The sequence below is a fragment of the Nymphalis io genome, chromosome 5 (genome assembly GCF_905147045.1).
Source record: "Nymphalis io chromosome 5, ilAglIoxx1.1, whole genome shotgun sequence".
Lineage (NCBI taxonomy): Eukaryota > Metazoa > Arthropoda > Insecta > Lepidoptera > Nymphalidae > Nymphalis > Nymphalis io.
Genome location: NC_065892.1, coordinates 2,218,489 through 2,290,577, shown reverse-complemented (window position 1 = coordinate 2,290,577; position 72,089 = coordinate 2,218,489). Strand labels below are relative to the sequence as shown.

The following is a 72,089-nucleotide window of genomic DNA, read 5'->3' as shown; positions in this document are numbered from 1 at the left end:
AATAAACTTGTAATGTAAACATATAGTATACATATATCCATTCCAACTCTAAACTATAATAAAGTACAACTTCATATCAATCATCAATATTTATGCCATCCGTAATATCAAACAAAATTAAAATCTTTGTCATGTTACTATTGAATTTATACATATAAATTAGAATGTAATATTTATGACATATTACATGTCGAATGAATTTACTTTGATGTCGTCAAATAATTTTTTTTCTCAAGATAAAAGTGTAGAATTAATCGTTAGCGATTACACGTACGTAGTACTTGGTTGCAATAACGCGTCGTACGAAGAACTTCGAATGTTAAACCGACGACAGTGACCGCCAAACAACGTTTAAGTAAAGTAAGTAAAGTTATTTATAAGTAGCTAGGTATTACCTTTCTTTTGATCCTACCTACTATTTACGAATTACTTTGAAAATCCGAGAATAAATTATAAATACATTCAGTTTCTTTTGACCCAAATTTCGAAATAGATCCTTCTATAATAACTTTCATCAAGGCGGGATATAAACTCCTTAGAAGGAGATTTGACATCGAGCCTGTCTGTGTGACGCTGCGTAATTAATTAGGGTCCCGCAAAAGGTGTCGAGGTCCAGTAGCTGTGACGCAGGCTCCTGCGGCAAAGGCAGTATCCGCCCAACCTCCGAAGCGACTACCCGTTCCGTTACGTCGCGTTTCTGTCGCAAGTGGGCAGGCCGCGCTCGAAATTTAAATTTAGTATTTTGAGTGACTCACCAAAACATATATGACCTTTTTCGTTTTACGAGAAATATTCAAAAGAATTTGATTTATTCCACAGGATTAACAAAAATTGGTATGCGACTGTCAAAATACGATTAATTAAAAAAGTTGGAACAGCGTGAAATATCCGATAAGGGTTGAAAGATTTTAAGCTGTTATTCCGTATGCAATTAATTACTGTTCTGTGGTGCTTGTTTAATTATTTTGTTATATGTTTATTTTTAATTTAAAGGAACGACAATGAGGTAATATTTGAATAATTAAACATTGAAATAAAGCATTTCAAATCCGGTAAAGACATTTGAGTAGACAATTTTTTTTTGTTTATAAAGGTTTGACGATCTTATTTGATTTATAAATGATTTTAGGTACAAAATAGAATAAAAAGAAAAATAAAAATCATTTTTATTATTAAATATAATTAAAAACATAAAATAGTAGTTTTTTATCAAGTTAATAGACTCGCTAATTTCATAAATTAAAAGCCTTGTAACCCTATAAACTATTTTTTACGGACCCATTTAAGCTCGTGAAAACAAAAAACCTGCTTGCAAGTAATTTTCTATTTTGTTTCATTCTAGAATATCATGTGAACTTTTAGATAGTAAATATATTTATAAAAACCGCAAATGCTTAGTAGTTATCATACTTGATTCAATTATATTTGATGCACCAACTTAGGGGAACGAAAATGTATAAAAATTATATTTTTAAAATATATATTGTTTTTAAAAATAGAATACATGTAATCTATAAAGTTAAAACCGATATAATACATGATAATATTTGTTAAATCATTTCAAATTTAATCTGTATTTTATTTAAGTATTTTATATATTCATTTGGATAAAACATAACAATTTCATACATGATAAATAATATGGTCGCTTCGATATTTAAAAATTACAATAAATTTAATATAAAATTATTTATTATCTATTTCACACTAAATATTTTAACACAACTTGTATGCTCTTCATAAATTTATGACTAGTCTCAGTATATAGTATGGTGTATATTATTTTGTCTTAGTCTTAGTCTTATTAGTCTTAGCATAGTGATTATTATTGCTTACATTTATTACTAAAAGGATACTTTTAGAAATTGATTTAAGAAAGTATGTCTTTTCATGGATTAAAACTGATCTCCGTTTGAAATTTAACCATAATTGGTTGAAGCTTCATTTCGAGATACTATTCTAGAAAAATAGACTAAATATGAAATTTATAATATTAATAAAGATTATTTATCATTTATATTCATTATCCTAGATTACATCCATCACTTGCCTAATCCTATTTATCTGGGCCGGCGCATTGCGTTTTATAATACGGAAAAAGTAATAATTAGGCAGAACATTACGGCCGGTCGCCTGATCTTCCTTAGGAATTTTCTGGCACTATGTGCTTATGGTATTGGATGGTAAAAAAAAATCTCTTGTCTCGAACAACACAAACAGGGTCGTTTTATTCCATGTCGAGTCCCGATGTGGCTTGCGAAGAGAGTAGATATTAAGTCGTGTCATGCTTAGCCAACTGCTGTCGGAAACTGTATATGTGTAGCAAGTTATTACAAATATAGATTTTTGGTAGACTTATTAATTCAAGCTAAAAGAGATATAACATTTTAGGTAATTGGTGTAGCATTGTCGTTTGTGAGGATTGTTTTTTTTTATTTCTAACTAGGCGAGAGGGGTAAAAAAGTAGCTTATTTTTATCAAAATCGGTTTAGCCTTGATAAAGAAACAGACAGACAGAGTTAATTTCGGATTTATAATATTAGTATAGATAGTCTGTATTATTGAAAGTAACCACTTACCATAAGATGACTTTCGTGCAAGCGTGCCGGCAAAAAAAAAAAAAAATAGAATTCTACATTTAAATGTCGGTGTTCTCTTCACTTAACTCAATTAGTTTTTTACAAATGTATATAAAGAAGAAAGTAGACCAAGTCTTAATAGAAAATTGTATCTTTTGCTCATGAATAGAGTGTACAGCATTGTAGTGATTATTCGGTTGGATACCTTGCGAATGCGCTTCCAACCGTTAACCCTTAGTTGTCCTTTGTACCCGTAATTACACCAGCTCGCTCACCATTCACAACAGTTCTCAAGACTGACATAATTAAAATAATTGAATAATTAATGCGAACTGGCAATAATTAATATATATGGGAATTTATTTTATAAAAGAGTTCTTTTCGTTTTACCAATTATTAATTTTAAATCTTATGTAAAAAAACAATAATAGGTGATAAAAAAAGCATGGAGTTAGTATTCATTGATGTTCATGCAGGTTATATAATCATTTTTGACTACCAGATTATCAGATTAGACTCTGTATTTATGTAGAATTAGATTTGTCGTAGATAACTGAGGTCCTGGGTTCAAATCTCAGGTCGGCCAAAAAGTTGTTGTGTTTCTCTGTCGAAGGTTCCCAGTAGCTGTCCGGAGTATGGAAGTTGGAAGTGTTTACGTTCTTGCGCCTCGGAAAGCATGTAACGCTGTTGGCCCTGCGCCCGAACTCTTTTGGTCATCGGATTTTGGGAGTGAGGGAATAGAGAGTTCATCTGTGTTTTTACACATACATGTGCACTCTAATAAGTCCACCTCTTCTTTTAAGGAAACAATTTTGAATCCATCCATCCACCACCCTGCTTTGAAAGTTGGATATACCTATGTCCTATACCCATGGCAGTTTTTTATCAGATGCATGCAGATTTCCGCACGATATTTTCCGTCGAACAAGAAATGAATTACAAACGTGTAATATCCATTAAAAAAATGGTACCGCTTGAGCCCACGATCGTCGGTTACAATCCCACATGGACTTTACCCACAGGGTATCGTATACATATGTTATGTATACACTCTATATTCAAAATATATAATACTATATACTTGCTGTTAAAAATCTATATGTTATGAAAAAAAATTAAGCAAAATAAACCTAGCGAAATTATTTTTATCGTTTTATTATTATTGGCATTACTACTAAACTATCGGAGTATCATAATTCCTTGCTCGTAGTAAGGGTAATTACTTTGAGCCACAATATTAGTAGCTTAAAAATTATTTATCTATCGCTGAACTAATACCAAGCTAATGTAACATGTAGTATATATTTTTATTAATTTTATGTATACGTCAAAGCGGTAGAAACGCTTTTACAAATATAAATATGTATGTTTTGCTGTTAATGTATATCAAGAACATGAATTACATGCATGTCACGTCAATAGTCTAAATTTAAAGTGGGTGAAATTGCGAGGCGCAGCTACTGATATACTAACATTATATACTAAAACCTACTCCGAAACGCGCTACACCTTCTCGTATAAGTTCTATGTATATTAATTTAGTATTTTATTTAGTTAGCATTACAAAGAAAAACGTCTTCTCATTTCATAGTATAGTTAGGTTCAGTATAATTTTTCTAAGCGGTTTCGATTTAATATTTTAAAATGACGATTCAAAAGTGTTTTTAAGAGCCTACTTGAATGGATATTATTTACCTACCTAGTCTAGTACCTAGCTTATAACGCAGCAAATCATAGATCAAAAAAATATAGGGGTTTTTGTAGATAATGCTTAGGAAAAGGTCACCCTTTTGAAAGTTAGTTGTAGACTCCTGAGTTAGCACCTCTGTTTTTTATTTTTTTTATATATAGGCAAACTACCAAATAGATGACTTGATGACAAGTCACCCTTATACCATAAACTTATCCTTAAGTTGTAAATTAAAAACATAACCCTCTCAGTTTGATATTCTGTATATTAATATAATAGGCTTTATATAATTTAAGTAAGCACATAAGTATGACTATTATAATGGTCGACCAGTATGATAATTTTCAGATTAAACATTAATCTATATAGCTTTGTTGATAATTAAGTTATTAATCAAAATTTAAATCAAATCCGAATTTCAGCCGTGGTACTCGATCTCAATGACGATATTATACGGAGTTAAAATACAAGTTTACTCGCCATTCCATTACTCTCATCCTAGATGATAGCAATTCTTTTTGACTGGTGAGAAATCAAACAGTGAACGAACAGGTTTTACGGGATTCTGGATTCCATAGTTGGACTGGATGGCACTCGGTCACTTTTACCATAATCGGATTATCTCTATAATGTATTCAGTCAGTTTTAAATCGAATTATCGTCTTTTTTACGTTGTCATCCAGAATGACCTTCTAGCTGCCAGGAAGCTGGAAGTTAGGAATGTGTTTCATATGCCACGGAAAGCACGTAAAGCCGTTGGTCCTGCGCCTGAATTCTTATTGTTTGTGTCGAATTTGCTGTGCCCATTAGATAATGAGAGTGCATTTGTTTTTACGCACACACTTGTGCACTATAATAGGTACCTATGTTCTACGCAGTACGCCGTGACCGAAATTCGTTAGCAGGACTTATCTATACTAATAATGACGAGACGTTTTACCATTTCAGAAGATGCAGCTCGTTTCGAAGAAAGATTTAGTAACAGGCTATGAATATCCCACTGTTGGGCTTAAGCCTCCTCTCCCTTTTTTTGAGGAGAAGGTTTCGAGCTTATTCCACCACGCTGCATGAATTATAATCACAAATTAAGCACATGAAAATTCAGCGGTGCTTGCCCGGGTTTGAACCCATGATCATCGGTTAAGATTCACGTGTTCTTACCAATGGGGCATTTCGGCTTAAGATTTTAGTATATAATATTATTATAAGTAACTGCACTTCGCAGTTTCACTCGCTTTAAAAGACTATTGAAATAACATGCGTGAATTTCATATTCTTGTATTGTGTTAAGAATATTTGTTTAAATTTCGAACGGACACATAGTTTCGGCGTGAATGTGTTTAAAATAGAACATAGATGTAGTTCGATCAAGTAGCCTGTATTCTTGAGAGGAAACCTCGATATATCACCCTCTAAAGGGCAGATAACGTCGTAGATACAGCGTTGGATGTCTTCTGCTTGTGATAAATCTTAATGATATATTGCTACTGAGTTAACTAGTTAACTGCAGAGATGAGAAAATTTCAAACATAAATTAAATTATTAATAATTGCGCACTCTATATAAATTACTCTATTTCATTTTGAATATAACACATAACCTAATATAGATTTTTTTAATATTAATTATTTATACAAAGCTTATTATCATTTCTTTGGTTTTACAAATTAATTTATAATATAATATTTAGATAACTACAATTTTATAAGGAATAAAATTTATTTTGTGTTAGTATCAGTTATATGGTATAAATAAATAAATAAGAAAGAACTAGCTCCATTTTATCTTCTTTTGGTTTTCATTTATGAGATATTTTTGTGTACCAGTTATAACTGGTAAAAAATTCAAGTATGATGTAATAATTGTTTTATATCGAGGTAAATAAGGAATTTATATTTCGAATACCAATTAGTCTGGAACAGATTTGGTATCTGTCCATTTAATATATAATATAGGACACGTGACTCTATTCTCGTTGGGAACCTTTATTTGAGTAAATATATATATCAATCAACAGCCAATCGTTGTCCACTGCTGAACATAGGCCTCTCCCAAGGTGCGCCAAAGCTCCCTGTCCTCCGCCTTCCGCATCCAGTTGGTGCCCGCCACCTTCTTAAGGTCGTCGGTCCACCTGGCTGGAGGGCGCCCTACGCTGCGCTTGCCGATTCGCGGTCTCCACTCTAGGACTCGTCTGCTCCAACGGCCATCGGTCCTACGACATACGTGACCAGCCCACTGCCACTTCAGCCTGCTAATTTTGCAAGCTATGTCGGTGACTCCGGTTCTTTTCCGGATAATCTCATTTCTGATCTTATCCTTCAAAGATACTCCGAGCATAGCTCGCTCCATAGCACGCTGAGCGACTTTGAATTTGTGGACTAGTCCCGCAGTTAGTGTCCACGTTTCGGCACCGTATGTCATGGCAGGTAAGACGCATTGGTTGAAGACTTTCGTCTTCAAACATTGCGGTATAGACGACTTGAGGACTTGACGACGAATATATATATATATATATATATATATATATATATATATATATATATATATATATATATATATATATATATATATATATATATATACATATAACACATCACGCTGATCCAGAAAATTCTTAAAACCTGAAATAAACTATAATAATAATAATAAATCCTATTTTTTTATTTATTGTTTTATTTACATAAATAAGGCATAGTTTGAACAAACAACGTTACGTACCTGCTTAATTATTATTTATTAGTTTCCGCCTTCACCCACGTGTGAGGGAGGGAGAGAGGTGTTAGGTGTGTCCTTTTCTGTACCACTGACGACTTTTATAAAAAAATCGTGATGATCGGTTGGATAGTTAAGACATGAAAGCGGAAAATAAATTCACTTTCACGTTTATAATATTAGTAAGCATTATTAGTTCAATTAATAAACTATTCTTAGTAGTTTTCTCTTGATGTGTATAAAGGCAAATACGAAAATAACTCGCTATGATTAGCCTTCTTAAAAAAATGGTCAGAGGCTTATGCGGTCTGCCCTCACTATCAACTTTCCCTTTGACGTGCATAAAGGCATTGTTTTATAAAGCCTTTTGATTTTTTAAATTCTTTATAAAAGCGATTTCATTGAAGGGTTATATTCAAGTATTCATTTTGCAAATATGCATCGAATTAAAGTAGTTTGCTGTCAATATCTTATAACTAATACTTCGTGAGATATGCTACACGGATGTTGTTTTCTATCGGTATACACAAAAAGCCGAGATGGCCCAGTGGTTAGAACGCGTGAATTATTAACATTCATGTGCCTAATTTCACTGAAATTCTGCCACTTGTGTATTCCACCAACCCGCCTTGGAACAGCGTGGTGGAATAAGCTCCAACTTGTCCTAAAAAAGGAGAGAAAGCCTTAGCCCAGCAGTGGGACATGCACAGGCTGTGACAAAAAAAACTATTTACTAAAAACAGTTGTTTGAATCTAAAGATCTAAAAATATGATCGTTGGTTCCAATTTTAACCTCCAAAAATCAGCGCCATTATTATGTGACCTTAAAGTATTAAACAGATACAATTTACTATTTAATTTTATATATAGAGACGATCAAAGGACAGTATTGTAAGAAAAATCTTTTAACATCAAAGAAACGAACGTTTTGATAAGATCGCTTGTATTACGTCCGTGTGTATTTTTCACTGAAACATTTCCCATCCGGCTGCCGAACTAAAAAGTTTCTTTTGCAATCGGTTAAAACTTCCAGCAGGACAGTAACAATGAGAACTTTTATTTGGCCACAAAGCGTTGTTACGGTCTCGAAATGCGAGATTCTTGTGTTCATAGTAATTCGTACGAGGGCACTCAACGTTGAAAAGACATGACAATGTTATACATGCTTTAATGAACGATGTTTTAAACAAAAGAAATATACAGCGTAATATGATGCTTTTAGATGTTTATATTTAATCACCTTAGTAAATCTGATGACGGAACTTGATGGGTATACATATATGATGCGTGGGAGAAATACCGGAACGCTGTTTGTGTTCTGTGATTTATTTAAAGGATTTGATAACGTCGCGAAGGAAGAAAAATATTTTGGTTTAATTTCTTAGTATATCAGTCAAAGAGTCTAATATTTTTTTATTAATAAAATAGTCTTTTATATCAGTGTAAGGCAATGTAATATAAAATATATTACATGTCTACAAAGAGTTATCCACAAGATTTATTTTAGGTCCTTTTTTATTTATCAGATCCATATATCAATTACGTAAATATGTTAAAGGTATGTAATAAATTATAATGGTGAAAATAATTAATTATTATTACAGATACGAATTAGTTTTGCAGCAGTTTTGTGATTCCATATAATGTAGTGTTTTCCTTAGCGAATGTAAAACACACAAAACACTGAAATATATAGCATAATATTTTTAAAAAAATCACTGGATTCTAAACGAAGTTCCCATTTATCATCCTTTACTCGTACATGTAGAATCGGCTCCATAGCATACACGATTAGAGAAGTTAAACGACATAATACAGTTTCTTCATTGTAAATTGTAGATATTTTTATAGTATCATATCTTATAATCCGAGATAAATCAAAGAGGGAATACTTGCGTTTGTATTACAGTCTGATAACAATAGAATTGATATATAAATAATTTTATAAGAGAGAAATGAAAAATTGTTTTAAAAAATCATTTATTTTCATAAAATTCCACCGACTTTCACATTTGCTAATGAATAAATTTAATGTTGATGTTGAAAAATCTTAAATAGATGACGCATATAACTCCGCAAAATTATACACATGATGAAAAAATGTAGACTTAGTTTCAATTTCAATGCAGGCATATAGACAAAGTAATTAATTATAATTATTATATTAAAGGAACTTTTGTAGTTGTGTTAATAATAAGAGTAAGTGCTTAGTTTTTGCTGGTATTTCTTATAAGAGTAGTATCTTGCAATGATTTGATGATGATAGAGCTGTAAATGACAGCTTGTAACATGCTTAAAAATTGTGGTGGTGACGAAAAATCTTTTGATCTTATTGATTTATATTTGATATTATTGACGACCCGGTTGGCGTGGTTGGTGGATGCTTGCCTTTCACGCCGAAGGTTGTGGGATCGATTCTCACCTAGGACAGATATTTGTGTGCATGAGCATGTCTGTTTGTCCTGAGTCTGGGTGTAATTATCTATATAAGTATGTATTTACAAAAGATAAATAATATATGTAGTATATCAGTTGTCTGGTTTCCATAGTACAAGCTCTGTACAAGCTTAATTTGGGATCAGATGGCCGTGTATAAAAAATGTCCCAGGATATTATTATTATTATTATTTATATCTAAGTCTGTCAAGTGTATGTCAGTGTCATGTATATATTGTCTTGGACGTATCTAAAAATAGCAAACAGTAAATATCCCAATGCTGGTTAAAGACCGCGTTTAGCCTTGAGGAGAAGGTTTTGGAAAGTTCAATTTTACCAAATTGATCCTATGCGGGTTGCTTGTTGCGAATTTTCATCTGAAACCTGTTTAAGTATACAGGTTTCCTCGCGGTATTTTGCTTCACAGAGCATGACATGGATATTAAACACATTAATCAGCCGGAAGCTTATTGGTGCATGCCAGGTTTTGAACCCGCAATCTTCGGTTGAGTACTGCATCCACTGAACCAACTCGGCTCATAGGAGTTACTTGAATGTAGGATTTTTTATTACCTGTAGACGCCGAGACTCCGCTGCGTCTCGAAGTTTATTTTATTGACACAAACGAACGATAACGATATGTTAAGATATTAACAGCCTTCCTGCACATAAACACCACATTGAATTTCCCTTACCTCACCTTATAATCACCTCAAGTTTCTTGTAACGTTTTCGTATAATTCAAATGTTAGAAATATGATTAAAATTCCAATATAAGGTTTTACAGATTACAGTTGTACGCCCCTCTCTCCATCTATTTGTTCGGTCATTCTTAGGTTTGCTTAATATATTATTTATTCGATTCATTTATATACGTTCATTTGCTCTTTATATGGTCAGGATATAAATAATGTTTTCTTTTAATAACTGAAGCTTAAAAATATTTATTTAGTTTTATTTATTTTTAAATTATAAGTACCCCACCACGTTTGTCCGTCTGTTTGAAAACGATGAACTGAAAATCTACCAAAGTTTTCCTTTACACGACAATTACAATGATGATGTTAGTAAACGCAATACATTTATAACTTTTAATGATTATATTAAAGTTTATATTTACTTTATTTAAAATAAGCAGACTAGCAAATGGGCCACTTCATGGTAAGTGGTATTAACTAGCCCTTACCTCGCCGATGCGCCACCAACCTTGGGAACTAAGATAACCCTTTTGCCTGTAATTACACTGGGTTACTCGCCCTTCAAACCATAATATAGCTATACCCAGTATTGCTGTTCGGGAGTAGAATAACTTTGTCCATAGGCTTACTCTTATTATATTTCTTCATGCACTCTCCCAATTTTCAGCGTATCATCGTTTCAAATTCCATTCATCTTTTATAAATAACTATATCCATACTAAAATTTATCGCGACTAAACCAAAAACTTTAGAATTATCATGTATAGGTTGTTACTTAAGGTAAAAGTTTAGTAACAAGTTCGTATGTTACGTATACTACTCAACATTTTTAACGAGCTCATGAAACTTGCAGTCATGGTCGCTTTAGGAGGTTGAGCTTGTAAATGAGGGTCAATGAACGATCGTTACGTCATGAATATCTAATTTAATTAAATTGTTTTATGAAATTCATTCATGTCTACACAATTGTGAGAAGAAGCGACATGATATATTTACTCCAACAATTATTATTATTTAATGAAATACCGTATTACCGTGGATCGGTTTTGTCAATATTTTAGGATCGTGGCCATACTTGTTTACAGAATAGATAGAATAAATTGAAGTATTATATTAAATAACATTAAAACATAAAGCTTATTTACACAATATAATAACGTTTTAGTTTTTGAGTTTATCTCGTTCAAACAGAAAGATAGACGCGGCGGGGAACTTTGATTTGTAATATGTAGTGATTGCAATAAAATAATTGATGATGAAATGAACTTTATAAGTTTTTTTTACATGCATAACATACAAATATCGGACGAATATGTGCAAGCAATTAAGCAAACATATCTAGGTAAAAAATAACACAATAATATTTATTAAAACAATAGTAATAATAAAAAATGTAAAAAATGTTTGCTCAAAGAAGTATAAATAGTAAAAAATTTTTAGATGCAACAAAATTAGTCTCAAAGCGATGAATAAGTACAATAGTCTTCAAATGAAGTTCCATATGCATCCAGTTAGCACCCGAGGTCACTAGGCCATCGGGTTTACGTCAACGAAATTTAACTTTCAACCTATTTTAATTTCGCTAAAATTACCTAACCCTTGTTGCGAAGTTACGATCTCTTTAAATATTCACAATTTCAGTAAAATTCTGAAAAATAACCCGCAAAAGAGTAGGCTTAGTGGACAGCATACGTGGATAAATGTAGTTCATGGATTGAATCTACGCAGGCATTGAATTTTTGTATTAAAGTGTATAACGTGATCTTATTTAACTTTATATATTAAAATTATACTTGCTATGTGTGATGTTTATCTACCAATAAAGTGGAACAGTTTAGTTGAGTCACTTGGAAGGACTTTATAGAAAACAACATTATGAGTGGGTTGTAACCCACTCATTTTATGTGTTTGGTTTTAAAAGTTAGTGATCTAGTGTAATTATAGGTGCAATGGATATAACGTTGTAGTTCTCATTGTTGGTGACACGTTGACCTTGTAAGCCATGGTTAATATTTATAACAGTGTCATTGGTAGTTCTATGGGTATCAATGGATAGATAAGACCTAAATGCCCAATTACCTTACTATATTTTCAACAGGAAAAGAGAATTTTGATATCTAACAATAAGAAAAAGTAGCAATATTCCATATAGATATTTTATCTACGTAATGTTGTAATTGTAAATTATTTCTAATAAAGTAAATTTATTCATCTGGTTTACAAAAATTTTGCCAAAAGATAGCTTTTATAAGCTTCAAAAAAGTAAGCGTATATACATAGCTAGTAGATTTGGTAAATATATATTTCTCATTTTATTTGACTGGATTGAAATTGTATTCATTTCAAAATATAACGTGAAATATTGAATGATTGTTTTTGTAACTAGAGTATGAATTAATTTGTAGCAAATCAAGTTGTTCTGGAAAAATGGATATAGGCAGACGAAAATTAATATATATTCCAAAAAATGATGAATGAAACTCGTAGCTGTACGCTCACATTTACCAAAAAAGTATAGCGATTTGTTTGATAGGAATACTCGTCAGTGTACCGATAATACTTAAATTATAATACCTGTATATATGTATGTTATAACTGGTATGATATCCTTTATACACTTTTTTTAAAGTCTTATGATCATTATTTGGTACAAATATAATAAAAAAAATATACATTAAAAGGGAAAGTGATTCGATATCAGAATTGGCAAATTTATGGCAAATAAATTATTGGCATATCTTAGATTCAGTAGTTGGTGCATTAACGATGTTAGGAATGACTTGAGCTTTTTATAATTTATTTATAATCGGCCAATTTTCTCCATTGCCTTCTTTCCTAAAGAAAAAAAAACAGTTTCGATGTAATAGATAACAAGGATATATATCACATGTAACGTCGCATGCAATTAATTCTTGCGTTAATGAGATTCCTTTGCAACTAACGCAAGCCGCACACTTGCTTTGTTCCCGGCTTTCAGCGTGAGACTCCCTAATGTCATTTCAAAATTTGACACTTCCGCCTGTCTAATATTCGTGGCAGGAAAAATAATTTTAGGCAGAACAGTTTAAGCATAAAGCATTTTTTTAATAAAAAACTTGCTTCTTAGGTGTATGAGAATTATTACATTTGTCGAAATTATAAAAATAAATGATATTGAATGATGTTATTTGTTTAAACAATTATCACTTTTGTTTGGAACATATTTTGTTATTGATTAAACATTGTTAGTTTTAAAAGGAGTTTCATTTGAGTGAAATGATTATTTAGAGGTGAATGACCCCATAAGGCGCAGTCGATTGGAAACGGTGCCAGTAAACTTAGCAGATAAATGCGAAATGCGAATATAATTCTATAGATCTTTATACTTTAAAGGATAAGTTTAAATGTCATTGATAGTTGGGTTTTGTGCAAGCTCGTCTGGGTAGGTACCACCTATTCATCACATATTCTACTGCAAAGCAGCAGTACTTAGTATTGTATTCCGCTTTGAAGGGGAGTGAGCTGGTGTAACTTCAGATACGAGGGACACAACATATTAGTTCTTATGGTTGGTGGTGACTTGGTGATGTAGAGGATGGTTAATATTTCTTACAATTCCAATGTCTATGGGTGGTTGTGACCACATACCATAAGGTGCCCCATTTGCACATCCCACTTATTTTATTAAAAAATATTTAAACCATTAAAATTTCAATGACGATAATAATAAGCATGAAAAATGATAATTAAAAATATTTTTATATTTAGGGAGAATATTAATAATCATTGTTTTCCTACTGTTTGATTAAAGTATGTTTTTTTATGATTTTTCTTTTGTGATCGCCGGAACAGTCACTACAAAACAGGCACATACGTTTAGAAATTTTACACGCTCTTTGAATATCTAAGCATATTGTTTAAATATAATACTTAATAATTTACTATAAACGCCCAATGTAAGTTATAAGACTAAATGATTTGTTTGAAGAACAATTCCGTTTCATAAGGCAAGATAATAAAAGAGACATTGCACTACCTTAATATTAATTTTAATCCAATCCATTAGTTCCAAGTATCATTCTTTCTAACAAAATCAGAAAAAAAGGCTTAGGTACATCCGATTTTTAGATTTGAGAAACATAATTTTATATGAACAACGAATGCGACCTTTTATAACTGAACTGTAATATGCAATTAAATCTTATATATAATAAAAACCGAAATAGTGTGTTTCCCAAAAATAAATAATTACGTGTGGTACTTGAAACGCACACATCTGCTTCTATAACTTTTCTTTAGTTTATTAATTAAAAAAATAAATAAATTATGGTTTTAGTAATATCTGTGAATTAATTTATTCAATCAGTTTTAGTTATCAAACTAGTTTTAATACATATTCGTATATTGACAGCGGACAGCCTGCAACGCGTTATTAATGAGACCAGTTAACGAATGTCAATGTTCAAAGAGTTGGCGTCGTAACGTGTGACATTGAATGCCTATCAATTAACAAAACCATTGGTAATGAGACAATTTTTTATTATAAATTAAATCACGAATTATATTGTAAATAGCAAAATACTGAACTTAATAAAGATTTACAAGTCCCCTAAACAGCAATACTTTTTTTTTGTATAGTATCGGCAGGCGGACGAGCATACGGGCCACCTGATGGTAAATGGTCACCAACGCCCATAGAAATTGGCATTGTAAGAAATGTTAACCATCGCTTACATCGCCATTGCGCCACCAACCTTGGGAACTAAGATGTTATGAGCATGTTATGAGTAATTACATTGGCTCACTCACCCTTCAAACCGGAACATAACAATACCAAGTACTGCTGTTTTGCGGTAGAATATCCAATGAGTAGACCTACCCAGACGAACTTGCACAAAGCCCTACCACCAGTTATACCTAGCATATTGTTTCTGTTTGAACTCACTTGAGTGAGCTAGTGTGAATAAAGTCATATGGGACATAAAAGTTTCATTCCTAAGGTTGTTGGCATTAGCGATGTAAGGAACGATTAATATTTCTTACAGAACACAATGTCTATGGGTTGTAACTTACTTTAGATAGCCCATTTTTTTACGTTTCAGTAAACCTGATACACGCTGGCACACATATACCACGACCACATGAAATGTTTTGTAAAATATTTATGTAATTCATTCCACGGTGTTTTAATTTCATTTGCTCGTTGAAAAGTCGATTTAAAAATATTTGCTTTGTTGGATTTCGGAAGCGTGTCCGTAAACAGCGCATCTGTAATACCTGAACAAATATCAATCTATTGTGTGTACACTGTACCACAGAGTATATATACTTTAGTAAGGAATTAATACATAAATAAAACCTCTTTGTATGTTATCTTTTAAATAATAAATGCTTTACATTCTACGGTTATAGGATTATCTTTGTTCCACACATATGGTATGGAAGATGACACAGCGAATATGATCATTTACCATTACAGGATCATTTGCGCGACAAAGACTAAATATTACTTATTTAATGTAATAAAATGAATACAGTGATGCTTTACGTCAGGCAAGTCAATGGCCAAACGCTGGCCTATAGATTATTAAAAAAAAACAATATAAAGTATGTAGGTACGTAATCTGTATTGTCATCAGCATTTAAAAATTATGTGTAACAGACATAAAGTTAAATAAAACCTTAAATAAATGTTTTTCGATTATATTGAAACAGTATATTGACTATGTTTTCTTTGCTTAGTTCAACATCATACTAAAGTGGTATCAGACGACGTTCACTTAAAAATATTTGATTTGATAGCGGAAAACGAATTGCTTTGATACTTAATAATAAATTTTAATTACGTTCATGTATTGTTTTATTTTTCTTTATTTGAAAGGTCACAGAATGTGGGTGACATTATGTAATGCCGAATCGAAACTTACGCAACAATTGAAATGGCTTATAAATAAATTCACATTGTACTTTATTTATTTTTCTTATTTGTATTTGTAGTCAAAGTCATCGGAGTCTAATTTTAATGTTATATACTCTGTTTTAATACTAATATTATAAATGTGAATGCTTGTATTTGCTTCTTAGTTAATAACCGATACTTAAACTACGTGTTCTTTACCTCTTTTTTCTATCTACTCGCACCGTGTAAATAATCGTAGCTAATTATATATATTGTTTTCATGTAAGTGACAGTCTTAATGAGAAATAAAGTTCTTTATAATAATAATAATAATAAATAACTTTATTCACCAAAAAGAAACAAAGACAAAAAAATTAAGGTACAAAACCATAAAAAAAGAGTTAACAGTATGATATTGGATAATTTGGTGAAAAGGTCGTAGTCTCAGCTAGGCTGCTTTTCAGTCTACGCCTTGTACATATGTTGCCAACACAAACGCTACATTCAGTGCAGTAAAAGGTAAAAGAAGATAAAATTACTTAAATAATAAAAGTTAATACAATTTTATAACACGCAAGCATTACTTAAACAGTGAGGTTTTTTTTTGTTAAATTCTAGATAAAAGGAAAATATTTCATATTGAATAAAAAAAATGAAAATAAAATAATAATAATAATATTTAAAATGTTTAAGCAAATAGAGATATATGTTTTAATAAATTACAATCAAAATAACAATTAAGTATTGAAGTTTAGACACACATTTGTCCAGACACATTGCGCCTTTTGCATAGATAGAAGCCATTGCTTGCATTGTGCCTTAAACTTATTTTGAGATGTACTGTTCTTAATCGGAGGTGGGATATCGTTCCAACACTTAAAAGCAGCGAAACGAAAGCTACCTCTAAAGTCGCGGAACTCGGCTCAATCTACAATTGGATTCATTTGTTTCAGACCATTTAAGTTTATCCGCCAAATAATTGGGAATTTTACGATATTTTAAGGTGAAAGTGATATTATTTAATTTAAGTGTACGGTGATTTTTCATATTTAATATATTCTTGGAATTTAAATAAGGTGTAATATGCGAATATCGAGGTATATTGTAACAAAATCTTAAACAAGAATTTTGTATCCTCTGTATTTTCCTTTCAGTCTTTTTATAAAGGCAGGAGCCATAAAGGACATCACAGTAGCCCAACTGAGATAGAACCAATGATTCCACAAGTTTTGATCGCGCTGATTCACTCAAAAATGGTCTAAACTTATAAATCATTTTGAGTAAAGCGTAACACTTCGTAGTAACAGATGATATGTGTTCTTCAAAACGTAATGACCCATCCAACTTCACCCCAAGATTCTTCGCTAGCTTAGACTCAACTAAGGAATGACCATCTATAAAAATCTTATACATTTGACCAAGCGATACCATTTGTTGCCTAGTACCAAAAATTATGTAAGTACATTTTTGTGGATTTAATGATAGGTCATGATTCTTTGACCAACTAAAAATTTGAGAAAGATCATCATTAACATTTTTGATAGTTTTATCATTATTTATATATGGATTGATGTTCCATAATAACTGTGTATCATCTGCGTACATGTGAACTAAACTAGTTTTGACACATTCGTGAAGATCTGCCGTATAAATTAAGTACAAAATAGGCCCAAGTATAGAACCTTGGATAACACCTCTATTAACTTTTATAGCGCTAGACCTTGTAGGCCTTCCATTCATGAAAGAAACTTCTACTATTTGTAATCTATCTTTGAAGTAACTAGAAAACCACTTACATATGAGAAAAGAACAACCATAAAATTTGAATTTGGCAAGAAGTAAATCTATATTGAGACAGTCAAATTTAAGGATTCATCCGATTGTACTGTAGTCTAATAGTATCAAAATTGAAGTCATATTATTATTAGATGCAGAAAGAATTTCATCAACAATATGTAATAACGCTGTAGTGGAACTGTGTGACTTTCTAAAACCGAATTGACATTTCCGAATAATGCAATGTTTTTCAAAATAGGAAGCAATTTGTTGATTTACAGCCTTTTCCAAAACCTTTGATAAAACAGGCAATATTCCAATTGGTCGTAAATCTTTCACTGAGTCTACATTATTCTTTTTCGGAAAAGATTTAATAATAGTAGTTTTAATAATTTTTATATATATATATATATATATATATATATATATATATATATATATATATAGATTTATAATAGATGAAGCGAACTGGTATGTATCAAGATCAAAATTATTAAATGTTCTGTACTGAATAACTCTTGGAATTGGTTTATTTATTTCCAGAAGTATAATTGCCGCAATAAAAGCATGATCACTCAAATCATCGTTATATTGAACATTAATTTCACTTATATTTAAGAGAGCTAGATGTATTCGTGAATCGATTCGATTTGTTAACTATTTGATTCAATTTATATTCCGCTATTAACGTTAAAAAGTCATTTTGAGAAATACCATGCGAATTTAAATCAATGTTTATGTCACCAGTTACAAATACGTATTCATATTTTGGTGTTAAAAATGATAGATCTTTAAGCCGAATGTCAATCGCGCAAAAATGGCTGGACGGATTTGCATAAAATTTTGAATATAGACCAGCTCATACCTTAACATCTGCCTCCACGCGCGCAAAGCCGCCAGCGGTAACCAGTATGATTTATAAATTAAAAATCATTAAAAAAATAATTATATTGCGTATATTATAAAAATAGCTTTATAAAACGAACGTAATTTTTTTAATTATATTTTTAGAATTCAATTATTATTTATATTATTTTGCTAACGGTCAATTGTTAATATAATAAATATATCTCATAAATGATGTAACATGTATAACGATGACTTGATAATTTTACCTAATGTTTTATCTTTTTTGTGTTTATTAAAGCAAATAGAATTTCCATTCATTCGTTCTATAAAATAATAATGTACTTGACTTGTATTTTGTAATTAGTGACTGAAAAAAATAAGAAAGTGAAGTTATATAAATAGTTCATTACGTGTGATGTTAATGAAAAACAATGTGATTCGTGTTAAAATGCAATGGGCTGGCGGTGGGAAGAACTCGTTGATGATTAACTGCTTCCAGGAGATAATGAAATCGGTTACATGTCTCTAAAGGACGCGAGAGGCACGAAGATGTCGGCAGGTATGTGAATATAAAACTACTTTGTTATATTTATGTTATGATGATTTTTCTATAATTATCCCAAATCTATTTTTGTATATAGGAACATCTCGAAAATGGGCTACTTGATTAATGGTCACCACCATCTATATCAATTAAGATTGGTATTTCCACAAATTAGCGTGTTCAACCATTATTTCAAGCTTTATAATACAAACATACATTATTATCTGGTCCGCTAAGAAAAACAATGATTTATATAATTAAATATAAAGAAAAAAAAGTAAAAAGGGTCAGTATATGCCTATTTAATAAAAGAGAAGACTTGAAGATTTATCTACCGCGCTGCTACAATGCAGGCTGCAACGAAAGTTTTAGGATTATATCTAAAGAACAATCCTATATACCTATATATAGGGTTTTTATATATAACGAACATGAAACTTGACAAGTACGATTTGAAACGTAATGTAACTTGCTGCCTATTTACTTGTTGTATTATTTCTGTTATTTTCCTTATCATTTGCACAAAATAATTTTTTATTCATAGCAGAGAATAAAATCAATCAATTTCATTATTTGCTCACAAATCTAAATATGTATAAGCCGTAGGCTTTTCTTATAATAGAATTTTATTTATTTTTATCAGATACAACATTTTTTTATGGTGAGAAGATTGAAAGCCCGATCAGTTGGGTACTACCCACCCATCAATAACTTATACAGTAATCAATACTTTTTATTGCAGTTTCAGGTATAAGAATTAATTAAAATGTGTTAAAATGGTGACGAATATCTATCTTATGTCTTAAGTTTATGGGTGAAAGAATACAGATTATATTTCTTATTGTAAATGTCTTTTGACTGTGGTCACGTGATCCAATTCAATCACGTATACATCTTGCTACAAATAATTAGTCATTGCTTATCTGGATAGTAAATTACGACTGTTACTTTCTTCTCTTAGATTTCTTCTCCAAATGAAAATTGGAACCTCTGTCATACACACACACACACACACACACACACACACACACGGATTGAAGACAATAATTATTGAAACTTTCAATACATTACAAAAATTTGCAAAAGTTGCAAAAATAGGAAAAGTTGCAAAATAAAATGAAAAAATTTTAATGGAAACATTGATTCAACAAACAATATTTCAGAACCGGTAACATACTATAAATAATCTTAGTTCAATTTAAGAAGAAGTTCTTTCACCTTTAAAAATATGATCTTAATATCCATCGGAAAATACTACTTAAATTTTCTCCAAGACACGAGCGGAGCGCTTATTAATGCTTTGATACCGCTGCGATGATATTGCCGTCTAATTACACTGAAACTTAAGTTCACTAATTGATTTAAGGGCTCGTTAGGGAAATGTTTTCCATTACTTCGAATTACTTGTTGGAATTACATGTTACTTTTAATTTTAGAATCAATTTTACTACAATATACGGTATGTTAATACATAGTTTAATTGTAGTTTTATCTGTAAATTAGCTAAAGACGATAGTATCAATTACTGTCTAATTGCTATAACAAACGATACGTAATATTGCATGTTGGTGTTTTCATACCCACATTATTATAAGTGAAAAGTTTAATTTGTTATTTTTTATTTTTGTGTACCGCCCGTGTGTTATATATATATATATATAAAATTTAAGTATGTTAATCTCGTTCTCTCAAATATTTAAAGTGAATTATATTATTTTTTTGAGAAATAAATTTTTAAACCGTGAACCGTAGTTGTTGTTATGAGGGCGATCCGAGTTCATTATGAATCAAAATTATGCATTAATATTTATCAAACGTTTGATTTAGATGTTTTTTTTACAGCGGGGTCAGCGGTTGCCATGATCGGCGCAAATTTGCGCTTCGGTTCAGCTGGCGCTACAAATTCTTCGATCGTGAACAACACCAGGCACTGCCCGCCAGGTGGGGCCGCGAGTGCAGCTGCTCTGCTAGCGTTGTCCGGACTTGGCATTTTAGCGAATATAGCGCTCATGACCGTTATACTCAGCAAAAAGCAATTGCGAAGGTAAATAAAGAATGCTACCGCTTTTATAGAAATGTTTTTACTGGCTACAGTTTCTGTAATCAAAGCACTGGATCGGTGTAAACATATCCATAAATTGTTGTTGTATCATCGTAATGTTAATACGCTTTATGTTGAATAAAGACAAAATGTTTTTCTTAGAGAATACTCTATACATTTTATCAGTAAATGTATTAACAAAGTAGATTTATTTTGTTATTTGTTCTTGTCGTGTTTCTACAGCTCTTTCTCTGAATCACTTTGTATTTCAAAACAATTTAAAGTCATTTAAATCTACTAGTGGCTTTTGTAGTAATTTGTTTTGTTGATACATTATACTAGCCAGTTTTTTTTAAAGAATAGGAAGGCGGACGATGGGCCGACGACATAGGGGCCACCTGATGGTAAGTGGTCACCAACGCAACCAACCTTGGGAACAAAGATGTTATGTCCCTTATGCCTGTAAATGCACTGGCTCACTCGCCCTTCAAACCGGAACGCAACCAAGTACTGCTGTTTTGCGGTATAATATCTGATGAGTGGGTGGTACCTACTCAGACGAGCTTGCACAAAGCTTTAACTCCAGTATTAGCCGTTTTAGTTTTGTAAAAAATGAGATTCTACTCTATGATATTTGTTTAAATTATGAGTTTTAATAAAGAGTAATAACATGTATTAAGAACCAAGCGATCTTTCCGTCTGTATGTACCTACTGTGTGTGTGTATATAATTATTATTATTATTATTTTACAAACTTCGTATAATATATTTGAAAGTGATGGTCCAAATTGTATTTAATTTACAATAGACGAATAAAATTAATATTTATTAATTTGATAACAATAATGTTTGACATAAGATCAGTTTAAGCTCGTTTATTTTGTAATTTTTTTTATACAGCAATTTAAGCATAGGAATATCTGTACTGTTATAAAAAAAACTCTTTATATTGAATATAGCATAGTATTAGCACCGTGCAAATTTGAGAGCACTCATTTAGATTAATAAAGGTAAAAAAAAATTGAACCATACATACAAGCATTTCATAATATGTGGTAAAAATATTTTTAAATCTGCAAAATCGTCATTTACATGGAGCGTCTACGAATTTTTTGGGCAAAAGTTAGCTGCAGTTTCGACGTATTGCTATTATTTCTGGTATTCGGTTATTTTCAACTCTCAGGAATTTTACATCAAGAAAATTCTTTAAAAGTTCGTTGGAATTTTATGTGCAATTTTATTTTATCACTTTGCTTTGCATTTATCGCAACGTTTTGAAATCTAAAGAAATATAATATTGCGTGTCATGAGTGACTTTCATGTTGGGTAGTTTAGTTATTTTAACACAAATAACTCATCATCATCAATATAGGAACTATCTATCTAACTATAATACGTCTGTGGTAAACCATTAAGAAAATATATATAAATGTAGATTTTGACTGCTAAATTAGGCTGTAACTTTTATCATAGGAGACTGTAGAGCTGTTTTGTAAGAAAAAACTGGAAACTCACCGCAAATATCGATCGTGAAATGTCAGAAAGTGATCATAATAATTTTAACAATTTAAGAACACAAACAACATAGTATAAACGCACAAAATAGTATATCACCATAAGTCGGTTGCAACATTTCACGGATGAGTAATGATGATGAGTTCTTACAGAATAAAATGTTGCTTCTTTTTGAAACTGTTTTTATTCTTGAGCCTTTTTACAAAACAAACTTTTTTTAGACCTGATTATTTTATTGATATATAGTTACTAGTTCAGAATAGTTAAAACTTTTAGAGTATGTGACGGAGCATATGTATCGCATTCTAACGAACGTGAAAACGCTTTGTTCTCCACACGCTGCAACGAACCAAGATTATCTGATAATCCTATCAGAACTCAATCGGATCAAAGAATATACGAAACTAGCTCCATTGGTCCGAATATTTTTGATTTCCCCGATTAATTTTATTTATAGTAAAAAAACTGTAAGTGTTCGTGTGGTGTTTAAGTTAATGTAATAATAAGTAATAAAAAATATTCGAACTTATCACCATAAATAATTTGATTTTGTTAAACATTTTAATGGATTAGAGTTCCAACATTCGTTGTACCAAGTGTTGTGGTAACACGACACCAAATAATAGTTAGGAATAGCAGACAATGTCTGTTGAAGTACTCTTTGTAAATAAATAAAAAAAAGTAAATTACTTTTATAAGAAAACGCCCCAATAAAAGTTCACAGCATACATTGGAAAAACTTCAAGAGACTCGAGGCTCATCTATCGTATTTCCAAGAGCTTGATCCACCAGAATTTTACTTTCACGATTAATTGTTCTTTTTGCGAGCTCAATGAACGTATTTACAATTAATCAATGTTCTTGCAGGAGATTGTACAGGATATCGAGAAACAGTTTAATTATGTTTTGCCAAAATTAATTATATATCCATCTATGCTTCTATCGTACTTCCCAGAAGGTGTAATGGAATTTTATTTTTCCGATTTAATTTTGCTAGGTTATAAATTCAATGAACACATTTGTAGTTCATCGATGTTAGTGCAAATGATTTGAGAGACATCGCGAAATAATTAATAAACCGCCTTTGCATATTGCTTAACGTCTGCTTAGTTAAACGCAAATTTTTCATTTCGTCTCATAATTGATTTGATATTAGAGGTACGGTCATACTTATAAACAAGGTTTATAATAAAGCCGTAAATGTTTTGACAAATTTCGCCGTATATATTGATACATAATAAATATATTTTCAATAAATTATTGAATGAAACTGTTCGAAACATTCCAAGTCAAACTTTCACGAGAATTTCAAATTACTTTAGATAGAACATCGAGTAATTATATCTGCTTAATCAAAGTCAGTCTTAAATTGTGATCCATTATAATGATGCCAAAATGAAAATGAACAGGAAAATATTTTATTTTTACTTTAACTTTTTATAAACAATTAATTGTTGTCATTTCATTATGTGCTTTATACTTTGTCACTTTATAAGTCTTCAAGGTGTCCATATTTTATTTTTATTCTTTTTATCAATATTCAATATCAAATACCAAAAAACTTGTTTATTTTTTACTGACTATCATTTTAATATTTTTTAATTAATTTAGCCTCTTCTTTTTCTTCCACGATAGTTGATTTTTATGTTGGAATTTGTCTGGCTATTTAAACATGATCGATTATCAGCTTTTCATTCATTTAAGTATCTAATTATTTGCATCTTTTATAATATCACAAAAGCAGTATATAACAAGAATATGAAATTTACGCATGTTGCATCAATAGTCTAAATTAAAAGGAAATGAAACTGCAAAGCGCAGCTACGTGTATTTACATTTTAAAATCTTCTCCGAAACGCATTGCATCTAATTGTAAAACTTATATATTATAGGGTACAGTTTAGTAGGTTTTTCGGTTAGACATTACTAACATCTCATTCGTTCGTATCGATATATATTATACTCGTAATATAACATTGAAAGTACTCTAGTATATGTTTTTATTCATTATAACTACAATTGGAATAAAAACTACGTCGGAAAACGGGAAAATTTTATTATTCGTAATTTTCATAACAATTTTATTCATATTATTCATCATTACGGTCCGTTTCTTCTCAAATTGATAGCAATTTCTGTGTATACATACAAATATTTGCAATTCTTTACAAAGCAATTACTCAATATTGTTAAGCTTTTTATTGTTAAAGTAAATCAAATTAATTTATTATGTGATTTGATTTATTTGTTTTTTAAATTAATACTCACGTCAAACAATTGAGTTCCCATTTGTACGGTACAAGTAGCTTGTATCGTTATACTTCAGACGAAATCCTCATTATGTTAACGATTGTTTTTTCAAAGGGTCTTCCTTTATCTACTGAATAATTTCAAAAAAATAGTCAAAACATAAATAATTAATTCGATACAAAGTAGCTATAATCAAGTATGTGCATACAAAGCAACATAATACATGACAAAACATTTTGTTTAACAACTAAAAAGTTAGAAAAAGAAAAGACACTCAACTATTTCCGGCAAGTTGTGTTTGCTTTTAAATGATTTTTCATTAGTCTGTAAATGTTTTAATTTTATATTATATGTTTTTTTAGTAATTACTTAAGTAAAGTCGCCAGCAAACTAAAATAAAAAAAGTTAATTTCCTCGTGTAAGATGCGGCTTATTTATTATGTTATAACAATATCGAATTTAAAAGCTAAACTATTTAATAATCATTAATTTAATATTAAATAATATGACATTCCTTATTAACCTTAATACTTCTCATACCCAACGCTTATTAAGGTTGGTATCACAGAAGATAAAGACCAGACCTAAAAGCGGATTGGTGTACATCTTACATCTTGGTATTATAATGAAAAAGTGTGTCAGGGTTTCTTGCTTATTTTTGTTAATGTGTGCTGAAGATACATACACACATATGTACATACTAGAACAGAGATACTGAGCATATAAACGTTCAAAATTATTCAATTGTAAGCTTAAAAAAAGTCTTTAATGAACGTTTTGTGTGTTAAAGGATGGTACAAAGCTAATTACTTCTTAGAATTCGAACAACAGAGAATTAAACAGCCAATAAGTAAATGTAATATTTATATATTGAATAAACATTTTTCACTTTCATATTTTACTATAGTACTTACTTAGATAAATCTTTCAAGCAATTAGATCAGTTAAGCAATCAATCAAGAAGAAAATAATGGTATTTGAAATTTTTCATTGGAAAAATTAGTCTTAATATGATTGAACTTTCTATTATAACATTGTTGTAATTATTCAAAAGATATGGTCTTGAAGAAAGTAACTTTTTTTAAGCCGAAACGACTCAATTATATAAAAAAGGTCACGTGTTCAAAATTTTTTTCATATTTTTACGATATTACTTTTGTAAATAGCTAAATAATAAAAACCATCCCCGCCTTAATAATAGTTATCGTGCAGGATAAATATTTCACAGTACAGTTCCGTATAGTTTGTCTGCTAACATATTATTTACAAAAACAAATAGCGAGGGCGTCAAATGTTGAAATTAATTAAACATGACCGCCCATATACATTGGCGCTGTAAGAAATAGTAACCTTATTTCGCCAATGTTTGGGAACTAAGCAGTTGATATATAAAAACAATTGTGTTTTCCTTCGTCATCCAATACCTTAACCAACACATACAAAAATCACACTCTCGGCTTATGTGTCTTATTACATGCCAAGCGTTTTATTGTCTCTATATATTTTTAACCTCTAAATTTTCTTTACTAACGCTTGTATTTATTTTGTTATTAAAGTTTTATTCGAAAACAAACATATGTAATGACATACTATTAAACAGTTTAATATATACTATTTAAAGTGTTGGAAAAAGCTTCTTCTGAGTTTCTTGCCGGTTCTTCTCTGTAGAATCTACATTCCGAACCAAATGCTACCAGCATTACTTGCAAAATTACAATTCGAGAGTACTAGTTATATACTATTATTTTATTTGATATACTCGTATGAAAACCATGTTATATGAGGCATTTGTTTTATATAACCCGTGTGAATCAAATAATATTTTGGGCTCTCCTTTATGTGCATATATTTTGGGTCCGCAATAATTCAATATTGCTTACGTGAGGTCTTAGCTTAAACAGATGTCCTTGAACAAAAGGGGTTTCACGCTGAGTTGGTAACTTGGAATATGTTATGATGATTACTATAAAATAGTATACCAGTGTAATAGTCATTGTACTTACGTCTCATATTGTATTCTTTTTACAAATTATGCTTTTATTGTAATTGATAATAATTAACATTTTATATTATCTTTATTTTTGAATTACAGGATAGATGTTTTTTAGATTTTTACAGATAAAAAATACTTCAGGTGATGTAGTTATTATTTAAAAAATGTCTGATTTATCCTTTCGATTTTTTAACTGTATATAACTACACCCACGAGCCTTTAGACTTACTTAAAGTTTTCCTGCAAATTGTAAAATCAAAACTACGAAACTTTAATTATGCGATTATTGTCTTTTCAATTAATCAATCAAGATGCGCCAAAGCTCCCGGTCCTTGTTATTGTCTTTGTTATTGTCTTTTACTAAAGAATTATTAACATTAAAGCATTTAATTTACATACTATGTATATTCATATTATTATTATTATCGTATGTAACTTATCCGATTATTTGCCGAATATTAAAACAAGCTCTAATTATAATATACAAGAATCAAAAGTCAACCATGTTTCAATTAAATTATAGGGTTGGTCGCCAGAATCATATTAAATTTCGCTGTTTTTTGCGTGACATTTGATGTTTCTGAGAGAGATTTTCAAATATTTTACTCTTGAAATTGTTTTTGTTCTCTGACATATGACATTGCCAAGCCTCTAGACAAGCAAAATTATATCTTGACAATACAAGTTTAGTTTTTGATACTGATATCAAACGAATAAAAATTTAGAATATAATTGTATAGATGTATGACAGGCTGATTAATAAATATAACATGATTAATGAGAAGGGGGTAACTTAATAATAAACTTGGTTCGAAATATAGCTCAGTATGTCAGCCTAGACAGAGTGTTGTCGGCTTGGATATTTTTCAAACGAAAGCCACCATAATCGTAACAATAACGTTCAACGTAAATTTGTAGAACTCCAAAATGTTCACAGAAGAGCCAGGGAGAGCATACGAACTACTGCAATTTATATTGCGAACCTGAAGCTCTACGTTTCTTCTTGAAAAATAATACTTTTGAATCAGTGATTGCTTTGAATAAAGTGTGTTTTGGTTTTGATGTTACACGTGTAAAAAGGGGTTCGACGTCAGAGCACTCAACTTCTTTTCGTATGGTAAACTTAAAATGACGTAAATATCAAGATTGCAAAACTCCGGGCTGACGAGATAAGACGAAGATTACTTGTGAACGACCTCGCATAACCAGAAAGCGTGAATATTTTATATTTCTATGTGGAATGAATATGATTTACAATCTTAGAGGGAAATCGTTTTGTGCTGATGCGGCTTTATACTTTCATATGCTGTAATGTTATACTTGTATTATAATATTATAAAGTAAAGAGTCTATCACAATAGCAATTATATAAGACAAACTTTATTATTTTTTAACCGATTTAAGCTAGGAAAAGGTATTTCATTTGAATATAAATGTACACTCCTTTCAGTGTCGTCCTTCTCCTCAAGAGAGGATGTCACTTCGCAGACATTAAAGGCTTTATCTTGACTTTTATTATACTTTAAGTCTCGGCTATTTTTTTAAACAACAATCACCATTATTCAGATTTCATGTTAAGCTAGTTAATTACTGTGCTTGTGCTCTGTGTATGTTTTTTTATCTACCGCAGACCTAGTGTCCGTGCATCTGGTCTATCTTATCTTTATTTTATAGAATCGGTGGTAGATTTATGACAATCAATAAGTAAGTGTAACGCTTCTATATTTAATAAAAATTGTTGAATCTGACTGACAGTAAACAGGCCAATAAAAATGATAGTCTTAATTAAGAGAGAGATGGAAAACAAAACGTAAGGATATTATATTATTTATTAGATAAATGTGGCTCACTGATTAAAACTTCTATACTTTTGAAAATATATGCCTTTTTCTGATTACAAATAATACGTAGCGTGCGTAAGCTTGTGGTACCTTAAATTATTAGTTTAAATGTATACATATATTGTTATTAAATATATGAATACGACGAGATTTTTCTGAATCATATTAAAAAAATGATATATGCCTCGTCATATTCAAATGCCTCTTGAAACGTGACGGTCCAATTGTGACACTCATATAAGGGGCCAGAACCTTTCGAGAGTGGCCGCGTGTTAACACGATAGCCCCATCCAATATGCCAATATCCATACGAATAATAATATAATCATTGACGAGGGTCAGAGACGTTCTCCTTACGCTCGTAATTTTAAATTGGTTTGACCCCTGATTTTACAAGTTCGTACCAAACAGATATTTCTTGATAACTTTACATATAAATAACAAACTTCGTAACCAAATATCGAGAAGTCAAATCAATTGGACAAACACCACTAATCGTATAATATGTAAAATGGAAATAAAAAATACATTTTTACTGTCGGGCTTTGTAAGTCTGTGTGGTTAGATATCCAGTAATCACATATTCTACCGCTAAACAGCAATACTTTGTATTCTTATGTTCCGGTTTGATGAGTGAGCCAGTGTAACTACAAGCACAAGAGACAATATCTTAGTTCTCAAGGTTTGAGGCGCGTTGACTAAAATATGGATGATTAATATTTGTTACAGTGCCAATGTCAATGGGCAGTGGTGATCACTTAACATTGGTGGTCGAATTGCTTATCTACTTACCTATTTTAAAAATATATATATTACCAGGCAAATCGAATCTCAGGAAATCTCTCTAGTATATCAAAATATACATTATGTTTATTTCAATAATATATTTATATATTACGCAGGTGGTCACACGGTCTCCTTTTTCATCAAGCGATCGTAGACTGCGCACGCGCAGCTATACTCCTGCCCCTCGGTATCGCCGTGTTTCGCTGCCAGCCAGTCTACAAGTGCTCATTAGTGGAGACTGCATTTCTGTTGCTAGTGAGTAAATTGTGTCTTCCTTTCTTTGCACCAAAGATTAACACATACACATTTTTTGCTTAGTAATAATATAATTTGTTCATTATCCTTAATGTTGACAGTTTCCGCAACTTTATAACCTCGTTAATTGTAATGCTTATCGAGATTTAATGATATCAATATGTTTTTTAAAAATACACAAAGTCTGTATAGAGTACTATTTAAAAAATGCTTTTATTTAATGACTAAATATTTTCACTACGTATGAAAATATTGTAAGAAAATGTTTTATGTTTATGAAGTATTCTTGATGCGTTAAAAAATACATTTAACTTGGGCCAGTGCACATTCGTCGAAGCGGGTAACATCATTGCGAAGATTTTAACATTTTGCTCGAGACCGCGCGCGAATATACGAGAAAGTCTGCGATAGCGCGGAAACGTGCAATGTTTGATAATTGTGTGTGCATTCTTTCTATAGTGTGTATAACACAATAAAAATAATGCACACACAATTTTATAATAGCAATTACGCTCGCGTAGATTCGTTCTTCATTTATTAATTTTAGATTTAATTTTAATGTATACAGAGTTCTTACTTGATTTACCAGTGAAAATTACTTTACACTGCACTTCGCCAAATGTATAGGCAAAAAATACCTTTTCTTGTAAATCGCACTAAAATTTTGTTTCTTGTTAGTCTAAAGTACTTCGTAAGCAGAGTAATATTCTTGCAAAATTACCTCGCGGAAAATTATAGCCCATGAAAATTTTCTATATTTTGCACATATGCAAATATCCAATTATTTTTCTGGATCACAGCCAACCACAACACCATATACCACACGAAAAATCTTACAACTAGAAATGCTTACCAATCTGTGTAAATGTAAACTAAGTTATATTATTCTTGCCAAAAATCTGAGTCAGTTTTATCGTTCAATGAACTTTTGACGTTATTTCATAGAAGATATGAACGCTTTGAAACTGAAAGTTAAAATTTTTCGTGAGTTAAATTATTTATTTCTTATGTAACTAATAATCTCGTAATATATTACTTACAATATATTTATACAATATATATATATATATATCTAGTGAAAGTTTGCTAAATGTGTATCCGATCCGCGCGAGATGAGCGTGTTGGAATAAGCCCCACAAACTTATTGACAAAGAAGGAGGACTTTGTCCAGCAAATGGACATTATCGCCTACAACTATACAATATCATGCTGAATTAAATAAATATCAATAAAAGAGTGTAAATACTATTCATAGCTTTTGTTATTATAAAACATACAAAAAATATATCCGTTATTTATGGCATTGTTCTGTTCACAATAGATTCATTAAAACACCGCGTATGATACAAACTAGATAATTACGTAAACCGCGTGTTTGGTAGAAGATTTAATAACATCGATGAATTTGAAACTTAATCATATTGGACGCGAACAATTTCACTAATTGAATGGTATCCAAATTCAAAGCATTGGAATGTACAAAGATATCGTACATCGGAATTCGCATCAACAACGCGTACTAACGTCAACGAAATATAAGTCTGCAGTCCGCACTGCGAAACAGGGGGCTAATTCTACTAACGATACGTTCCCGATTCAATTCCAATCCAAATTTGTTTATTATATATTTTTTCGGATTGGAATCGAACCGATATGTTGTTAACGTATACTGTTGAGTCAAAACCAAACTTAATAGTTAACTTTTATGCCAATGGTATATAATATCCTATAAGCCGAATTCTGTATCAAAAATAGTTCCTGATATAATATTCTTTATGACATTTAACGTTTTTTATTAATATTATAAGTATTATTGATTAAGTGTTATCAATATTTCTTACTTAATATAATATAATTATACCGTTTGTTGAGAAAAAATAATAAATATTTTTTATATAAATTATATCAAACTGCTAAGTAGTTATTTATTTATTTATTAAGGATACTTACGAGTACATAACATCGAGGAATAATATTTTAAATTATATGTGCTCCTTCAATTAAAGGAGACCACAGCAAGCATATAAATAATGACTAAACAGAAATAAAAAAACATATATAAAACGAAATGTTACATTGTGGTACTCAATAAAACATACGAACTAAAAAAGGTAAACAGTGGTTAAACTAAGACTAAATTGTGCAAATGTGAGTTAAGAAATATATAAAAATAGCTACAAAATTAAAATTAAAATAACGAGTAATAATAAAACTTAAAAATAAAACCTTTAAACAAAAAAACAAAACATTATGTATTAAGAAACAATTTTTTAAGATATTTTTTCAACTTAGTTAATTTTGGGGTATATATATCCAAGTCAGTGTGCTGTTTAGAAAGCGTATTATATAGCCTGCATATCCTTGGCAAAGCAGGATAGTGTGCGAGATTTGAATTGGATGTAGAAATATAAAAGTGATTGTAAGCGTTTCAAAGAGGTAAACGAGAAGGTACATTAAGATTAATTTGTTGAAGCAAGTTGCTACGTCTTGCGCAAAAAGATTCCGCGTGCTTAAATGTATACAAAATGCCAGTGTGAACGCTTGAACGACGCATAACATCATCTAGCGAATAATAACAACATACATAATATAAAAACTTTTTCCATTAAAAAATACATACGTGAGCCAACCTTTATGGTGATCGCTCAAATGCTGTCGAAGTCTATTAATCTCGAACAGATATACCTACATTCATATTTATAGACAAGATAAAAACTATAATGTTATAAAATATAAAACAAATATGGTGACCAAGACCGGAGGTCCTGGGTTTAAATCCCATCGGGCCAATAAAAAGCTATTGAGTTTTTCTGTCGAAAATTCTCAGTAGCAGCCCGGAAGTTAGAAGTGTGTACACTCCTGTGCCTCGAAAAGTACATACAGCCTATTAGTCCTACGCCTAAACTCTTTCCGGTCATGTCGGATTGCCGTCCCATTGGATTATAAGAGTTAGGGAATAGAGAGTGCAAATGTGTTTGCACACGCACTTTGTGCACTATAATATATCCTGCGCAGTTGGCTAATCTCTCTTGAGATTGGCCGCCGTCACCGAAATTGGTCTGGAGGTCATTATTATTATTATTATATTAATTTCGTACGTCGCGTTTTTGAGTTGTAGCGCTGAAGAGTAGTAAATTATTTGCTGATGTCAGTATCTTATTTTAAAGACCCCATTTCGATAATGACACACGAACTTGTTCCTAGATTTAAAAAACTCAATTTCTAAAAGGAAATTGAAAACCCACGTAGCTCGACGGCGGTCAAGTCGAAGAGATTTATTCGCCCAGAATATATTAAACTTAAAAAGCTTTTGACACATTCGGAAAATAGTTCATATTTCATGTTTTGACATTTTTGTGTTTATTCTATGAAATTGAATAAAAGTATGTTTAGCGTCTTTTTCGCACACATGAAAAATTGCTTTTAAAGTTGTTTTATAAAAATAATTATACAACCCAGATGGCCCAGTGGTTAATACAAGTGAATCTTAAGTGACTAGGTTCAAACTAAAAAAAAAAAACAATTGTGATGTCGATATCCATTGAAAAAGATCTGCATCTCTATTCGTATCCATTACAAATACAAGTTTATTTTAAGATGAAAATCTGCTACACGTGTATCCGCCAACACGTTTAAAAGCAGCGTGGTGGAATAAGCTCAACCCCAAAGAGAGAGGAGGTTTTAGCGGGGGGACATTAACATGCTACTAATTATACAGATACATAATAACAAATATAAATTAAACTTGAAAATTAATCTTATACATATTTATATATATTACGATGAAAGCAAATATATATGATATAATACTGGTACGATAATAAAAAAACAAATTTAAACTTCGAACTTGAAGTTCATTTCTGTTTTCAGAAGTGACATTTAGAAATATAAGTTATAACGCTGATTACATAAACTTCGAGCGGGAGTTGGCTTGAGGCAGAACTTGTTAACCTTAGATTCGAAGTTATTTCAATGAGAAGTTGCGTCAAGGGATCGTAACCGCAGCGCCGCGGTTCACTGACTGTTTGTTGAAAACCAAACGTCCCGAATATTTTCGTCCTTAATATATCAGTACTACGGTGGCAAAACACACAGAATGATATATGCATTAAAGATTAGTTATTTCTTACATATAAGTTAACACTACAAATACCCGAGTCGTCAAATTTAAATTAATGTTTAAAGTTACGCCTTATTTAAACATCATAAATTTTTGGCTTTTGATATTTTGTACTTTTATTATTAATACTTATTGACATAGAGTTGCTATCTTCATTAGTTCTCTAAATATAATAAATTCATAGCTACAAGATCGCTATATAAATAAATAAAGTAACAGCCTGAGAAGTTCCCACTGTTGGGAATGTCCTACTTTCCCTTTGAAGAGATGGTCTAATGCTAATTGCACTATACTTCTCCAATGAGAATCGGTGGATTTGCATGAGGCAGATTTTGAGCATGAGATGACTTACAAACACAAACCATGCACGTGAAAATTAAGAAGCGCTTGCTGGGGCTTGAACCCGAAATCTTCGGTTAAGAATCACATGTTCTCACCACTGAAGCCTCTCTGCTCTATAAACACACAAATACTGTGTCATATATTTATATCAAAACTCTCATATTAATTCGGATGTCTAATTCTTTATTTGGATTAATATATATATTCAGCTATGATTCATAGTATTTATTGAATATCAAACAAATGCATATTTCGATATTTGAAAACAAAAACAAAACCAAATATCACAATAGGGCTTAGAACTTGTCCAAGCATTGTGTCCTTTGCATGCAATAATAGTTTGTTTACATATATTAACGCTGTTAAGTTAGTTGAACTGTCCGCTTATCCTTAGTCCCAGTTATTTCCTTCAGAAACTTAAAGTTTGATAACCAGATTTCAGTTGAGCTGTTTAATAATGATGATATATATTTATATATATATATATATATATATATATATATATATATATATATATATATATATATATATATATATATATAATGACATTTCAGCTATTTTCCTTTAGTTTTATACAATAATATATTATTAAAATTATATTAGAGAAAAAGTTGAAAACTGTTTAAATACTGAGCCAATGAAGATTAAGTTTTAATTACCTGCATCGTAAAACACTGATTGCTCAGTGGCAGGTTGCCAATGGAATCCAAGAGAGATTTTGTGTTCGAAGTCACGGCCAGCGTCGATAGTTTAGAAGAAGCGCATGGCTGATAACAGCCTTTGTTCGAAACTAGCACAAAAACCCTCTTGTCTCTCCACAACGTTGATATATCGAAGTTTTAAGAGCAAATAAGATAACACTATTCTTGTGATTTACTTAGTATGTTTGTCTTAAAGTTGTACATAAATACTCACATTTAATAAAGAAAAAAAGCTTAAAGAATTTACCTATATGTAAATTTTAATTGTTGAAGAATACAATAATAATAAGGAATACATTAAATACATAATATTAATAAAAGTGCACTTTTGACAATTGAAAATTATATATTTTTAATTGTTTCTGTAAACAGCAACAGCCTGTGAATGTCCCACTGCTGGGCTAAGGCTTCCTCTCCCTTTTTTTGGAGGAGAAGGTTTGGAGTTTATTCCACTCAGCGTAGTGCTCCAATGCGGATTGGTGGAATACACATGTGGCAGAATTTCAGAGAATTAGACACATGCAGGTTTCCTCACGATGTTTTCCTTCACCGTCAAACACGAGATGAATTATAATCACAAATCAAGCACATCAAAATTTAGTGGTGCTTGCCCGGGTTTGAACCTACGATCACCGGTTAAGATTCACGCGTTCGTACCGCTAGGCCATCTCGGTATCATCGGTTTAATTGTTTCAAAGTATTATATTTCATATATCCGTACCGTAACAGCCTGTGAATGTCCCACTGCTGGGCTAAAGGCCTCCTCTCCTCTTTTTGAGGAAAAGGTTATTTAATATATCATTCGATTGTTATTGTAATCATCTTAAAGAAAAATTAATTGAGAAAAAAAGAAAAGACAATTAATTATCGTAATGTACCAGTAGTTATGTACTTAGTAGTAGATTATCAGTAATATATATAAGTTAGATGGTCTTAAAGTGACTGTAAGCTTGATAATTTTTCAATGTCAATCAAAGGGTAAAATATGCATGAACTTTAGATTTATATCCGAAGACAATATAGCTATGAGTGGGTACTCATCAGATATTCTACCGCAAAACAGCAGTACTTGGTATTGTTGTGTTCCGGTTTGAAGGGTGAGTGAGTCAGTGTAATTACAGGCACAAGGGACATAACATATTAGTTCCCAAGGTTGGTGGCGCATTGGTGATGTAAGCAATGGTTAACATTTCTTACAATGCCAATGTCTATGGGCGTTGGTAACCACTTACCATCAGGTGGCCCATATACTCGTCCGCCTTCCTATTCTATAAAAAAAAGCTTCTTCCTTAGAGCTAGCTGAAGTTTTTCGTTATTTCTTTAAAATTTCATTAGTACATGTTTTGAATTGTAATATGAATAACGATCACGGGTCACGTCATAAAGACTTATTACTTTTACTTTGTTTGAAGTTTTTTCAGCAATTTTTTTGTATACAGACAAACATATAGTTATATATATATAATATTTTCATAACAAGAGCTTCGAATAATATGTCTTCTCTAATAATTCGGTATTTAGCTGAGTTTCGAGCGCATTTATTTCATAGCACTTTATTATATAAAAACATATTCTCTTAGGTAACAGTATCCACAGTAAATATGCTGACGACGGTCCTCAACGACAGCCCGATTTTTCCTGAAAACGAGGAAGAGCAAGCTGATTTATCGGCTCCCTTACTAATGGACAGCCCTCAGGTACCTTTCTTCCTATAATAGTCGTTGGTTTGACATTGCTGAGAAAACCATTTATAAACAAAAAAAAAAAAAATAGCCGTAATGAAAAATCTAGTATACTTATATAATAAGCCGTAAATTAAAACCTCTGTTGCTATTTATGTAAATATTCTTCTGTTTGATTTTCTCATTATAAAAAAATAGTGTCATACCATATTTTTGTCCTGATATTAATGTTTTATGATTTATATTAACAAGTATGTTTTTTGAAATTATTCATTTTTTTCAGTGTGTCCTTTTCGGCACATTTATGATATGGTTTGCGTCAATTACTATAAATCTTGGACCGACGTTCTTATCTGGAGCATTGGCAGCGAGCGCCGGCTCGTACGGGTCTTACGGTCCGTCGCCGTCCTGCCCGTTAGTCCGAGGACCTTTCAGACATTACGTCCTAAATGCCCTGTGGATCGGCGTTAACACCGTCTGCGTCGGATTGACACTATTCCATTTACGGAAACTCCACCGGGACCTTACTAAGGTTTGTAGTCATTTATATTAATGAGTATGATGACGCAGGGAGCCGTTGGAGAAGTTTAACTAACTTATCAAACGCTTTCAGTATTTGCATATCACATTCATCGTATTAAGTGTAATTAGTTCGTTTCACTTCTCCGTGTTTAGATACAATATTACATATCATTCATCGCTTATAGCCAATGAAACTAGCAATAGCGACGCCGAAGGTAGCACGCGGAGCTATATTACCATTATGACAGTTGTTTGTTTCAAGTTTTCCGAAAAGTCTTTCGCTACAGGAGTCGTTTTCCTCGCAACGTCAGCGATTGCAACGAGCAATGTATAAAAAGTATATAAGTTGAGTTGGTGTATTGCCAATATTCACCTAACTTTATGTATAAGATTTAAATTTTCGCGCATGAACTTATTTGGAATGGCGTCACGTGGCCACGACGGCGGCATGCGCTCCGAAATTGGTTTACCGACGTCTCAAGTTCCGTTTTAAAATTGGAGCATGAGTGTCAAAATTTGGATAAAATTTAAATCTTATCGCATGCAGGCTAACGTAGAAGCCGTACGAGTAGCTGGTCTAGTAACCACGCTCGTCAGCATGGCTGGAGACAACAGGCGCATGGATTCGCTTCCAAACAGCGTTGGACCAAGGGTATGTATATGCATGCGTTGCATGCGTAGATGTACTTCTCTCATTTAGAAAATTTATAAGGAGTGCTGACATAGAATAATTTTTTGGAGATTTATTCTGGTTCGTAACTTTAATATTAGAAGATTATTTTTCTTCACAAAACTTTGCAATCTTTTCCACGACAAAAGGCCTTTTGTATTTATAAATACTTCAACAAAATACCGTTTCTTATGCATCTTATTTAAATAAATTTTTTTGACTATTTACATTTTTGACCTTTTTAATGAGAAAATAAATAAAATTTATTATTTACCTTAATTTGCCTTACCTTAATACTTTAGATATTATATAGATCCAAATCTAATTATCTAGTATTTTTTTAAAAATATTTTTTATCTTTTTTACTCCAAAAAGTTATGACTTAAAGCACATAAACTAAAATAAAAACTCTTTCAGACAGTAGATGGGGCTTTGGCTGATGGTCAGTGCCGACCTACTGGGAGTGCCAATTTACCTCTTGGAGGTGGTCGAAGGCTTAGAGGGTATCTCGCTAGAGTAGAACGCGAAGGGGTCCGACGTGTGCGAATGTTCCTAGTTATCACGGCTGCATACGTCCTCTTTTGGGGACCACTATTTATAATAACCTTGCTGCACCATCCGGCATTGACATCGCATGTAGCATACGAGGTGAGTTTGTCCTAACATTCCCTTATTGAATATTTTTTGTATTAAAATAGCATTTTCGTTTGCTTATCAACTAAGTTAAGTCTAATTGAATTTCATACTGACTGATAGTATCAGAAGCCTCAAATTCCGGTACATTCGATATTTGAAGAGACACACTTATACTAAAGAACGACGAGCTAGTTGGCGTGGTTGGTAGATAGTTGCCTTTCACGCCGAAGGTTGTGGGTTCGATTCCCACCCAGGACAAACATTTGTGTACATGAACATGTCTGTCTGTCCTGAGTCTGGAAATAATTGTCTATATAAGTATGTATTTACGAAAGAAAAGTAGTATATGTAGTATATCAGTTGTCTGGTTTCCATATCACAATCTTTGTACAAGCTTAATTTGGGATCAGATAACCGCGTGTGAAAAATGTCCCAGGATATTATTATATTATTATTATAAAAATAATCGTTGAAATAATGCTCCCATAACACACTTTCTATTTTAAAAACGTATAATATTGTCGTTACTATCTTGGCTACCACGTGTGCAAACCTCTCAATTGTAACGTTACTTCTTCTGCAATTGTTATATTTAAATTGAGAACTTTTTAAATATTTGTGTTCTGATACATACTAAGTGTAAACACCATTGACATATATTAGTAATAATGACTACTCACGCAACATGAGCTATTAATACGAAACTTAATTTGTTCTGCGAAAAAGTTCTATTCAAAATATCTATATATAAATGAATTACTAACTGATATATAATTACAGCCAAAAGTGTGGGACCAGCCCCAGTAGTTTGGGCTGATGAAATTTTAACGCTTAGCGAACGAAGCCGCGATTAAAGCGCTAGTTAATAACATTCGATAATACTACGAGATGATTTTAAAAAACTAAGAATATTTAATAAAAAACAATTACTATACTATAGATATTCATTAATAACGTTGATTATTTTGTTTTTAATTTGACAACCCTTAACTACAGTTAATTATTTTCCACAGCTATATTTCCAAATCACGTTGCACATATCGTACGTGCACGCAGCAGTCAATCCTCTGCTGTTCTTAGCGCTTCACCGCGCTTTGCGCCGCGCAACACTTCAGCTATGCTGCGGATGCTGCGTGCATTGGAGCCAGTTTGTACTCGCTCTTACAGCGGCCGGTAAGTTTTAATTAAGTAAAATTGTATATATGTGCAATTGTTTTAATTTAAAATAGGTCCAAAAATTATGCCGATGGTCCAGTGGTTAGAACGCGCAAGTCTTAAAATTAAAGGATTAAACCCAAGCAAGCACCACTTCATTTTCATATGCTTAATTTGTGTTATAATTCACGTCGGGCTCGTTGGTGAAGAAAAAAATCATGAGCTAACCCGCTATTGGAGTAGCGTGTTGGAATAAGTTCAAAGAGAGAGGAGGCCTTGGTCCAGCAATGGGACATTCACAGGCTGTTACTTTTTTCTACCTTAACAAGAATTATAACAAATAAAGATAGGGTACAAAAAGAATTAATAATATTTTTTTACGTAACTTTTAGGATTTTATTTCGTTTGTCGTTATCATTTTATTTTAATATTATAGACAAATAAATTTGCTAGTTTTGGGTGTTCATGTATGGATCATCAGATAATACGATGCTTTGTTATAGCTCAGTCTCCTCTCGCGCCGTCTTCTTTCTCTCCGGCGGCGGCGTCCCCCGAGCCGCCGCCAGCTCCACCCCCACCTATGGCGCCGCCCGCGCCGCCCCCGCACCCGGTGCCAACGCCACACACGATGATGGTAATTACCTCTTATATGTAAGTGTTGACACCGTAATACGTGGTTTATACTCGCACGACCCGCACGCACCCCCTAGTGACCTTAGCGAGTTTTTGTAATGAGCATTTAATATTTTAGATTAGCTATCTACAAGTATAAACTATGTTTGTTTGTAAAATCTCGCTGCTCGGGCTGTATGATCTGTTTTTACTTGAATTCTAATCTTCAAGTTATCATTTTTAAATTAAATTATTATTTTTTTCAATTCTCTGTGGACATTTCTTGATTAAGACAATGTTTTATTATATTATGTGTTATTTCGGTCAAACAAGATTGCATGTGTTTGTATTCCTGTATGTAAGTGGCGTGATTTAAACGATTGGCTGTTGATCAAAGTGGTAGCGCCCCCCTAGCCGCCCTACTCCCATTAAAATGATCTCAAAATCTCGATCTCAGAGTTGGGAGGTTGAGGAGTGTGATGCTGAGAGTATGTCGAGTGCGCGTGTGCAGGGAGACGAGGATATGATGGAGTCGTGGAGCGGCAGTGTGCGGCGGCCTCGCTCGCCGAGCCCGCTCCTGCCCGCCATATGAAGCGCCCGCGGCACGGTTGACTCCCGCGCCTCGCGGCAGTTGCCACACGTATCCGCCTGCCTGCTACCTTCCGTGCCGTTTTAATATCAGATGGAGCCATCGTCTCGTACAAGTAGCACGGGTTATCGTGTCCTCCTAATGTATCCGTTTCGTGTGTAACAGTTTCTTATGAATGTTTGTAATTAATAGTAAATTAAATGTCTAGTAACTGTAATCAATTAAGATACTAACAATTATGAGTAAAATTAAATTAATTACATGAATGGATAACCCTATTTATATTAGATAGGTTTAATGATGATTAGAAACAGAAAGCTCAATTCTAAACAAATAAATCGTAGCAATAAACATTGTATTGACCACACAATATCGAATCGTAAATATAGATTACCATAAACATATTTTTGTGACATTAATATAACTTATAACCATAACGCATAACACCAAGTAAAGGGTAAACCCATTTAAATATTGTAAGTACGTTTAAGTCTTAGATTCAATGAAATATTTTTAAAATATCAGCTTATACTAAAAATACTTCTTAGATATTATATCTTTAAAATAGCTCCATTTCTTTTGTAAATAAAATTTTGTAATGATCAAGTATCTATTTTATATGAAATATCCAACTATCTTTGAATATTCTGAAATGTAATTGTTAGGAAGGTAATGTTTTGTCTACGATTAACGTTTCGTAGTTAGGCTAATTTATACGTAAATAATATTCTGTCCTTCTGTAGTACTTCTTGAGATTTTGTAGTTATATATTTTCTAGTGATATGTGTAATAATGAGTGAAATAAATCTCAATTAAAGATAAAGTAAATTATTATTGGATGTTAACACAAGTTTTAGAATTAACCGAGACTAAGATACAAGCAATTTACTTAAGCTTCATGAGATTAATTAAAAACACAAATAAAGCACAATAGAAAACTCACCAATGCTTGCCCGGATCTTTTTACTGGGCTATTGTGGCTCTGTAACGGTAGGAGAATATTTATTTTATTATTAGTAAATTGAAATAAAAAAATTTAAACGCTATAAACAACATTACTTTAACAGTGTTTTTTGTAGTACCATGTCAAGCAAAAATAATTCAAGACTGATTTACTTGTTTTCGTTTAGTTTGGTTTTAAATAAATAAATAAAGGGTAAATATTTAACGTCCCAATTTTAATTAGCTTCATTCTAGAATATACGTAGTTTAATAATAATTTATTCTGCAGATGGTACCGAAATTGGTTCCAATTTCGAAATCATTCTTCGATTCGTCTTTTTTATTTCAATCGAAACGGAAATTAATTCGATTTTAGAAGATTTTTTTTTTTAAATAATGTGCCAAATGAAGTGTTTATTTTCAACGAATAAAGCGTGGCCAAATAGCTTTTATAAGGTTTACAACTTGCATTACTTTAAAAATATATTTCTTTAGAAATAAATACTAAAACAATTAGGTCTTTGTTATTGTCATAGATAATTGTACATCGATGTATTAAAAGGGTTGTAAATAAATATATTTGTATTAAAGTATTAATGAAGACGTAATATAAAGATATAAAAAACGTATATGTGTTCTTATAATAAAAGAGGATAAATTAAAAAATGTTAAAATATACAAATAAAGAGAGTAATACATTTTGTTTCGTTTTATTACTCGATCCCTCTTTTGTTTTTTTCGAACCAATTGCAGTTTCTAGTAAGAAAAAAAAATAGCTTATTTACCGGTGCATCAATTTATCAATGGAACAATGCTTTGTCTTGTTCTTTGAAATATTAAATCGCTTATGACAGAAAGGGAGAAACCAGTGTTAAGGTAATATGTTAATTGTACTGTCCATCGAATTGTTAAAAGAACTTTTTGTAATTAATAAATACTGAGAAATAATATTTTACTTCTAATTTTCATCCGAGCCGAGATGGCTAGTGGTTAGAACACGCGAATTTTAACCGATGGTGGCTAGTTCGAACCCAAACATGCACTTCTGAATTTTCATGTGCTTATTTTTATAATTCATTTCAAATTCGGTAGTAAAAGAGCACATCGCGAGGAAACCTACATGTGTTGAATTTCACTCAAATTGTGCTACATGTGTATCCACAAACCCCAGCAGCGTGGTGAAATTAGCACCTAAACCTTCTCCTTAAAGGAAGAGACGGCTTTAGTCCAGCAATATGACATTCATTCACACATAATAACTGCAACAATGATGGAAAAAGAAAAATGAAATAGATAAATATAAAAAATAGACGGAAAAATATCAAACATGGTATTTCGATAGAAGTAAAGACAACTGCTGTGTTAACACGAGAACCGAAAGTAAACTTGTAAGACCAAGTTTCCGAACGGAAACAAAAAAACTTCTGTCTAACTATCTCGCTAACATTTTTTATCTTTGCCCCTGTTTTTATTTTTTTTATTGTAATTGTGTCTCCACAAACGTGTACCTGTTATCTTTAATTTGCTTTTATAACATTACCGGGCTTAATAAGCATTACATTTTCCACATGTCAGTTCCTTAAATATCAAATAATATTATTATCTTGTATCACATTAACGCACAATTATAAACAAACATACACATTGATCTAAGAAACAGAATTGGGGTCTGAGGATCCCACAACATACATAGATTTATAGAAAAATAGACGTCTGTTCTCTAATACTAAAGTAGTTTTATACAAAAAATGTCTTACGATATTCCATTGATCCGCTTGACACTAAATCAAACGTTCTGTGAGGCGAAAAAACCATTTATCCATTTAAAGGGAAAATCTATTTTTGTACGCTTTCGGACAAAACATACATCACTTTCAAACCCAGGGAATAAGGAATAAATTGAAAGTCGTTAAACTAGACGCGAAGAATAAACACGATAAAACAAGTTCTAAAAATACAAGTTACTTTTTAAATGTGTCGTATTACAAGCTGCCTGCGACTGGATCTGGCTTTAGTACATGAATACATACATGATTTTATATTAAATGGACACTTTTATTTACAAGGATATTCATTTACGTGTTTACTTTAATTTATCTTAGATAATAATAATAAGTCACTAAGATAATAAATTTTTATTAAAAATATATAATAAAGCTTCGGGTTAAATGAGATGGCTAACTCTGGTTCTGCTCCGGATAACATATAAACATATATATAAAAGGGAAACAGTGAATATGAAAATAATAAAAGGCAGGATGGTATAATCACACTTAATCTTTATAAATTTAACACTTTGTATAAAATCCGTTAGAATTTCAGCTTACTATATAGATAGTACTAAAAACTGACCCCAAATGAGCTCCGGCCGCTCAGGGCAATTATAGCTTTACTCCCCCAGCCGGAGGCTTCGAGTAGTCGGACTGGCTGCTTAGCGGTTAAATGGCGCGCTGTCATTGCCTGAGTTATTGTGACGTAACAGAACTATATTTTCAGATTTCATGTTTTAAATTTCAGATTAGAGAAGAGCGACCTTATATTTGAAAATTATTCTGTTAACGTTCACATGATACCGTATTAGTGTTAGACACATTAAAGTGGGTAGCATTGCAAAGAGCGAAACAAGGAAAACCAAATAAATAGCTTTATATAATGTCTACAAATAGAGATTAATGAAACATATATATACATGGGAAAAGTTTAGTACCTTTTTCTCTTCTGTTTGTCAACCGATTAACTTTTTTTTTGGTAGCTATTGACGAGGTTTAATCTTATCAATGAAAAATATAAGACTAGAAAAAAAAAATCGAAATATGAAAATTTCAAATTTTCTATAATGATATTATGGGCATACTTGATTCATTATATTTTAATAAACAAGTTTCATTTGTTATCTCCATGTGTATCATTTATTTACAAGTTGCTAGGAGCTTCGTATTTACTGTATCCAGAAGCGAGTAATCCAACATTGTTTGTATAACTCGAACGACTCGACGATGTCGGGAAGACAGTAACATGATTGATAATTTGATTTGTTCTGCCGTACGTGCCTTCCTAATACGTTTTGTAAATAAAATAAGCTAGATTCGGTTTCAATGGTGTAATTTCTTGCTATCATTCATAAATGCTATATTTAAATGATTTGATAACATGATTATGTTATTAAAACATTAAATGACACTGCTAATGATGATAAAATCACTTGGAAACGTTGAAAAAAATCATCTACCTTTATAAAAAATAAAATAAAATGAATGATGTTTTGTACTGTTCGTATTGTATGCGTTCACGCATCGTTCAACCGATTGAGTTAGAACTTTGTGCTCTGGCGTGACGGCTGACACAATACTATCGAAATAGGAAAGGCAGTGCAGTCGTATCGAATATTTGCTTATAAAACAATTGAAGAGACATTGCAAGTCATACATGTGAAATTTAGATTTTTTATTTATTTATTTAAATTTCGAATTGCAACTTCAAAACGTTTAGAAATAAAATGTCACCTGAAATATGTTTTTACTCGCTTCATATATAAGTTTGACCAGTACCTATGTATGAAAAGATTATTTTTTTTACCTACTGCTAATCTATCGAATAATTTTTCCTTTATATGATATTCAACGAAATAAAGTTTATATCATCATCATCATCATATTTAGCCCTCATTAATCCACTGCTGGGCATAGGCCTCCTCACAGGCGCGCCAGGTCTCCCGGTCCTGTGCTAGTCACATCCATTGAGCACCCGCCATCTTCCTAAAATCGTCTGACCATCGGGCGGGTAGTCTGCCCACTGGCCTTTTTGCTTCTCTAGGCGACCACTCCGTGACGACTTTAGTCCACCTTCCGTCTTCTCGTCTGGCCAAGTGTCCAGCCCATCTCTACTTTAACCTCGTGATACGCTTCCCAATATCTTCGACTTTCGTCTTTCGTCGGATTTTTGCGTTTGGTACACGATCAACGAGGGAGATGCCTAGTATAGCACGCTCCATCGCCCTTTGTGCCACTTTTATTTTGTGCATGTTATGCTTAGTAAGCGTCCATGTTTCGGCACCATGGGTGAGTATAGGCAAGACACATTGGTTAAACACCTTGGTCTTGAGGCATTGTGGGAGTTTGGATGTCAACGTATCTTCGACTTTCCAAAAGCAGCCCACCCTAATCCAATGCGTCGTTCGATCTCCTGTATTTGAGATTTCTGATCAAATGATAAACGATATCCAAGATAGATATAATCGCTGACCACCTGTACGGTGTCCTTACCAACGATTATGTTAGGTGCACGTATGTGGCGATTAGTCATGATTTTGGTCTTGGACATGTTCATCCTCAGACCGATCCTCAGTGAAACTTCTTGCAGATCTGCTAGCATAAGTAGAAGTTTTTTGGTGCTCTCGGCGACAAGAATCAAGTCGTCCGCGAACCTAAGGTGCGTCATGCGTGTTCCGTTTATATTGATACCTCTCTCCCTCCAGTCCAGCGTCTTCAACAGATCTTCTAAGACGGTGTTGAAGAGTTTCGGCGAGAGGTTATAGCCTTATCGGACCCTCTGTCAACAGACACGAGGTTGGTGTTTTTGTGCATGCGCACATCGCTTGTCAATACCGCAGCGATGGAGAGATTGAAACACGGCCCAATGTTCGACACTGTCGAAAGCCTTCTCGTAATCAACGAAGGCAAAGCACAGGGGTCGGTTATACTCATTGCACTTCTCCATTAGCTGCTTGACAGTATGGATGTGGTCCATAGTTGAGTATCCACTCCGGAGTTTATATGAATTATATCAATACATTACTTTTTAATTGTTTTTGCTTCCTCGTTTCTGATACGCACCGCTAAGGACTGGACCCTTAAGGACTCCCGACCTCCGTTTTCCCCACCATCTACAAAATGGGTACCCATTTCAAGTCAAGAATAGGCATCTTCTAGGCAAGCGCGCTCCACCTTAGACTGTATCATCACTTTCCATCAGGTGTGATAACAGTCAAGCGCTAGTCTATATATTTAAAAAATATATATAATATTATTAGTATTTCAAACTATACACATTAATAATATATTATAGATGTCAGCTTAGTTAAATATTGTTTTGACGAGGCTTTGTAAATATTATTAATAAATATGTAAGTTTCAATGCATATTTGAATTTTAAACAAATAACAGTATAATAGGCAAACAGAAACAGGGCATTTAGCAAGTATGATGAACACGTTTTTTACATCAAAATAACAAGAATTTCCACTTACGTGAGAAAGGACTAACATGAATAATGTTATTTTCATTATATTTCGCAATACATTATTGTTAAATGGCATAATTTTTAAACTATTATTATTTTATACACATTTTTGCACTATTTTATTATTATTATTTAAAATCGCTAGGTAGACTGACAAATGGGCTATGTAGAGGTAAGTAACCGACAACGCAAACATACATACTGTAAGAAATATTATTAATATCTTACATCGTCAATGCGCTACCAATCTTGGGAACTAAGATGTTACATTTCTTGTGCCTGTGGTAACACTTTTAATCGAAACAAATGCCATATATAACTAATTAGCGATAGACTATATTATTATAAGTATAGAAACCTACCCAGGGCTTGCACGAATCCGTATCACCTATTACTTGAGGTATAAGTACTTTTTTCACACAATATTAAAAATACTACAAATTCAAAACGCTAAAATGACATGACTTAACAAAAACATATATCACACATTTCTACTATGTAAAAGAAAGTCATTCCAAGAAAACGGAACGCGTGGGAGTTTGATAAAGTTGTGGTGTCGTAAAAGACACTGCTTAATAAAATTAACAAGTACGGGCCTCGGCAAAAAGCGGAATGAGGATAGCGCGGTTAGCTTGGAATTCGGCATCGACTAATTGAATTTCCCTCCACTCTCGTTTTATTATCAGACGAGCTCAGTCGTTAACAGAATAACGCAACTGCTAAATGTGGAATGTTTTTGCGCTTTTGTCCCCTCGCAAAGAGCCGTTGAAAACCAATTACGTGATTTCGAATTTAAAATTACCGATGTTAACTCTAGATTTTTTTCAAACTTTATTCTTTAGATCGATACTAATACAATTATTAATTTAATTTAAAAATATTCTAAGATGAAATCCAAATATCATTTATTCTAAAAGGAATCTAAAAAAAAAAAATTAAAACACAGCTGTTTGTTATACTTTTTATTCATTTATTTATAAAAATTATGTATCTTTTATTACAAAGCTACATATCCAACTGTACTTGTTACTATAGAACTGTAATAGTCTGAAGTTTCAGTTGCAATCGTTACGTAATATGTCAACGCTGTCTGAAGTAATCCTGAGGTAATCACGTACACGCGTGCTACGAACAAAGGATGGATCGCAGTCATAATTTGCTTATTGAATAATAATATAATAATTTGCAATATTAATCGAAAATCTATTATATTATATAATTAATTGATGTAGTTAAAACCTAAAACACATTAACCACACGTTTTAAAATATTTTAAATATTAAATATTGTATATATGATTTAAATAATGTATTTTTTTTATATATAGAATAGGAAGGCGGACGAGCATATGGGCCACCTGATGGTAAGTAGTCACCAACGCCCATAGACATTGGCATTGTAAGAAATGTTAACCATCGCTTACATCACCAATGCGCCACCAACCTTGGGAACTAAGATGTTATGTCCCTTGTGCCTGTAATAACACTGGCTCACTCACCCTTCAAACCGGAACACAACAATACCAAGTACTGTTGTTTTGCGGTAGAATATCTGACGAGTGGGTGGCACCTATCCAGACGAGCTTGCACAAAGCTTTACCAACAGTAAAGCATATTGCAAGTAATATTGTACATGATTTTATCAAAATTCACCAGTTAGTACATTTTGGTTAAATATTTTAATTAAATTATAAACTCAATTTTCATGCCAACTGATTAGACGGCACTTTTGGTAATATAATCTATTTCAATAAATTGTACTTTTTCCAAAATGGCTGTCGATGCAAGATGGCGGATTGTGTTTTAGTATATAGATTAAATAATTCAAAATTTAATATTTCATAATTTACATTTCATTATTACTAAATTTATTCCAAATGTATTTAATCTGAGAATATATTATATTAATTTCGATTAAGAAGCTATCTATATATTTATGGTAAAATAAACCATACAAATGAGCTTTGATAGAGCGATGTAACATTGGAGCATCGCTGAGAATAACGTCGTTTTAGATCTATGCTCATTCGTATGACTGTATTCATTTGCAGATGTATCTAATAACTATCAATATACTTTATCAACTGTTTTTGTTATCAGTATATGTTGATGAAAAATATCGTCTTTAAGATCATTAGCATTATAATAGCATATTATAACCTCAGGCAAAAACGCCAAGCAACTCTCCAAAGCGAAGTCGATCTACTCCAAAAGAAAAATCTTGAAGGCGATAGAATAATATGTATTTACCAACTCGCACAGAAGCAGAGTGGCGGAAAAAAACTCTTAATTATTATAGAGAAGGCCAGTAGTATATTAAAAAGTTAGTATTGATAATTGTTTATTTCTGTTTGCTTTCAAACAAACCGAGTTCCACATAGTTATAATATGACTTCAGCTATGATATGACAATGTAAAAAAAACATATTCTTAATGACACAGTCGGCTTTATTTATTACTACTTTTAACATTAAAGTGCAGTAAGAAAAATGAGAACGGCAATATAAAACCTACTTTAGCCAACAGTCTCGCTTAACTATTTATAACGCTCATCTCGTGTGAGCTCCTGAAAATTAAAACCGTCCTTAATCCAGCTGATGCTATATCGCCACAATAAAATCATTTTTTCTGGACGGTATTAAATAATAATAATAATTCGTTTATTCAACAGACTACTACAAAATTAAAACGGTTTTAAGTTAACAAAAAATAATAAAAAAAAAAATAAACAATACCTAATACTAGTACCATCTACTAGTACCACTATATACTCCAGCCGAAACTTTACAGCAATGATTTTTGATGAGCCGGTTGGCGTGGTTGATAGATACTTGCCTTTCACGCCGAAGGTTGTGGGTTCGATTCCCACCCAGGATAGACATTTGTGTACATGAACATGTCTGTTTGTCCTGAGTCTGGATGTAATTGTCTATATAAGTATGTATTTACGATAGAAAAGTAGTATATGTTGTAAATCAGTTGTCTGGTTTCCATAACACAAGCTTTGTACAAGCTTAATTTGGGATCAGATGGCCGTGTGTGAAAAATGTCCCAGGATATAAATGTACAATCTAGTCTGCAAGCATGTTTGATGTTTCATGTTTAGTATTTTGATTTGATTATAAAAGGGCTAATGTATTTTTTCTTAAATTATTAGATAATATACAAATACCGAAATACATCGCGACGCCCCTATAAATTTTTTGTTAGCAATTACCTTTCACGACACTCAAACCATATAAGATTCTCAACGGGATTATATATTTTTTTAACAACAATTTTTTGTTTCTTAAATTTATTTATTTTTGAACCAGTATGAAGGCAATGGCTTTATTCCCAAAGTGTAGTATTATATTTCATACTAATAATATAAAGAGGTATGCTTCGTTTGTTTTTCGTTTTCCCCTTGGGTATAAGTTATATGTATTAAGTTAAAATGTTGCATATTTTCTGAGATACAATTTAATATAAAGACGTAGTTGAAGAGAAAATTGTCGGTCTAGGTGATTTTAATTCGAACACTGCTAAAACTATACAAAACCTTTGTATTACAGATTTGTAAGTCTCCAAAAATGTCTACAGAAAATTTTATATTAAAATTATTCAGATAGCTCTCAGCTAAATTTTTTACGTTTGAAAGAAGAGGACACTGCGATTAAGTTTAATTGTCGTAGAGCATAAATACTCATCCTTAGTAATTGTAACAGCTACTGATTTAGAAACTCGCGACGAATCGGCAATAAACTCAGTTAAAATAGCTACTTTATTGCATATTATTTATTATATATAATTTGTATTTCACTGAAAATATTTGTTGTATTAGTCCCCCTAATATTACTTATTCTAGTTTTAAGTTTTATTTAGGTGGACGGGCAAATGGGCCTCTTGATTGTAAGTGGTCATCACCCTTAGACATTGGCGATGTAAGAAATATTATTCCTAACGTCGCCAATGCGCCACCAACCTTGGAAACTTAAGATGTCATGTCCCTTGTGCCTGTAGTATGGTGCCATATTAACCAAAGTTGACTCAAGTGACGCGCGTTATAATTTCTGAACAAATATATAATCTGTCTAATTCCGTAATGGCTGCGTGTTAATATATAACTGCGAATTAAGTTTTATTTCCTCACCGTGCTACGAATTTATGTAGATGTTAATTTTTATATTCGTGATTCAACAAAATTTGGGACTGACACTGACCTAAATGCAGTGGGTCAATTTAGGCTTCAGCCAAATTTAGGTGGTGCAGTGGGCTGCACATAGGAAATAATTTAGTGCCCAAATGTGTGCAAAACCAAGTACACTTTCTATTCTCTCTTTCTCATAATCTGATGGGAAGGCAAATCAGTCAGAGCCGAAAAGAATTTATTTGCAGGAAATATGGTCCGTACACAAATACATATATGCTTTTCACGTGAAGCTAAATTAACTTTATTTTTCCAAATTCAAATTTGAATTAATTGAGAGTAGCGAATGTTGATATATGATGTATGATAGTACAACATTATTAATAATACTGAATAAACCCGAGTGGATTGATAAATACACTTACGAAGTCATAATTTGCTGAAATTTTAAGGAAACTGAATTGTTTATTTCCAACTAAAACAACACTTTAGCTATTTCATTTCTTAGAATTATCCTAAAAGAACATAAAAGTTTATTTAAGAAATAAACTTACTCCTTAAGTATTTAATTGATACTATCAATACATAGCCTTTGTTATGTACTGTAATCACTTCCAGTTTTTCACGTAATTTTGATGATAAGAGGGCATTGATTTCTTTTATCTTCAAACTTTACCGATTATATTTGACGCATTCTGTCACGCCCATAAAACAATAAATATTATATACGTCTAATAATGATATGCTTTTTTGATAATCACGATGTGCGTAAAATTAACTCAATATGCAAAATAGTAGCTTCGTCCGATCGATGCGTTAGTTTGTTCTAGCACAAAGACAAATAAATAAAGATTCAGCAAATATAACTTTTATTTTTATTTATATCTGTTTGATCATTTTTATTCTTGTCTTCTATGCATTTACTGGTGGTAGGTCTTTGTGCAGGCCTGGCTGGGTAGGTATCACCCACTCGTCAAACATTTAACCGCCAGACAGCAATATTCAGTATTTCGGTTTGAAGGGTGAGTGAGCTAGTGTAACTACAGGCGCAAGGGACATATCTAATTCCCAAAGTTGGTGGTGCATTGGCGATGTAAGAAATGGTTGATATTTCTTACATCGGTGTCAACAGGTGGTGGTGTCCACTTACCATCAGGTGGCTCATCGGCAGTCCACCTACCAATTTCATAAAAAAATATAGTAATAATAATTAGTTAATATAGGCAATTTTGAGTTAAAATGAATATGATACTAGTAAAATACACAACTTCTAATATCAACAAAATCCAGCTGAATCTTTAAAACTGTCATGGTTTCTAGCACATGAATTTGATGAAAAAAATGACTATGTAGGTTATCGAGAATAGAACCTTTCTTTCAAACTTGTTCGAGTTATATAGCGAATGTTTCGAAATTGCTGCAGCAGATGTCTGGGTTATTTGTGGACTAGCTTCAAATTTAAAACGCTTATAGCTTTCGGTTTATTGGTGACGAGAGAATTGTGAAAAATATGACATTTATAATTGGAGTCGATGCGTAGCCGCTTAAATCTGGTAAGGTATACATATTATTTTTTATTTTAGTTGATATTGTTATTCAAAGTAAGAATTATTATTTTCATTCCTTACATCATTGGCTCACTCACCCTTCAAACTGGAACGCAACAATACTAAGTATTGCTGTTTTGCGGTAGAATATCTCATGAGTGGGTGGTACCTACGTAGAGTTGCACAAAGCCCTACCAACAAGTGCTAGTATACACACACATCATTATATATATATATAATTCCTACAATGCCAATCTGATGTAAAGGAGAATAACGTACTTAAAACTAGATGTCTTCTGTTATAATAAAACGGTACTAATTATATTAGTAATTCAATTTCAGTAATAAAAAATTAGTTTATGTAGAATACTTATCTTTTATCAGTTACACACTCATCCGGGTTCTCGGGAACAATGTAAAGGAATTGTTGTTTCGACCTCACACTGAGTATGAGTCGGCAACTTTGTTCTCTGTACACGATTCCCGTGCTCGCCAGACAATTAGGGTCTGCACTCTAAATTGCTGCCTGCCTCTGTTTAACTGTTTAAATTACGCTACGCTTATTTTAAATGTAAATTAAATGTGTAATAGGGGCAATATAAATGTGTGCGCCTTTCGGCTTAGTGCGGAATCACATTCTTTTGTAATTTTTATATCCTTTTTATGTTTTAATGTATGCTCATTTTATGTCCTATTATTCCTAATTTATTTTTCTCGAGGCTGTATTTGTATTGTAGTAAACAATACTTTATTTTACGTTATCGTTTCGTGATGCAGTGCGGCTGACAAAAGGGTGCTAGGATCAAAACCCGAGTCGAGTTAGGTTAGACTTTTGGTGAAGAAATTCAAAAGTAACGCTCTGGGTCCGCTGGCACACTCATGGCAAGAGAGTTCTACATCCCGCCTCGCTATCCCGTGCAGGAGCTTAACGAAACGCTTTGGATCCTGCATCCAAGATACAATACATATATACTTATTGTTCATATTTGGAGATGATACATGGCTTTAATGATTCTTAAGTAAAAAACTTTACTAAACTTAACTATAATTATTAATATAGCCCCAGCTTCAGTATAAGGGGAACTTTAAATAATTTTCAACAAGCCCAGTTTACAATGTTTATATTTTTCTCTTTCTTAAAACACCAATTACAATATGTACGTATGCCAGTATGTCTAATCGTATATTAACCAACCATACTTTGTAATGGAGGTTCCATTACCGTCAATGTCAAAATCACAATATAATTTCCTAAATCTATTCATAAAGACTTCACACCATGACGTTCATGATACATTAATAAAATTCTAATAAATAAATATAATATAAGTCAATAACTCAAAGATTTTAGCCATAATGATTCTTTATAAATATTTATAAATCTGTTAAGTTAAATAATGTTACAGGCTTACGATATATTTACACATAAAATCATAAAAGTTTTACATTATGATAACATGTGTTAAAATTTATTATAAGCTTAACGCGATATAAAATGTTTAATAAAACGGTATTGCCAACGATATTCCGTAAAAGCAATAATATTTGTACAGAGTGGCTCATATAGAAAATTGTGCGGCCTCGGGGAGGACTGCACGATTGGGATGGGAATAGCGAGCCCTGGTCGATTGAAAGAAATACGAAGATATCCCCGACTCTGAAAACTTGTTACCGGATAAATTGGCTAAAATACAGTTTATTGAGACCTAGCCTGTCATTCGATTCTCCCGAGATTTCTTTACTCCTCCACATTGTGACTAAGACTCGCGAGAAAGGTAAAATTAAAGTTTAAGATGAATATAATACGTTATTTAAGAAAATTACGTTATTTAAGAAAAACCAAAAAGAAACTCAATTAACAATCAATTAATGATCAATTACAAAAATTACATATCATTTTATTTATTTATTTTAAAAACTTTATTGATGAAATTATTGAAGGTACAAAGGGCGACCATATTCCGGAAGGCAATTTCTACCAGATAACTTTAAGGCTACTCAGATACACAAGAAGGCAGTACTACAACTAAACAATATTGTACAGTAATAACATCAATTTAAATACCTCGTAAGTCAGTGTAAGAACAGGCAGAAGGGACATTACATTCTGCTCCCACGGTTGGTGGCACATTGACGATGAAACCTATGGTTAACATTTCTTACAATGCCAATGTCATCAGTAAGCCCATATGCTCCGCCTAAATATACTATAAAAAAACCGGCACAAACTCCACGTTTTTCATCATATAATATAAACATTCAAGATTAAATCTCTCGTTTGCCAAACATATATTAACGTTCATACATATATTAATTGTATGTAAAAATGATAATATTTTTCTCATGTTTTGATTATTAAGGACTTTTAACTTGGTTCGTAATAATAAATCGTACTTATCGGTGCTGATAATGATTTTTTTCAGTGGGTTGAAAACGAACGCTTGGGTTTTATTAATTTTATAAATTTATAAAACTGATTAAAATCTATATCTGGATTTTTATATAATTTCCAATAACTGTTTTTTGTTTTCGTTAATTATAAAGTTCCTGCACGTCCGATCCCTGCTCAAATCTAATAATGATGAATTATATTTTTTCTTTTTCACGGAAGTCACTATCATAGATAAACTTAAAAAGCAAACTCTTATCTAAATATAAAATTTAAGCTAAATCCTTAGAGCCGGTTCCAAGATACACGAAGTAAAATATACAAGAATTAATTGATCTTTTAATATTATAAGTTAAGATAATGTTAAATATCGTAAATAGTAATAACAACCGGGTAAAAGATTTTGGTTCGAACGATTGTCTATAATAGGAGACAAAGACTCAACTAGGTGCCAAAAATAGTCTATTCAGGTCGTAGTCTCCCATATTATTCTCGCTTGAGCGAATTCCTCCTTAATCTTATATCAGTTCGTGACACATACGTATATAATGTCTTACGGCATTATACTTTGATTGCCTCGTTGGTCTATTGGCTTGATGTAAGACCGCAGACCCGCGGGTCCTGGGTTCAATTGCCAGGTTGTGCTAATAAAGAGTTATTGGGTTTTTCTGTGTTCTGTGTTCAGAAACATTCTTAGAACATTCTTAGTAATATCCCGGAGTCTGGAAATTGGAAGTGTATACACTCCCGTGCCTCGAAAAGCACGTAAAGCCGTTGGTCCTGCGCCTGAACTGGTCGTGTTGGATTGCCGCCCCATCGGATGATGAGAGTGAGGAAAGAAAGAGTGCCCCTGTGTTTGCGCACACACTTGTGTACTATAATATCTCGTGCGCAGTTGGCTAATCTTAATTGGCCGCAGTGGCGGAAATTTGATCTGGAGGACATTACTTTGGGTAATGCTACCACCATCAGTAGAGTGTGCTGTAGAAGAGGGCTATTCGCGCAATCTATCTATAACCTAGAAACAAAAAAATTAGCAAGTCGTTAAAATATTAACTATTGCCTCTCAATACATATTCTGTAATGCTATATATATACGAAAATAAATTAATATTTTTTGTGAAAAAATGTAATACATACAATACAAAGAACAAATGCTAAGGATGTACTCCTATTACTCGACTGCATAGTCAGTATCTCTTTTGTGGGGCACTGAAGGCGGTTATACAACCGGTTCTCAGGAAGAGTTAAAAAATTGTAAAGGAATGTTCGTGTGAAAAAGTTTATTATACAAATAGTGATTCTATGGATAATAGTACAGTAACAGCCTGTGAATATCCCACTACTGGGCTAAGGCCTTTTTTGAGGAGAAGGTTTGGAGCTTATTCCACCACGCTGCTCCAATGCGGGTTGGTGGAATACACATGTGGCAGAATTTCAGTAAAATTTGACACATGCAGGTTCTCATCTGACTGATTTGTCAATTTAAACCAGCTTGACATGTACTGGCTTCCCTCGAGGTAGTTGATCCCCCCTTCACCGTCAAGCACAAGATGAATTATAAACACAAATTAAGCACATGAAAAATCAGTGAGGCTTGCACGGGTTTGAACTCACGATCATCGGTTAAGATTCACGCGTTCTAACCACTGGGCCATCTTCGCTTTTTTTATGGATAATAGAGCACCTCGTAATTAATACTAAAAAATTTCTTTTCTGTGGTAGTTTCGAACTTGACAATCAGTAAGTAAGTGTAATGCTTCTATGTTGAATAAAGGATTTTGATTTAATTTCATTTAAGTTTCATAAAATGTACATTATCTAGAAAGATAGATAGGCGATATAAAGCGTTTAAGAATTAAATATTAAAGTATTATTTATATATTTTATATTAGAGGTAGGCGGGTGGGCGGCAGATGAGACATAATATTGTATAAAACTACTAAAGTAAAAAAAAATATTTAGTTTTTTATTTTTGTACCTCTGTTTTAAATACATATGTGTTTTTCTTGTACATAATAACGCATGAATGTGTCTATTCGCTATTTTATTTTACTATAAAATTAATGTTTCTTGTTTGCTTGTATTCTTGCTTGATTATTCTTTTAATCAATATGTCTTTATAACGATAAATTGATATTTAAAAAATATAACAGTCAGCGTAGCAACTAAGTTTTTAAATAATTATTTCAAGAAATATCACTTTCCCACTCGCTCATACTACCACTTCTATTCATTGTCTTGCTTTAATTAAATTAAGTGAGCCCACATAAGTGGGCAAATTGGGTAATATTATATGAAAATTAATTAATGCTAATTAGATGAAATAAATTGCTTATTACTTGAGATAGCGTTTAACACGAAAACTGGTGAGCGTTCAAGGGTGAAATATAATATGATATATGTATATAACGCAATTATGATGCCATACAAAGAAAGCTGTCAATCATTTGTAATTATATTTATATTAACGTCATGAATATATGATATAAAACAAAAAATACTTCTGAAAGTAATGTAGGTTATATAGTATTCTATTTATTATCAAATAAGTAATTATATCAACATAGTCTAAGAGAAATAGGACGGTCCGTTTTCTGGCGAATGCTCACAAAACTTTTACGAGGTATAAATAAGTTTCAAATATAGAAATATCAGGATAAAACGGAACTCGGGTGCTGCATGCTACAAATTTTGCATTCGGAATTAAAAAATATGTAACGAGAAACATGTGACGTATATAGATGAAAATCTAACATACTTTTTATACAATAATTTGTTCCGAACCGGAATAAACTTATAATTAATTTTTTATCAGAATTTCAACTAAAATTCAATTAATAATTTTATTTCAATTTATAAAATACCATAATCACCAGTGTAATGCACGGGGTGGCGGAGTGAAAATGCTTGGATGACAAACACTACCTTTGGGTACATCTTAAGAATTATTGTCTGAATATCGGAGTTATATACAGAAAAGCAACATTGACAAATACTAAAAACTTTCTCGACACTTATAATTACCAGCTGCATCATAGGAAGAGATGTCCTACAAAGAAATGTTACAAGAAAATGGATATAATATTTTGAATAACATCAATCCAGATTACTGTACTAGAGAAACGGCCACTACCAATACCATTATTGATCACGTAGGTTCCAATTTAAAAGAAAACAAATTCCACTTTGCCATAATAAATACACCGATGTCGGATCACAAACACATTTATCTGGAAACTTAGAAGAACTATCAAAACTTACTACTATTAAACATCTATTAAAAATGATGCAGTAACTACAGGGAGATCTACAAAATAATGGAAAGTAAACAAAGTGACATAAAAAACTGGGAGTATTGAATATTAAAAAAAAAATTACTACGAGTATTAAGATAAGTAAAATAACCAAAACTGAAATATTGAACCCACCTAGACAAGAATGGATGAATAAAGAAATTGTAAATAAAATTAATCAACGGAACATTTTATGGACTAGTTACAAAAATAATCCTCATGATGAAAAATGTAAAGAACTTTTTATAAAAAAATCGAAATGAAGTTACTCTAAAAATTGTATTTTAAACAAAAAGTAATTTCTATCTTCGCGCCTTTAATAATTGCAAGAAAAAAAGTGCAAAATTTAATAAACAGTCTCACCAATGACAAACATAAGGAAATCGTAGCTCCAAACAAACTTCAAATATTGGACAAATGTGTAACGGACGTAAGAGGTATCTGTGAATGCTTTAACGACTTTTTTTTCAAATTTAGGATCGGCATTAGCTAATCAAATCCCTAAACATTATCACAGTAACAATTCGATATATTGTAAGCCTTCAGCTAAAACAACCACGCTAATCCAACTTACACTGACTACAGAAAGCGAAGTAGCTGGGATCATACGGAAGATTCCAATACTAGTTCAGGAATAGATGGCATATCTACTAAAACTCTAAAATGTATTTCAAACTTAGTAGAAATTATACTCTATCCGCAACAGTAGATTTGATTACAAAAATAAAACAAAGTATTAATAACAAACAAATAGCCTTAGGAATATTTATTGACCTTAAAAAAGCTTTTGACACTATAAGCCACAATCTGTTATTACAAAAGTTAGCGGCCATCGGTATAATAGGAGTTGCATATAACGTTTTTAAATCTTATCTCACTAACATAGTTCAGATTGTTAAAATTGGTAAAATACAAAGCAATCCTAAAAATATAACGTTTGGTATACCACAAGGATCGATACTGGGGGTCCCAGTGCTATTTCTTATATATATAAACAACATCTTAAACATTGGATTAAACGGTTACGTTACTCTTTACGCTGATGACACTTCTCTGTTTTATTTTGGTAACTCTATCCATACCATAATTTCAGAAGTCCAAGAAGACTTAAATAATTTAAATATCTGGTTCCAATATAACCTACTAACAATAAATACTATTAAAACAAATAATATATTTTTTTCAGCCAAAAATAAGAAAATAACACACCACAAGCCATTAATGATAAATAATCAAATTATAAATAAAGTAGGGGAAGAAAAATACTTAGGATTAATTTTAGATAGCCACTTAACTTGGAAACCACATCTTGACAAAATTAAAAGCCAATTAACATCATTAAACGGAATTATAAGAAATATTACTAGATGTCTTCCACGCTAAGTAAAGTATACGGTTTATTACTTTATTTGCATACTAATCAAAAAAATTTTAGATAAAAATATACACACAGAAATACAATTGAATAAAAACCAACAATCACAAAGAATGAAATTAAGAAAGGCTAATAACATAAAACTATCAAAACCTCCTAATATTAACTATGAGAAGAAAAATATTTTGTTTGACGGATCAAAACGATTTAATAATTTCCCAAAAAATATTAAAGAAGTAAAAAGTATGCATCAGTTTAAGAGACTATTAAAAATACATGTTCAAAATAATATAATATAACAAAATACATAATATGAAACAAACAGTAAAATAATGTAAAAATATTTATTAAATTAAATGGTATAAAAAGTAGCAATGAAAAATAAATATATTTATTTAAATATAAAATAAAATAAATAATAATAAATTCTCACTCACTCATACCACTTCCTAGCTGTACTTAATCCGTGTATTTGCGATAAGACCAGTCTATCGACAATAATGCAAGTTTTCACAGATACCCTCTTCGAAATTGTATTTTTCTATCATTTAATAATATCATGTATACATAATGCTTTGTCGCGCCGCCGCTTGGCAATTGTTGTAGTAATATTATGTTCTCATGTTAGTGAATGTGTTTCTTGACGATAACCCATAATTTTTAGAAACCAGATTTATCTAGTTTTTTATTTCTTTTTTTGGGAATGAGCTTGAGTACTTTTTTCATTCATAATAGAGGAAACGGAATATAAACGTTCTTATTGGATAGACACGCGACTACAGCGCCACATGCGTTGAATTACCCTCTTGTCAGTTGTCAACGATATCCGAACTGACTGGTAGATATTTTACGCGCTCTCATAAAAAAACTGTAATCTGTTTTCTCTGTGAGTTCTATCATCATATATATTAGTGTGAACTAGAGAGTGCCCCGGTTCCTTCAGCAACTGGTAACCTGTAGAAGAGTTATAATTAGGATGACCGAAGGCCCTGTCTACGTAAGCTAGCAGGCGCTGTTGAAGGTAGATGTTTAGACTTAATTCCCTATTACACGTAACATAATTTATAAGCAATTGTTCTTCTTAAACTCCAATTATATATCATCATCTTTTTTCTTTTTTATTCTCTCCTTCTCCCGCTTTCTTGAGATAAATTGTATAACTCCACATACGTTTTTTTTTAATTAGAACAAAAAAACTGCAAATACAATATATGTAAAAATTTAATAAGGCTCTAGTTACATAATTATGACGCGAACTGAACGCCCATGCCAATTATAGTTATACGACACGAAAAACGTCAATAAACGTACATCCATATAAATTACCAGCATATCTCAAAATTTGCACTTAAGTTAATCGGACCCATCCAGTGTGATAGATTTACGTTTAATTAATCTTGCAAAAGAAATCAAAAAATTTCGAAAAGCTTATCTTTTTTAATTTATAGTTTGTTTATGTTACATAATTTTTATGTATATTTTATTATGAGAAGTTTAGAACAAAGGGTAAGAATAATTATATTATATAAAGCCAAAGGGATAGTTATAGGGTTATAAGGAATAGTTTGTCTTAATTTGCATTATAATATTTTAACAAAACCGCGATCAGATACGCGTAAAGCCGCATAATATACCTATTAATTCATGACGAAATTGATTATTACGAATTTCACGCAAAGGGGACTTCAAACGTGAGCTTTTTATAATCTCGTCGTTAAGCATGTGGAATTAATACAGTTTTAACATATTCTAGTATCACGTACAATTACAGTGTAATATTAGCATAATTAACGATATGTATGCATGACACATAAGATATTTATGAAACTGCTAGTATTTTCGAAACATATTTTTTTATTTTGGTTGACCCTTCATAGTGCAAATTCTTTCTTGTAAATGGCGTAAATACAACAGTCATACTCATCGTCATCTATATCGTAATCATAATAGTCAACGTCAATGTCATCGTTATAGTCAAAGTCATAGTCATCATCATTGATATCATAATCGTCAATGTCAATGTCATCGACAGCGTCATCGTAATAGTCAATGTCAATGTCACTGACAGCGTCATTGTTATAGTCAATGTCATAGTCATCATCATTGATATCATAATCGTCAATGTCAATGTCATCGACAGTGTCATCGTAATAGTCAATGTCAATGTCACTGACAGCGTCGTTGTTATAGTCAATGTTATAGTCATCATCATTGATATCATAATCGTCAATGTCAATGTCATCGACAGCGTCATCGTAATAGTCAATGTCAATGACACTGCCAGCGTCATTGTTATAGTCAAAGTCATAGTCATCATCATTGATATCATAATCGTTAATGTCAGTGTCATCGACAGCGTCATCGTAATAGTCAATGTCAATGTCAGTGACAGCGTCATTGTTATAGGCAAAGTCATAGTCATCATCATTGATCTCATAATCGTCAATGTCAATGTCATCGACAGCATCATCGTAATAGTCAATGTCATAGTCATCTTAATTGATATTATAATCGTCAATGTCAATGTCATCGACAGTGTCATCGTAATAGTCAATGTTATCGTTATAGTCAAAGTCATAGTCATCATCATTGATATCATAATCGTCAATGTCATCGACAGCGTCATCGTAATAGTCAATGTCACTGACAGCGTTATTGTTATAGTCAAAGTCATAATCATCATCATTGATACTATAATCGTCAATGTCAATGTCATCGATAGCGTCATCGTAATAGTCAATGTCAATGTCACTGACAGCGTCATTGTTATAGTCAAAGTCATAGTCATCATCATCGATATTATAATCTCCAATTTCAATGTCATCGACAGCGTCATCGTAACAGTCAATGTCAATGTCACTGAAAGCGTCATTGTTATAGTCAAAGACATAGTCATCATCATTGATATCATAATCGTCAATGTCTATGTCATCGACAGCGTCATCGTAATAAACAATGTCACTGACAGCGTCATTGTTATAGCCAAAGTCATAGTCATCATCATTGATATCATAATCGTCAATGTCAATGTCATCGACAGCGTCATCGTAATAGTCAATGTCAATGTCCCTGACAGCGTCGTTGTTATAGACTATGTCATAGTCATCATCATTGATATCATAGTCGTCAATGTCATCGACAGCGTCATCGTAATAGTCAATGTCAATGTCACTGACAGCGTCATTGTTATAGTCCAAGTCATACTCATCATCATTGATATCATAATCGTCAATGTCAATGTCATCGACAGCGTCATCGTAATAGTCAATGTCAATGTCACTGACAGCGTCATTATTATAGTCAAAGTCAATGTCACTGACAGCGTCGTTGTTATAGTCAAAGTCATAGTCATCGTCATTGATATAATAATCGTCAATGTCGATGTCATCGACAGCGTCATCGTAATAGTCAATGTCAATGTCATCGACAGCACATCGTTGTAGTCAATGTGAATTTCATCGACAGCGTCATCGTAATAGTCAAAGTCATTTATTTATTTATTTATTTTTATTTGTAATCAACAGCGTTACAAAAATGGTTGTACAGTTATTACTCATTACTGAAGTAAGGCCACATAGGATTACAATTTTATAATACCAAGCTTCAGAAAAAATAAAAGTAGACAGTATAAGTATTAATATTTATCGCAAAAAAATAAAATAAAAACATTCTTGCTTAATATTAATGCGAGAATTCGTATGTAATGTTTGTGTTCACCTGTTTGTGTGTTTGTGTGTTTATTATTCACTATATTTTTCCGACGAATTTGAATTATTTCTCCTTTCAATTGCATTTTTGATAAGTGGAAAAAGTCAAGGTCAGAATAAAATTTGTTATAAGTTCGTGCCAGACGTTGTATGATTTCCATCATTTATTTATTTTTGGGCATTGTTAGAATTTGACTTACGCACATGGAACAGGTTGGGTTTACGGGATCTAAATGAAGATGCGTTTAACGAAAAGGCTGATAACAGGTCCGGACAGTCAATTTTGCCTACCAATATTGCTTGAAGTAGCAGCATATCACTCTGTTGTCTTCGGTGTTCAAGTGTGTCCATATTATAGTGAGCACATGCCTCTTCATAGCTGCTAAATTTTTTGTAATCCTTAGAAGCTAGGTCTGATAAAATGCTTTTGAATGGATTCGAGTCTCTGAGCATGTATAACATAATAGGGTGTCCAAATATTACAAGCGTACTCAAGCATACTTCGAACGTATACAAAGTACAGGATTTTAATACAGTCTATATTATTGAAGGTATGTGGAATACGCTTAATAAAGCCTAACTGTTTGTATGCCTTTTCTGCCACGATCTCAACGTGATCGTTCATTGATAGCTTAGCATCAATCTTAATTCCTAGGTCCCTGACGTTGTCAACTCTAGAAATATTTATTTTGTAAATTTTATAATCGAAGTTTATTATGTTTTTTTTGTACAAGTTTTTTACGAGTCAACGTTAAGTAATGACATTTTTTAATATTAACAATGATTCTATTTCTGCTGTAATATTTTGTCCAGGAATTTAGGTCTTCCTGTAGCTTAAAACAGTCTTCAATAGAACTTTTTTTAAGAAAAACTTTCTTTTCATCAGCGAACATCAGATGTTGCGCGTGTTTAAAGCAGTTACTAATGTCAAATAGATATGCATTGTATAAAAGGGGACCTAGAATGGAACCTTGAGGTACCCCTCACGGTATAATTATAAAATCGCTTCTGGCGCTTCCGTTACTACAGCCTGCATACGGTTCTTAATATATGATGTCAGCCATCGAAGCAAGTTGCCATGTACACCCAAAACGCTTAGTTTGCGTAGCAGGATTACGTGATCCACGCGGTCGAAAGCTTTTTTAAAATCCGTGTAGATCACGTCAACTTGGCATCTGTCATCCATGTTTCGTAGCACATAGTCAGTAAAAACAGCTAGATTTGTTACGGTTGAACGATTTTTCATAAAGCCGTGCTGCTCACAGGGAATAGATCTTGAAATTATAGGGCTTAGGTGAGTGTAAACAGCTGATTCAAATAGTTTACTTATCACATTTAATATTGAAATGGGTCGGTAATTTTCAATTTGTGTTTTGGAGCCACTTTTGTGTATGGGTACTATAAGAGCTTTTTTCTAGATCTCTGGAAAACTACAGAACTTATTTATGGAGAGGTAGAAAATGATAGTTAGTGGCTTAGCTAAATTTGCAGCGCATTTGCTTAAAAATATAGGTGGAATGCCGTCATTTCCCGCTCCTTTGTTGAGTTTTAACGCTTTGAGCAATTTTAAGATGACATCCTCATTTAAAACGATTTTACTAATTGAACCTTTTTGAAATTGAGCTGGAAAACTTTCCAAGTCGTAGGAGTTTGTTGGTTTAACAAATACACTTTTAAAGAATTCACTAAAGCTATTACATGCAGCAGCTTCATCCGCATAAGTTATGTTACCTAATGATAGTTTAGTAGGATATCCGTTTTTATTATTTGTTAGAGATTTTGTAAGAGAAAATAGAAGTTAAGGATCTTTTAGGATATAAGTCTGTATGCGTTGGTTATAAGAGTCGTAACGCTTTCTTTGAATTATTTTTTGCCTTGTTCTTAATATAGCGAACTCATCATAGTCACGAGGATTTTTGTGTTGTTTCCATTGTTTGTGTTTCAGAAGCTTCTCTTTCACTATGTGAATTAAAGATTTGCAATAACGGAAAATTAGATTTCGACTTCGCTGATACTCTAACGAATTTCTGTATGGTTTCGTTTAAAATAGAATAAAAAGATTCGACAACCCCGTTTATTGAATCAGCTGATAGTATTTCATGCCATTTAATCCAAGACAGATGTTCATTGATTCGGATGTAGTCTGCTTTGAAAAAGTTTAGTTTATTAATAAGTTTCGGACGGTTATTACGAAATAGTAGGCTAGAGAGATTTAATTGAAGACATGGGTGATATACGTCCTCTGAGGTAAGAGGACTGGAGCATTGACTTAAACTGAAGTCAATGTTACTAAAAAAGATCTAATATATTTTGTTTACAGTTTGTAATAGTATTTTGTTGCTTCAGACTTGAGAGATTACATATATCTAGAAAATTTACTAAAGCATCGTGTAATTTGATTCCTCCACCTTTTTAACGCTTGGTCCGTAATCTGACCATGTAACGTTAGTTAAGTTATAATCACCGGCTAGAATAAAATAATCGTTAGGGTACTAGTATCAACTAGTTCCGCAAGACAAGAGGAGATAGACTTGAGACGAATAGGTAAAATGATATCTGGCGGCGCATAAAATAATCCTATGTAGATACTTCATATATATAGTCATCATCATTGATATCATAATCGTCAATGTCAATGTCATCGACAGCATCATTGTCATAGTCAAAGTCATAGTCATTATCATTGATATCATAATCGTCAATGTCAATGTCATCGACAGCGTCATCGTAATAGTCAATGTCAATGTCACTGACAGCGTCATTGTTATAGTCAAAGTCATAGTCATCATCATTGATATCATAATCGTCAATGTCAATGTCATCGACAGCGTCATCGTAATAGTCAATGTCAATCTCACTGACAGCGTCATTGTTATAGCCAAAGTCATAGTATTCATCATCGATATCATAATCGTCAATGTCAATGTCATCGACAGCGTCATCGTAATAGTCAATGTCAATGTCATCGACAGCGTCATTGTTATAGTCAAAGTCATAGTCATCATCATTGATATCATAATCGTCAATGTCAATGTCATTAACAGTGTTATCGTAATAGTCAATGTCAATGTCTTACTAAACTACACAACTAATTACAAAAGTCGTATGAGGTGCAAAAGGCGGCCTTACTGCTAAAGCCGCTTAATATTTAAGTTCACTACATAAAATAGATAAAAAATAATATATTTACATACAACACATTAAGTAGACATATATATATATATATATATATATATATATATGAGCTAAAATTATCCAGTGGATAGAATACGTCAATCCTAACCAAAAATTTGGGGATCAAATCCAGGCAAGATCCAATGATTTTTATATGCTTGTGTTTATAATTCATCTCGTGCTCGCATCATGAGGACCTGCATTTATCGGATGAGAGTCTTTTTTATCCATGTATCACATTAAAGTAGCTTGGTGGTACAATCTCCAAGACTTCTTCTCAAGGGGAGAGCACACAGCTCAACATTCGGATATTTACAAGCTGTTACTTTACTTAATAAGTTGTGGAGGGAATCAACGTTTAATATCGTGATAGAAAAATACTATTTAAGAGTCTGTTGCGGTATTCCTAATATGTTAAGGTGTTTCGACAAGTTCTAACAATAGAGAGTGCACTTGTTACTACAATACATAATAGTTTGTAGCTCCTGCGTAGTTGCCTAATCTTCGTTGTAAATAACCGACGTAACGGAAGTCATTTAAAGGACATCACTATCATCATTATCATATTACAAATGGAGCGTACTGTCACAGTGGGCGCACTCTCTGTAATCAACAATTAATGATATAAATTGTAACAATAGCACAGTGTGCGAACGACCAATATGATTTTACGCGTAGTCACTGATGTAGATAATACATCCTTATACAGGGCAAGATATTCATTTTCACAATAAGATTCCGCATATTTTTATTTATTTTATTGTAATATTATGCTATTATTGATTAGGCTTATAACAATACATGGAAATATATATGTGTGCGTGATAAAAATATGATTTCCATAAGGGTCATCTGAATTTAATTGATTTGTAAATTTCATTTAAGAAAATACCGAGTTTCTCACCGGTTTTTCTCGATGACAGCTTTATATTATATTTAATTATGTAATATGACGATTCAAAAGTGATTATAAGAACTTATTTGAGTGTAGAATATTATAATTTTGATGTTGTTTCTTAGTGGTTACTGGTCTTGGTACATACTCTCCATACTAGATTCGATTTATTAAATCACTCCTCTACTTAGTAAACCGAGGTGGTGTTGTTTAGATTTAATTTTATGTTAATTAAAAAAAATGAGTAATAGTTTTTATTTTTCATATTTAGTTATACTTAAGAGTACTGAATATATTTTAATTCAATAGCTTGCTTTATAGTATGTCAAATATAAGGGTGCAGATCTCGAGTTATTGAGTTCAAAGCCTGGACGGACCAATAGAAAGTCTTTGGTTTTTTTCGAGTAATTCTCAATAGTATTCCGGAATATAGAAATTGCCAGTGTTCAGTATCCCGTGACTCGGAAAGCGATTATTGCTGTTGGTCCAGCGCCTAAACTCTTTCCGGTCGTGTCTGATTGCGATCCCATCAGAGTGAGTGATGTAATAGAGAGTGCACTTGTGTTTGCACCCATACTAGTGGACTATAGTATTTTTAGACCAATTGAATATGGTTGACATCACCAATTAAAGGACGATAAACGAAGACTATAGTAGTAATTTGTATCATTGCATTTTTGGGTTAATGAGAACTACAGACTATTTGAAGCTTAACGCCATTTTGTCGAGAAAGAAACAATGTTCGAGACTTACGTATCAGTTACGTTTGAAATTAAATGAGCATAAAAAGTGCTTTTTATTTTTGTATACATATATCGCGTGTTCGCTCACAGCTACAAACCAGGACGTGACGTGGTTACAATGAAAGTATTAGGGTTATTGTTCTTTCATCCAAATCATTTGATTATTTATTTAAGCCTTTATTGTACACATTATTACATAGGTTAAAAAAGCCAAAAAAGTAGGAAGAGAAATGTTTATATCGAACTGGTCATGGCTTGACAATTTAAAACTATACTTAATTAGAGTTTATTCCATTTGTATTTCTGTAATTTTAGGCATATTTTATGAGATATATATATTTCTTATCAAAACACGTCAAGCATTCGATACATAATAAGACACTTTTCTTGAATTGCACTCTATACAAAGAAAGACATCATAATAAAATGCAAGTCACGTTCATAAGTTCTGTTTCAAGTATCATCATAAATTCTGTTGCTACAAAATCGTATATATGGAAGCATCAACTGCAGATGATACGCTTAAAGTCGCAGACGATGTTGTCCCCATGGCGACTTATGTTTGTTATCCTTTCGTAGCGAGCCTAATCTGAAAGCAAATCGACATTTGGTAACCCTAAACGACATCACGTGATCGACCCGTCACCCGTACATAACATTTGTTACCAAACTTACCAGATTGTGCGTTTAGTTTTTAAATGTCATTTGTTGAAATAAAATAAAGAGGTTCTTTTTTATTGTTTTATGCAGGCTGCCAAGTAGACCACCTCATGTTAAGTGTCACCACCGCAAATAGACTTTGGCATTGTGAGAATATTTACCATCGCTTACATTGCCATTGCACCACCAACGTTGGGAACTATGATGCTTTTGTGCTTGTAGTGATACTGACTTACCCACCAGAAATCGTAACAATACTAATCATGACTGCTCGGCGGTAGAGTATATGATGAGTGAAGGTACTCACCCAGAGGCGCTTGTGATTTTTGTAACGTTAAATTTACTGGTGGTAGGGCTTTGTGCAAGCTCGTTTGGGTAGGTACCACCCACTCATCAGATATTCTACCGCAAAACAGCAATACTTGATATTGATGTGTTCCGGTTTGAAGGGTGAGTGAGCCAGTGTAATTACAGGCACAAGGGACATAACATCTTAGTTCCCAAGGTTGGTGGCGCATTGGCTATAAGCGATGGTTGACATTTCTTACAATGCCAATGTCTAAGGGCGTTTGGTGACCACTTACCATCAGGTGGCCCATATGCTCGTCCACCTTCCTATTCTATAAAAAAAAATATATATAAAATCATTTATTTCAAAAGTTAAAGAGCGCGTGCTTTTATAATTTATATATATTTTAGGACAAAAGTAAAATATCAATTAGAAGACTTAAATTAATGACATTCCATCAAGACGCGAATGGAACAATTTAAATTATGCGATAAAAAGTTTACAGATCATATCGATTTCTTACACTGACAGATAATAAATGCCATGGTAAATAAACGCGTTAAAAATAGGAAAAACAAAATAAGTCGTTGACATGTGTAGTCATTGGCATATATAGCCGTTGATATGTATATATGCCAGGTCTGTTGTCCACAGATGATCGCTAGAGATATCTATGCTAATATTATAAATGCGAAAGTAAACCTAGGCTAAGCCACTGAACCGATTTTGATGAAATTTGATATGGTCTAAAGCTACTATTATAATATATATTATACTCTACAGTCCATCTTTATCGATTTGAACCAACTGTAAGGTAAAGGTAAACACATTTGTAAAAATACAATAATTTTCTTTCGGTATGGCGCTGTAAAAATAATATTATTAATACATCATTAAATTAACAGAAAAAAAACTTATTTTACTATAAAACCGTAATCTTAATACTATAATATATATAAGAAACTAAGTCTAAAATGTTGTTATAGTATTTTACACCGTATTGTATACATGATAAAGTTTACGGTAGAATTATATGTATGTTTTTGTTCTATTATTCAAACGGACCTGGACAAAAGAAAACGCAATGAAGCAGAAAGGAGATTCTTCATATTTATAGCCAAGATAATAAACAAGAAATTTGTCAGGGACATTTTAGTGTCTGTTTTTATCGGTTACAGAATGATAACAATAAGGATTTATTCATGTAATATCTTTCTTATAGTAAAAGCATTACTTATTTAAATATTCATCATCATCAATCACTCGCCCTTAGCCCGTATTAATCAGTGCAGTGTGCTTAACCGTCCGTAAAAACAAAATTTGATAGTCTCACGGCCACCTTTTTAACCAGCGAAATTATAGTTAATACCCGCAACGGAAAAATCCCTAATCGGGAGTGTGAGTGTATGTAAGTGTGTGTATGTTTTTTAAATCGTTCGGACTATATAATGTCACCAACGCCTGTAGACGTTGGCGGTATAAGAAATAATCACAGATAGTTTCCGCCTAGTGGTGTTAAGTACTATATGACTTTTCTATATCCTTGATAACGTGTATGCAAAATTTCAATATAACAGGTTGGGTAGTTAAAGCGTAAAAGCGTAACAAACAAACTCACTTTCGCATTTGCAACATTAGAAAGCAACCAAATATGTGACCGAGGTGTGAAGTAGATGAGAAGGTTGATTCACTGGCTTTTTGAGCTCTGGATCTCGTGCGAAGAGGTTACTAATATTGTATTATCAAAGTATAAAGACGCTATGCGAAATATACTGAATACTCTTTTACAAAAATATCTACAAAGGCTTTGCAAGTCATGTCGATTATAAGCTAATCTGCGATAAATAAAAATCCTTCTGACTTTGACCTCTGCTGAGGGTTACATCACGAGTATTGACCTCAGTAAATAGAACATGTCACCGCAGTCGAATTAATAGGACGTTTGAAAAGAAAAAAAGCTTATGAAAAGTTATAGTCAAATAATAATAACTATCATTAACGATATTGTTTTACTAAATGAGTAAATGTTTTGAAGCTAAAATGCTATAAAAGAATAAACAAGCGACAGGTATATGACGTCATTTGTGTATAAAGTGTCATATGACATTAAAGTTTCTTTGCCCTCGTCATAATAACGTGCGGAAATTAATCGTTTGCTGTGTTATTACATTGTCATCGTATATTAATAATTATTCTAAATGGAAATGTTTGTTTATTTAAATGCTATAATGTTACTCAATTACGCTCAAATTAATGGATTCCAAAAAATAATAGGGTCGGAGTTCTAATTTTAAATTAATTATTATTCACTTGTATCTTTTATATTATTTACTTTCTATCAATATACTGTTAAACAAGAATGGACTCGCGTTACATTATGGGCTGTCCGATTGCCAGACGCAAATTTTCTTGGGAAGGCTATTGCTGGTGAGTTGGCTCTCCACCCCAATTTGGAATTTCGGTTTTAACGGATGTGTTTAACATTATGCGAAGCGGCATGGTGGTGGTCTCTTCTTATTTTAATACATAATGTTTAATTAACTGTCTTAACAAAAAATATATATACTATATATATATATTTAATTTAATTTAAGAATGAAAACGAATATTTATAAATGGTAATTTTAATCTGCTATATATGATTCAGAAAAATACCATGGACAATAAAAAAGATTAGTGTTTCAAAAAAGTTTGCGGAAACCGCATTGGATAAACCTAACTTGGAATTTTCGAGCTAATATGTCAGAGTCCTTAGCAATAAAACCAATACTATCGTAGTCAACAATCTCGACCACGGGTTCCAACAATATTGATCGCTTTACAAAATGCTACCA

The 72,089-nt window shown here is 32.2% G+C and overlaps 2 protein-coding genes across 2 annotated transcripts; one reads left to right on the top strand and one right to left on the bottom strand.

Annotated features, from left to right (window-relative positions):
- The first annotated feature begins 14,558 nt into the window (after positions 1-14,558).
- Positions 14,559-41,427, top strand: LOC126768585 (uncharacterized). Its single transcript, XM_050486778.1, has 11 exons — positions 14,559-14,615; positions 18,983-19,177; positions 21,005-21,206; positions 29,705-29,843; positions 36,587-36,703; positions 36,972-37,220; positions 37,758-37,862; positions 38,298-38,528; positions 39,530-39,689; positions 40,175-40,305; positions 40,795-41,427. The coding sequence occupies exons 2-11, from the start codon at positions 19,138-19,140 to the stop codon at positions 40,873-40,875; spliced, it is 1,455 nt and encodes a 484-aa protein (XP_050342735.1). The 5' UTR covers positions 14,559-14,615; positions 18,983-19,137; the 3' UTR covers positions 40,876-41,427.
- Positions 41,428-66,071: 24,644 nt separating this feature from the next.
- On the bottom strand, positions 66,072-67,718 carry LOC126768343 (aspartate and glycine-rich protein-like). Its single transcript, XM_050486367.1, has 2 exons — positions 67,712-67,718; positions 66,072-66,565 (listed from the first exon to the last, which is right to left on the bottom strand). Exons 1-2 carry the CDS (start codon positions 67,716-67,718, stop codon positions 66,072-66,074), a joined length of 501 nt encoding a protein of 166 aa, XP_050342324.1.
- Between the last annotated feature and the right edge of the window lie 4,371 nt (positions 67,719-72,089).

Coding starts and splice junctions, on each gene's coding strand:
- LOC126768585 (XM_050486778.1), top strand. CDS start 19,138: ATGTCTCTAAAGGACGCGAGAGGCACGAAGATGTCGGCAG. Junction 19,178..21,004: donor AGGCACGAAGATGTCGGCAG/GTATGTGAATAT, acceptor TTTTTTTTACAG/CGGGGTCAGCGGTTGCCATG. Junction 38,529..39,529: donor CATCGCATGTAGCATACGAG/GTGAGTTTGTCC, acceptor TATTTTCCACAG/CTATATTTCCAAATCACGTT.